The following is a 72089-nucleotide window of genomic DNA, read 5'->3' on the forward strand; positions in this document are numbered from 1 at the left end:
GGATGATGAGCAAAGTAATTTGTGTTTATGACGTAAATTTATGAAGTAATTTATGTCCTCCCTCTGTCTAAAACTGAATCTGTCAAAAACTGAACTACTCGTATTTCCTCCCTCCACTAACCTACCTGTGCCCGATATTGCCATTTCCGTTTGTGGCTCAACCATTACTCCCCAGCAACAAGCCCGCTGTCTTGGGGTCATTTTTGACTCAGATCTTTCCTTCACTCCTCACATCAAATCACTCGCTCGTTCATGTCATCTACACCTCAAAAACATCTCAAGAATCAGGACTTTGCTCACCTTTAACTCGGCAAAAACTCTTACTGTAGCTCTTATTCATTCTCGTCTGCACTACTGCAACTCTCTACTTATCGGGCTCCCTCTTACTAAACTCTCCCCTCTCCAATCCGTCCTTAACGCAGCAGCCAGGATCATATTCCTCGCCAACCGCTACACCGATGCCTCTTCCCTGTGCCAGTCATTGCATTGGTTACCCATCCAATATAGAGTTCAATTTAAACTTACCACGCTTACCCACAAAGCGCTCCATGCTTCAGTACCCCCCTACATCTCCTCCCTTGTCTCAGTCTACCACCCTACACGTGGCCTCCGTTCTGCCAGTGACTTAAAACTAAAATCCTCCATAATCCGAACTTCCCACTCCCGTCTCCAAGATTTCTCGCGTGCTGCGACAATTCTTTGGAATGCACTACCCAGGACAGTTCGATTAATTCCCAATACCCACAGTTTCAAGTGGACCCTAAAAACCCATTTCTTTAGACTGGCGTATCGACTCCACACACTATCTGTCCATCCCAGTTGTCCATCCCAGTTTTCCCCCATATTAAAATCTTCTTCAAGTTAAGGTTCATACCAACCATGCACATAATAGCCTCGGTCAGGACTGCACACATACTGGCAGGCGACCAGTCCATGTATTATTTATCCTATTTAGTATATCAAGGCTGCATTATACAATATATGTACATTCTACCTTTTGTGTCTCCCCCATTTCCTCATAGACTGTAAGCTTGCGAGCAGGGCCCTCACTCCTTTCGATATGAGATATGCTTATTCTGTATTGTCTGAATAAGTCCCCCCTAAAATTTGTAAAGTGCTGCGGAATATGTTGGCGCTATAAAAATAAAAAAAATTATTATTATTATTAATTTGTGAAATCTGTAAATGGGTTAGATAAGGCAAGCCTGTTCGTGGTGGCCATCTTTTGAGCTTCCAGGTGACCATGAACAGTGCCCCCAATACATTGTGTCTGCTAACTATTCCAGCAAGATCTGCATTCAAATAGCTAAATGTCGCTCCTTCCCTTCTTAACCTACCATGTGCCCAGACAGTAGTGTACAACCATATATAGGGTATTGTCAGATTCAAAAGAAGTTGGAATATTATTTGTAACGTACATTTGTTTCCTATTATCCTTTGTGAAGAATTCCAAAGTTATCATCACATAAAGTGATTTGAAAAATGGGGCCTGTTTAGAAACACAAAACTGACTGTGGGAAGGGGTTAAATCAGAGGATTACAAAGTCAAAAACTGTGATTATACACAATAAAACATCTACTGAAATGATCAAACTAAACAGTCTCCATCAGAGAAAAATGAGTAACTGGTGGTGAAACCTCCCTGGGGTAATTGGAGTATGGGGCTCGATGGCTCTTGGGAATCTAAACTATCGTAAGGGCCAATATTTTCTGTCAGATGAGAAGACATATTAGACATTTAAAGTGAACTTTTTTATAATACTGCAGAGCTGAGGGGTCTTAAATTTAGATTTCGGGCATTTGGAAGAGATAATGGAGATCTTTTTGAAAGACTACCAGGGAGTTACAGAGTCACATAAGTGAGGCCGGCCGATCCCACCACAATGAAACCATCATACAGAATGAACTTGTGAAAAAAGAAAGAATATATAAGCATGTAACATCCCCAACAACAATGTATGTATGAGGGGAGAAATCCAACACTAAACCGGAGTCACACTCATATATGGTAGACCATTGGAGCTACTATGAGTTCTGACCAGAACAGTAGAGAAAGTATTAGCGCCCCCATTTCAGGAGAGATTGTGCAGTAATCTGAATTCCTTAGGATTGAAAACATAATGGAATTTATGACGTGGAGTGAATCCATGAAACCAGGGCTGGAGCCAACACATCTCCTGCAGGTGTGAATAAATGTATATTACAGCCATCAGCCACGCACAGCTTAGAGATATATCATGGCACAGTGTAAATTTTGTGTACATTATCGCGATCCTATTTGAAGTTAGTTGGTTTGAAAAGAAATTGAACAGTCAGGATAAAGGGAAACTCGGCTGTTATTGTACAGAAATTCACACTTGGCCCTCACTGCACATTTAATGTTGTAGATCATAAATGTGAAGTTTGGCCAGAAAGACTGGACCTGGTCTTGTAGGTACCATATGAGCACATTCAGCAGCACAGAAGGTAGAGAAGGTAGATTTATCCAATAAGATATCAGGGATCTAGGAACCCAACACCATCATTACCCTCCGCTTTCTCTTACAGGCCCATCATAATATTTTTCTTCAACTGATTTTCTCACTTGTCAGCACATTCTACATACGCTGTCATTTGGCTTTGTAGTTTACAGATCTGGGCAGGTAATGGACAGTGTCTTGTAATCCCAGGGGGAGGTGGATCCTCCAGGTTGTAAGTTCTATAGAAAAGGGCTCTCACAATTTCCCAAAGTAATTTGAACATTTTCAGATGGAGGAGAATGTTGTGGTCTAGAGGCAAAATGGTGATCACACAATTGTGATACAGCTGGACTACATCACCGATAAAGCAGCCACAGACAGGGACTGAGAAGAATCTGTGACGACTTCTCTGTATTTAGTGGTTCCTACTCACCTGGGTAGTCATATGTAGGAATCTCCTCTTTACACCGCTCATCACCCCTCACATATGTCTCTGTAGTATTAATATGGGTCAGATCTTCACCCTGAAACAAATATTGTAAAAGTCACAGACAGATGGAGAAGTCCCATCTATGATCATCTCTAATCCTGCCATCTCCACCGTTCTCATTACACAAGTATAAAATATATAATACTGGTGGATAAAAAAAGACTGAGCACAAGACCTTCACAGCAGTCTACATATCATAGGGGAGATCTCATGACACCTTCTCTCCATCTACCTGATGATCCTGAGGAACATTGGGGTCTTCTTGTTTACAGTTCTGTGGAAGAAGAGGACGGGGACATCTCTCTGGTGTTGTCCTCTTACTGGATAGATCTGGAGGAAACACATACAAGGACTGAATTCATTCTTTACATACAATTATAGGCCGTGTGTGTTCAGTCCTGTCTATTACCTGGTGATGTGAGGGGCTGGGGAACCGCCATCATGACGTCCTTGTACACATCTTTGTGTCCTTCTAAATACTCCCACTCCTCCATGGAAAAATAGAGGGCGACATTCTGACACCTTATAGGAACCTGACACATACAATGATACCGTCATCCCCCCGATCCCTTCATAGCGTTACTGTATAATGTCCCAGCATTCCCAGCAGTGTCACCTCTCCAGTCAGCAGCTCAATCATCTTGTAGGTGAGTTCTAGGATCTTCTGGTCATTGATGTCCTCATGTATCAGGGGGTGAGGTGGAGGCCCCGTGATTAATCTCTGGTTATGGAGAGACACATTAATAAATCTCACTACAGACATTTCCAGAGTCCTCACCTCTCCAGTTCTGTCCATCTGTTATTCCCATAGATAATAATGATGTAATGTGACGTCATCAGAATCTCTCACCTCTCCAGTAAGCCGGAAGAGGATCTCTAGGGTGAGGTGTAATATCCTCTCCACCATCTTGTCTCTGTCCATATCCATCTTTGATAGGGAAATCAGGAAAATTCTCTTATATAGAAGATCTTCTCTGAGAGGATCCGATATTGTAGAGAGAAGATGATGAGCCGATGTAACATGATAAAAATCATGTGTAATAATACAATTACTGGAGATAATAAGGGGAAACATATAAGGAGATTTATTATTTTACAGAATTTCATTTTTTTCCCTTTACATCTAGTAATAAAACCTATATATTTTAGGCCACAGACAACGAGCAGTTTCTTCCTCGGAGTCTGTAGCTGAATACGTTTCTCATAGACTCATCTTCCATAAAGCTAATTCTCATCTAATTCTCTGACACTAGAATTGACATTGAGAATAACCTCGGCACTCAATGGTTCTTATAGAATTTTTTTTTTTTTAATGCAGGCCAAAAACAAAAGTAAATGTTTCGGTCGATCTGACCTTCATCAGTAACTGTTGGAAATAGCACAAAGAACAAAACAATAAATAAAAGAATAAAAATAAATAATAAAATAAAAAAGCATATACAAATGGATCATAGTGCAATAACATGATAATATCTCTTGTTTAACCTGAACAATAAACATGCTGTCAAACAGTGTATAATATTTCGTCAAACCCCATTAATGCGGATACAACATCACAGTATAGAGCAAGTATATATACAAATTGAAGAGAGCTGACACCTACTAGATTGCTGGATGGTATTCAAAGGTAGGAATTCAAAAGTGTGGAGATATGGTGACACTGGTTACTTGGGTCTGCAGAAAAGAGCAGAGAGTGGCAGACTCAGAGTTATCAGCTGAGAGGGACTGTGGAGGCAGAGATAGACCGATTAGAGCTGGACGTAGCATACCTGTGACCCAGAGTTCCTGGTTATAAAGTTGGTACTGCACGTAGTGGCTTAGAGGAACGCAGTGTCCACCGCTAGTTCCTGGTACTGTGCGCGTTGTCAGGGGCAGGATGGTATCTAAAGGCCGGGAGCGGGAATAGAGAGGGCGGCTGACCAATCGCCGCCAATCCCGCAGTGCTGTGTAGTGTGAACTCCGGAAGTGCACGTGTGACGTCACCGGAAGTGACGCGCTGCTCCCAGGAAGCTGTGCGTTCCACAGGCCGGTGTAAATGCGTTCCAGTGAGCCGGAAATTTCAGTGCCAGGGAGAGAGAACGTGCGTTCCACCAGTATAGAGCATAAGACTTAATGGCCATGAGCCAGAGCCTTTGTTGGAGTGGAGAAGGATCCAGGAGAGGGGACAAGAGGAATAATCTGCAATAAAGGAGACAATATTTGAGTAGGATATGGAGATCAAAACATGTATATTATTGACCTATTCAAATTGAAGACCACATTTCCAAACGTAAAATATATTTCAACATAGGGTCACATAAGATCCCTGGGTGACAAGTTTCTCTATACCAATTGTTCAATGAGAACCAAACTCCAAACATAAAAAAACCTTATATAAAAGGCCAGTAGGTCATAGTCCCTATTAGGGCCTTTCGGCTCTAAGGACTGTAATTCATGAATCCAGAAGGCTTCTCTACGTTTGGTGATAAAGTGTTGGGGAATGGGTAACATTAGGTTTTTGCACAGAATTGTGGATTTGTGCTTTGAAATCCTATCCCTTATGGGCTGTGTCGTCTCCCCCACATAGATTCGGCCGCATGGTCATTTAATAAGATATTCCACATATGAGCTGTCACATGTAAAGTACCCTTTGATGTTGTACATCTTGCCAGTTTGTGGGTGATGAACAATGCTACCCCTGATGACATTGTTGCATTGACGACATTGGAATGTACCCATTTGGGATTCTGCAAGAACGGTTGTGCGGGACCTTGGTGCGCTGCACCCAAATCAGCACTTACCAGAGAGTCTCTAATATTGGTTGCCCTCTTAAAACACGGTAGGAAGGGTTGCTGGAATGCAGGGATCGTGGGATAGTCGGTTTGTAAGATGCTCCTGTGTTTCCTAATGGTTTTATGCAAGATGAGGCGAAGAGGTCGAACGTGTGAACGAAGGGGATTCTGTCCTTAGTGTTTGGAAGATCAGTTCTGGAATTACACGCCAAGGGATGCAAGAAGCTAGGTGGATAGCCTCGTTCAGTGAATTTGGTCGACATTTCTTGTAACCTCTGATTGCAGATAGTTTCACTGGACACTATCCGTTTGACCCTCTGAAATTGTGATGTAGGTATAGATTTCTTCATCAACCTTGGATGATTGCTAGAAAAGTATAATAGGCCATTGCAATCGGTGGGCTTGGAATAGAGGTCAGTTGTTAGGTGGCCCTGTGTATCCTTGATCACCATGGTATTAAGGAAACTAACCCGGCTTGAATCATATGTCATGGTGAAGCTCAAATCTGGCCATGCGGAGTTCAGTGTGGAGAAAAAACTAAGGATTCCAAGGGACCTCCCCCATATGCAAAAGATGTCGCCTATGAAACGTTTCCAGAGAATACAATGTTCTTGAAAAAGTGGATTAGAGTGGACCACCTGACTCTTGAAGGTTGCCATGTAGCTCCTTGGGCAGTTCCTTTGAGCTCATGATTCTCATTTGGTCTGACATGCACTGTGAGCTTTGAGGTCTTATATAGACAGGTGTGTGCCTTTCCAAATCAAGTCCTATCAGTTTAATTAAACACAGTTGGACTCCAATGAAGGAGTAGAACCATTTCAAGGAGGATCACAAGGAAATGGACAGCATGTGATTTAAATATGAGTGTCTGATCAAAGGATCTGAATACTTATGACTATGTGATATTTCAGTTTTTCTTTTTTAATACATTTGCAAAAAAAATTCTACATTACTGTTTTTTTCAGTCAAGATGGGGTGCAGAGTGTACTTTAATGAGAAAAAAAATGAACTTTTTAGAATTTACCAAATGGCTGCAATGAACAAAGAGTGAACAAATTTAAAGGGGTCTGAATACTTTCCGTACTCACTGTATAAATAGGAACTAGGGGTCACAGTTATGCTACATCCAGCTCTATTCTGTCTATCTCTGCCTCTACAGTCCCTCTCAGCTGACTGGGTGTCACCTCTCTTCAATTTGTATATATACTTGCTCTATACTATGATGTTGTATCCGCATTAATGGGGTTTGATTAAATATTATACACTGTTTGACAGCATGTTTATTGTTCAGGTTAAACAAGAGATATTATCATGTTATTGAACAATGATCCATTTGTATATGCTTTTTTATTTTATTATTTATTATTATTTTTTCATTTATTGTTTTGTTCTTTGTGCTATTTCCAACTGTTACTGATGAAGGTCAGATCGACTGAAACGTTTACTTTTGTTTTTGGACTGCATTAAAAAAAAAAAAAAATTCTATAAGAACCATTGAGTGTTTAGGTTATTCTCAGTTACAGTATGGGTTTGGACCCTACTCGAGCACCTCTGTCCGGTAGTGCAGCGGTTATTTTCTTATCCTGCTGCGCCTGTATGCTTGCACATCGCAGTGATATGTCATCACTGACCTTTTCATATAATGCGGATGAGACATCTACCATTCTGACTGCCTAACGGTCCCACCTAAGGAAACCAGAGGCCGGGACGTGGAAAGGCAACACCGACATCTGATCAACATAGAGCTGCACTGTGCAACTGTAACAGAATACCTAAGGGTCCAACGGATCCCTAGGGGGCTGAGAGTGCCAATACGTCCCACCTTGTTTTCCGATCAATCGGATTACTGTACCAAATTTGAACAGATTTTGAATAAGTGTTCATTTGATTTGATGACGCTAAGAGTCGATTTTTTACATAAGGCTATCAACTCAAAGAAGGACCAAATCAAGAACATCAAGTCACAACTCTCCTCTACAGTCAGCGCTGAAGAATTGACAACCCTCTAGGGTAAGATCAAGGACAACACTGACCGCCATCGGAGAGACACTGAGGCAAGGAAACGAAGAAAGTTCTTAAGAGATACAGAGGATTACGATCTGAACAGAGTTTACCAATGTCAGGACAGATCTTTCTCTGGGAGAAATCCCAATCGATTCAACAGATCATCCACCGAGCTTTCCTCTTCCAGATCGGAACTGGACAGGTGAGACCCATATGTCTCTTCTTCTCATTTTTTAGGACAACCAAGGCGACGTCAAACAACAAGAAGAAGACGAGAAGAGGCGGAAAACATGAGAGGCAACACCGACTTCATCAGGGTGACTCGGTCTCAGGCGCAGGCCCCTGGTGGTAAATATTTCCTCTTATACACTTAGCACTGCCCAGCTAACAGTACTACAAAAAGGTCTCTCCTTTTATTCAGTTAATAGATACAATACCTTTAACTTGGATATGGAACTGCTGCGGTTTTACCGCTCTTTGCCCCTGAAAGCACATTTAGCTCAAACTGAAATGTCCGGCGTTAATAACTCTAGTAGCATCCATCCCAATCCAGCTATAGCCATCACATCCAGTAGTTTGGCCCTCCGCACAAAAGGCTCCTACAGATCACCCATGCCCTTGAAACGTTTATCAGCTTTGTGGACACTGTTTTTCAGGAATTACGCTCCAAAGTTGACATAGGTAAACTACACTATGAACCCAATTTGTCCTCCCTTGATCAACAGGCTTTGAGAAGTCTCAAAGAGGACAAAAATTTGGTCATAAAACCAGCCGACAAGGGAGGAGCAATTGTGGTCATGAATAAGTGTGACTATGTCAGGGAAATAGAGCGTCAACTTAGTGCCCAGACTACATATCGCCGATTGCCCCATGATACCCTGCCCCAATACAGCACTTTAATATCTTCAGTCATTAACCGCTTCATTACGGCGGGCGTCATTGATATTAAAACAGGTGAATTCCTTTCAAAGAAACATTCTATCACACCGGTCTTTTACGTCTTGCCTAAGATTCACAAAAGTGTAACGGATCCACCGGGGAGGCCGATTGTGGCCTCCACAGAGTCACTTCTATCCCCATTGTCTATTTTCCTTGAAAAAGTCCTCACGCCCCTCATTCAACAGAGTCCATCTTTCCTACTGGACACAGGAGCTTTCCTCGCCTAACTCACTGAACTCAAACAGGTCCCAACTAGGGCTATCCTAGTCTCTTTTGATGTAAAAAATCCATATACATCTATTCTCCATGACCAAGGAATCAGGACAGTACAGAATCTTCTCATTGAGTCACACACGGATCGACAGGTAGTTGATCTGTGCAATGAATTACTCACGTTGGTTCTTACCAATAATTATTTCTTGTTCCAGGACACCTACTGTATTACCTCAAAATTAAGGGCACCGCGATGGGCTCTATTGTGGCTCCCCCATATGCAAATTGATACATGTCAGCCTTCGAGAGTCAGGTGGTCTACTTTAATCCACTTTTTCAAGAACATTCCATTCTCTGGAAACGTTTCATAGACAACATCTTTTGCATATGGGGGGGGGTCCCTTGGAATTCTTAGAGGTTTTTCTCCACTCTGAACTCCGCATGGCCAGATTTGAGCTTCACCATGACATATGATTCAAGCCGTGTTAGTTTCCTTGATACCATGGTGATCAAGGATACACATGGCCACCTAACAACTGACCTCTATTCCAAGCCGACCGATTGCAATGGCCTATTACACTTTTCTTGCAATCATCCAAGGTTGATGAAGAAATCTATACCTACATCACAATTTCAGAGGGTCAAACGGATAGTGTCCAGTGAAACTATCTGCAATCAGAGGTTACAAGAAATGTCGACCAAATTCACTGAACGAGGCTATCCACCTAGCTTCTTGCATCCCCAGGCGTCGAATTCCAGAACTGATCGTCCAAACAGGACAGAAGGACAGAATCCCCTTTGTTCACACGTTACACCCCTTCGCCTACATCTTACATAAAACCATTAGGAAACACAGGAGCATCTTACAAACCGGCTATCCCACGATCCCTGCATTCCAACAACCCTTCCTAACGTGTTTTAAGAGCGCAGCCAATATTAGAGACTCTCTGGTACGTGCCGATTTGGGCGCAGCGCACCAAGGTCCCGCACAACGGTTATTGCAGAATCCCAAAATGGGCACATTCCCATGTCTCCAATGTCGTCAATATAACAATGTCCTCAGGGGTAGCATTGTTCATCACTCACAAACTGGCAAGATATACAACATCAAAGGGTACTTTAGATGTGACAGTTCATATGTGGTATATCTTATTAAATGACCATGCGGCCGAATCTATGTGGGGGAGACGACACAGCCCATAAGGGATAGGATTTCAAAGCACAAGTCCACAATCCTGTGCAAAAACCTAATGTTACCCGTTCCCCAACACTTTATCATGGCAGGTCATAGTATTTCTCAAGTCAAATACCAGGTATTGGAACAAGTTTTTAAACCACGTCAGGGGGGGCGACCGAGTGAGCCTTCTCAAACGTAAAGAAACCTACTGGATTCATGAATTACAGTCCCTAGAGCCGAAAGGCCTTAATAGGGACGTACTGGCCTTTATATAAGGGTTTTTTTTATGTTTGGAGTTTGGTTCTCATTGAATAATTGGTATAGAGAAACTTGTCACCAAGGGATCTTATGTGACCCTATGTTGAAATGTATTTTACGCTTGGAAATGTGGTCTTCAATTTGAATAGGTCAATAGTATACATGTTTTGATCTCCATATCCTACTCATATATTGTCTCCTTTATTGCAGATTATTCCTCTCTGGCACACTCTTGTCCCCTCTCCTGGATCCTTCTCCACTCCAACAAAGGCTCTGGCTCATGCCCATGGGGTTTTATGCTCTATACTGGTGGAACGCACGTTCTCTCTCCCTCAAACTTCTGGCTCACTGAAACGCATTTACACTGGCCTGTGGAACGCACAGCTTCCTGGGAGCAGCGAGCCACTTCCGGTGACGTCACACGTGCACTTCCGGAGTTCACACTACACAGCCCTGTGGGATTGGCGGCGATTGGCCAGCCGCCCTCACTATTCCCGCCCCCGCCTTTAGATACCATCCTGCCCCTGACAACGCGCACAGTACCAGGAACTAGCGGTGGACACTGCGTTCTTCTAAGCCACTACGTGCAGTACCAACTTATAACCAGGAACTCTGGGTCACAGCTATGCTACGTCCAGCTCTATTCTGGGTATCTCTGCCTCCACAGTCCCTCTCAGCTGTTAACTCTGAGTCTGCCACTCTCTGCTCTTTTCTGCAGACCCAAGTAACCAGTGTCACCATATCTCCACACTTTTGAATTCCTACCTTTGAATACCATCCAGCAGTCTAGTAGGTGTCACCTCTCTTCAATTTGTATATATACTTGCTCTATACTATGATTTTGTATCCGCATTAATGGGGTTTGACGAAATATTATACACTGTGTGACAGCATGTTTATTGTTCAGGTTAAACAAGAGATATTATCATGTTATTGCACTATGATCTATTGGTATATGCTTTTATATTTTTATTATTTATTATTCATTTATTTATTGTTTAGTTCTTTGTGCTATTTCCAACAGTTACTGATGAAGGTCAGATCGACCGAAACGTTTACTTTTGTGTTTGGACTGCATTAAAAAAACATTTTTCTATAAGAACCATTGAGAGCCGAGGTTATTCTCAGTTACAATATGAGCTTGGACCCAACTCTAGCACCTCTGTCCGGTAGTGCAACGGTTATCATCTTATACTGGCATTGACATTAGCAATTCTGCAGGAGATATTTATTTCATGTGACATGAGAAATAACTACTTCATGATGAAGACAAAATCTTCATCTTCTACTACGGCTCTAAAACCATATTTGGCCACAGTCCGTCACTGACTACATCACCACCGGCCGTCTATATGTTTCCCGTCTTCCCTGAACTGTAATCTTCTATCACGTTAGATCTCAGGTCTGATTCACACACAGAAGTTTAAGGATTTTATAAAAGCTGTTTTGTTTGCACAAACACCGCAGACAGAAAAGATTTGATACTAAAGTCTACATGTATAGTGTATTATGGGGTTTATTTCTGGCCTTAGACTTTCCTATATTACAAGAAAACCCCAGAAAAAAAATTGCTTTTGGTTTTATATGAACTCTTTTGGGCACCAGAACATAGATGTACACCGCAGGGATGTCACAGGTGCGGCAGCAATAAAATCCCTGGCAGTTTAACCACTTGCTCCTGCAAAAACCAAACATGGCATCTAAGAAGGCGTGACAGAGTTCGGCTGATTGCCCCTCCTCATCCCCCAAGTACTCAATAGTATGGGGCTGCCTAGTTCCTACAATACTGAAATGCCTAATAATGGTGTCTGGGCCTGCAATGTACGAAAGTCTATTAGGCCGGGCCAGAGGCAGCGTTCCAAACGTTACCTTTTAACGACCCCATAAACATTTGACTACAGTTGCATGGAAGCACTGATTTTGGGGGTTTTGGTTGACTATATAATGTATTAGGAGGCCTCCCTACAGTCAGTCATACAAACCACAGGAAAACTGGAATATTTGTGTGTATGGGGGAGTCTGGATAGATAGCCGTCTGCCAAATGACCGATCAGTCAACACTTATCTCATGTGTACGGGGACGTTACTATTGCACAGGCAGTGATAATACACGGCACTACAGTAGTACAGTGCATCACCGGAGCGATCAGAGGCTTCTGTGTTGTATGATAGCACTAATGAGAGTTGTTAAAAAAAGTTTAAAAAAAGTTTTAAAGTGAAAATATCACAGTTTTGGCAAAAATAAATATTTGTCACTATAGGGAAAACATCATATAATGGTAAAATGGAGAGGGAGGTCAGCTCACTGTTTATTCAATGCACCTTGTCTGAAGATCACCGCATGGAGCCGCCCTGGTCAGGGACATTTCAAGGTTCAAGTAGAGAAAGGAGGAGAGATGGATTCTCCAGCATGGTCTATATTGTTAAAACCTCACATTTATTGTGAATTTATAAAAACTGTTATGATGGCATACCACCAAGTGCCCACATACCAAACCAATGCTTATTCCTGATTTACAACATGTGAGTCTCTGTGATACTTTTATATCCTTCCCTTTCCTGGGTGTCCATTGATTACTGAGCACTTCTCAGACAATTTAACCCTGTATTGTATGGAAGTAAAAGATAATACACAAATACAACTCATGCATGAGACATTCAATAAAATCACTGGAAATCAAAGACAAATACAATTAATTGCACTGTAATATTAATCCGGTCTGATGTTTATTCCCTGTGGGGCTCTAGTTTGTAAATTAAATATCCAATATGACTTTCTATTTAAGATTTTTCTTTTCATATCTCCACCTCTTAATGGTTTATAAGACTTTTCTATTCCTAATATCTGAAGGATCTGATATCCCCTTTATGTTTTTGTGAAAAGTGTCTTGAAACCACAGACACGTTTAATGATTGTCTAATACATTTTTTTAGCAGATCTGACGTGCATCCCGCATATTGTAATTAACTCTCTATACACTCTATTAAATAGATGACCCCTATAGTGTTACAACTGATGAAATTGTGTATTGCAAATTGCTGTCCCGTTAGATTTTCTTCAAATGTGTCAGCTTTATTAACATAGTTGCATGCTTTACAGGGTGTATGTCCACATTTAAAAAAAAACCTTATAAGATAACCAAGTCGCCAAATACTGGCCCATAAAGACACACTTTGTCACTCTCGTACTCCCTACTGATTGAACCACTGGACCAGTCTAAAACATGCTTCCAATCTCAATGGGAGAGAGATCTGGGTTGCACCTTAACGAGGGATCAGTGGAAGCAGATCTTAACCTTGACACACAAATCATCAATCAGCTCACGATTTCAGGTGGCCAGCTATAAACTGCTGTCTCAGTGGTATAGGGTCCCAACTCGCCTACACTCTATACTCCCAGATGCTAGTCCCATGTGTTGGACATGTGGGGAGGAGGAGGGTGACCTACTACATATTTTCTGGACCTGTAAACTCCTTTCTCCTTTCTGGGGAAAAGTACTACTAGTGATTAGTAAATTTACTGATCTTATTTCAGACCTTGACCCAGCTTTCGTCCTTCTCCATCACAGCAACATCCCTTTAAAAACATATAAAAACTCGATACTGAGACACTTCATCACATCTGCTAGAGCATGTATTCCCTCGCTATAAAAAAGTAACAATATCCCGACAATCTCACTATGGTTCTGCAAAATAAATGCGATTATGTTAACGGAGGAGCTCACCTATACGATCAATAACTCCCATGATAAATTTTATAAAACATGGTTCTACTGGTTGGAGTTTAAATCTACCGCTGATTACCTTGACCTCATAGGGGAAAACTAAAGGTACCGTTACACTTCGCGACGCTACAGCAATCCCGACAACGATACGACCTGGCAGGGATCGTTACTGCGTCGCTATGTGGTCGCTGGTGAGATGTCAAACAGTCAGATCTTCCCAACGACGCAGCAACGATACGGTGACCCGTAGGGACCTGCATAACGATGTTGACGGTCGTTGGGACCCTGTCACATAGCAGCTACTCTGACGATTCAGACCTCGATGAGAAACGACTTCCCAGTTCTGAGTCGCCAACGAGGTCGTTGGTAAGGTGTCAAACATAAAGATGCATGCTACCCAGTGGGACCTCAACGATCAAAAATTGGTCCAGGCCATTTCGACACGACCAGCGATCTCACAGCATGGCCCTGGTCGCTGCTATGTGTCAAGCGTAGCGAGATCGATGCTGAGGTTGCTGTTGCGTCACAAAACTTTTGACTCAGCAGCGATCTCGCTAGCAATCTCGCTTAGTGTGATGGGGCTTAAGTCTATACTTCAGGAGCCCCTCTGATATTACCCTAACCCTCTTACCCATACATCCCTTCCCCCACTTTCCTTTATCTTTGTTTGAATTTGTGTTTTTGGTTTTAACTACTCGTTTTTTCTTTATAACCCTTATACACCCCCAAAATTAAAGTGGAAAAACACACTACAGGCTGATCCAACTTTGATGTAATGTCCTTAAAACAAGTCAAAATGAGGCTCAGTATTGTGTGTGGCCTCCACGTGCCTGTATGACCTCCCTACAATGCCTGGGCATGATCCTGATGAGGTTGCGGATGGTCTCCTGTGGGATCTCCTCCCAGACCTGGACTACCGCCAACTGCTGGACAGTCTGTGGTGCAATGTGACGTTGGTGGATGGAGTGAGACATGATGTCCCAGATGAGCTCAATCGGATTCAGGTCTGGGGAACAGACGGGCCAATCCATAGCTTCAATGCCGTCATCTTGCAGGAACTGCTGACACACTCCAGCCACATGAGGTCTGGCATTGTCCTGCATTAGGAGGAATCCAGGGCCAACCGCACCAGCATATGGTCTCACAAGGGGTCTGAGGATCTCATCTCGGTACCTAATGGCAGTCAGGCTACCTCTGGCGAGCACATGGAGGGCTGTGCGGCCCTCCAAAGAAATGCTACCCCACACCATTACTGACCCACTGCTAAACCAGTCATGCTGAAGCATGTAGCAGGCAGCAGATAGCTCTCCACAGCGTCTCCAGACTCGGTCACGTCTGTCACATGTGCTCAGTGTGAACCTGCTTTCATCTGTGAAGAGCACAGGGCGCCAGTGGCGACTTTGCCAATCCTGGTGTTCTGTGGCAAATGCCAAGCGTCCTACACGGTGTTGGGCTATGAGCACAACCCCCATCTGTGGACGTCGGGCCCTCATACCACCCTCATGGAGTCGGTTTCTAACTGTTTGCGCAGACACATGCACATTTGTGGCCTGCTGGGCTCTGGCAGAGCTCTTCCTATTCCTCCTTGAACAAAAGCAGAAGTAGCGGTCCTGCTGCTGGGTTTTTGCCCTCCTACGGCCCCCTCCATGTCTCCTGGTGTACTGGCCTGTCTCCTGGTAGCGCCTCCAGCCTCTGGACACTACGCTGACAGACACAGCAAACCTTCTTGCCACAGCTCGAATTGATGTGCCATCCTGGATGAGCTGCACTACCTGAGCAACTTCTGTGGGTTGTAGAGTCCGTCTCATGCTACCACGAGTGTGAAGGCACAATCAACATTCAAAAGTGACCAAAACATCAGCCTGAAAGCATTGGTACTGAGATGTGGTCTGTGGTCCCCACCTGCAGAACCGCTCCTTTATTGAGTGTGTCTTGATAATTGCCAATAATTTCCATCTATTGTCTATTCCATTTGCACAACAGCATGGGAAATTGATTGTCAATCAGTGTTGCTTTCTAAGTGGACAGTTTGATTTCACAGAAGTTTGATGTACAGTACAGACCAAAAGTTTGGACACACCTTCTCATTTAAAGATTTTTCTGTATTTTCATGACTTTGAAAATTGTACATTCACACTGAAGGCATCAAAACTATGAATTAACACATGTAGTATTATATACTAAACAAAAAAGTGTGAAACAACTGAAAATATGTCTTATATTCTTGGTTCTTCAAAGTAGCCACCTTTTGCTTTGATGACTGCTTTGCACACTCTTGGCATTCTCTTGATGAGCTTCAAGAGGTAGTCACCGGAAATGGTTTTCTCTTCACAGGTGTGCCCTGTCAGGTTTAATAAGTGGGATTTCTTGTCTTATAAATGGGGTTGGGACCATCAGTTGTGTTGTGGAGAAGTCAGGTGGATACACAGCTGATAGTCCTACTGAATAGACTGTTAGAATTTGTATTATGGCAAGAAAAAAACAGCTAAGTAAAGAAAAACGAGTGGCCATCATTACTTTAAGAAATGAAGGTCAGTCAGTCCGAAAAATTGGGCAAACTTTGAAAGTGTCCCCAAGTGCAGTTGCAACAACCATCAAGCGCTACAAAGAAACTGCCTCACATGAGGACCGCCCCAGGAAAGGAAGACCAAGAGTCACCTCTGCTTCTGAGGATAGGTATATCCAAGTCACCAGCCTCAGAAATTGCAGGTTAACAGCAGCTCAGATTAGAGACCAGGTCAATGCCACACAGAGTTTTAGCCGCAGACACATCTCTTCAACAACTGTTAAGAGGAGACTTTGTGCAGCAGGCCTTCATGGTAAAATAGCTGCTAGGAAACCACTGCTAATGACAGGCAACAAGCAGAAGAGACTTGTTTGGACTAAAGAACACAAGGAATGGACATTAGACCAGTGGAAATCTGAGCTTTGGTCTGAGGAGTCCAAATTTGAGATCTTTGGTTCCAACCACCGTGTCTTTGTGCGACGCAGAAAAGGTGAACGGATGGACTCTACATGCCTGGTTCCCACCGTGAAGCATGGAGGAGGAGGTGTGATGGTGTGGGGGTGCTTTGCTGGTGACACTGTTGGAGATTTGTTCAAAATTGAAGGCATACTGAACCAGCATGGCTACCACAGCATCTTGCAGCGGCATGCTATTCCATTCGGTTTGCGTTTAGTTGGACCATTTTTCAACAGGACAATGACCCCAAACACGCCTCCAGGCTGTGTAAGGGCTATTTGACCAAGGAGAGTGATGGGGTGCTACGCCAGATGACCTGGCCTCTACAGTCACCAGACCTGAACCCAATCGAGATGGTTTGGGGTGAGCTGGACCGCAGAGTGAAGGCAAAAGGGCCAACAAGTGCTAAGCATCTCCGGGAACTCCTTCAAGATTGTTCGAAGACCATTTCCGGTGACTACTTCTTGAAGCTCATCAAGAGAATGCCAAGAGTGTGCAAAGCAGTCATCAAAGCAAAAGGTGGCTACTTTGAAGAACCTAGAATATAAGACATATTTTCAGTTGTTTCACACTATTTTGTTAAGTATATAATTCCACGTGTGTTAATTCATAGTTTTGATGCCTTCAGTGTGAATGTACAATTTTCAAAGTCATGAAAATACAGAAAAATCTTTAAATGATAAGGTGTGTCCAAACTTTTGGTCTGTACGGTACTTGGAGTTATATTCTGTTGTTTAAGTGTTCCATTTATTTTTTTGAGCAGTGTATGTTAATCCACATGAATATGTAATGACTTAATGTTTAAGTCTGAGTCACCACGCTGGTATATCCTAAAACACATTGAACCAATGTTCTACCAGTGACTCTACTTTGTATTGTGTTTAATTATTTCATTTTGTTTTCACGTGTTTTGGAAATACTGGTTATTGTTATGGTTATGTGGTCATGTTTGACCTACTACTTGTTGCACAACTAGTGTATCCGGTGTTTGTATCTGTATTTCCTTTTCAAAACTTAATAAAGATAAGTTTATAAAGGATAACCAAGTCACATTGCGTTTGATATTTGTTGCTTGAAAAAAACTAGGTGAAAGTTTTCCGCCCAGTGTAGAAGCCTTTTTGGATACAAAACTCAAACAAAATATGCAAAAGAATTTACAAAGTCTGGAGGATGGATCTCAGACATCAAAAAAACTAAGTTTGAAAGAGATATCAAAGACTACGAGTCAAATTTAATTTACACATGGAAATGAAACAAACCAAGAGCTACTGTTCTGAAATACAGGTCACACAATAAATTCAAAGGAAATAGAGGAGAGCGGAGGTCAGCTTCACAAATCCTAATGTGTCCATGGGTTCCTCTAATTATAATTCTCTGAGGACTTATCTGATGCATCAGTGGGATCAACTAAAGACAGATGGAACAAAAATAAATTCTCAAGTATTCCCCACAATTCAGCACAAAACAACGGGCGGGCAGAAAGCACAAACGTGCCCGGACATGTGCGTTCCATGCCGGAGTGCATCACAGTCTCCTATCTGCGAATGCGCATGTCCGGAAGCATGCATTCCACACATATGGTATTGGATTGCATTCCACCAATATAGAAAAATCCTATCTCTGAGATCAGCGTCATGGGAGACTAAAGCAAGTATTGCACATCCTCCCATCATGCAATAGGCATGTAGATCTACTTTATCACGACATAAAATATGGGATGGTGGCCCACAGTATATTCCTAAATGGTCAAATTTGACCCTTATTGCATAGAGATACACAAGGAACACCACACTTGTTAATTATGAAATAGTAGATGTGGGATATAACTGATAAGAAATAATTCTGATATAGAAGCTCAGATATCTCGATGAAGTACAACAATAAGTGAACCCATTCACAGGGAACTGAGTAGCAATGGGGAGAGTATAAAATCCAAAAATGTAATCCAGAATGGGGCTGTATTCACACAAAACAGGCATAGGAAATTTACTCATTGAGTCCCTTAGGGGCTCGTGAATCCAGTCTAAAAATCCACTCACTTTCTTTTTTGAGGATACATGTATTGTGATCACCTCCCCTCACATTGGGTTTAACCACCTCAATGATGCAAAAGGAGATGTCTCCGGTTTCACCTCAATGTGCACTGTTCATGTGTCTCGCTAATGAGGTGTCCCGACCATGGTGTATATCGCCCAAATGATCCCCCACTCTCTTCCTAGACTGCCTCTTGGTCTTGCATACATAATCTAGGGGGCAGGTGCATGTGGCCATATATACAAATCCTGAGGTTTTACAGTTGGAATAATCCCAATGGTAAAAAGATTTTACTCGTGGAGGAACTCGAGAAAGATTTACATGGTCTCATCCAATTACATGTACAACATTCTCCACATCTAAAGAAACCGCAGATTCTTTTATCTAGCCAAGTCCCCTTGGGTGCAGGTATTTTGTAGAAACTATGCACTAAATGGTCCCTAATGGACTGACCCTTTCTGAAAGTTATTGTGGGAGTAGATCCCACAGCACCCTCAGGGCCGGGTCAGCCATAAGTTTATCCCAGTGTTTTCTGAGGATATTAAAGATACGGTCACTCTGATTGTCATAAGTTTTTCTTACTCGTGTTATCCCATCTTTTTCTTGGTCTCTTGGTTAGGTATGGAGGAGTGTCTGTCTCTCCCATTTTTTTGCAAACGATGATGCGGAGTCCAAAATGTACCAGGAGTACCCTTTTTCCCTGAATCTTGTGTTCAGGTCTATTGCCTGTATATTAAAATCTGTGACATTATGGCTGTACCTTCTCAACCATAAAAATTGGCCCCTGGGTATTCCTCTTTTTATGGGGATGGGGGTGGTGGTTATCCCACTTCAATAGTTTATTAGTGCTTGTAGGTTTATGGTAGATGAGTGTCCCTAGGGTCCCATCCCGTTCTATCTAGATTAGTACATCCAGGAAAGGCAACTGGTAATAATTAAATTCAGATATAAATCTCAGGCTCACTCTATTGATGTTGAGTTCCCTGACACATTCAAAAGATTGTTCACTCGTCCCTGACCAGATGATTAAAATGTAGTCAATATATTTGTACCATACCCCAATATATGGCTGCCACCACTTATCATCATCCCTGAATATTGTGGATTCCTCCCACCAGCACAGGAAAAGGTTAGCATTAGTGTTGAGCGAGTATGTTCTATTAACCCTTTCGCCGAGTATGCTCGGGCCGAGCTCCAAGTATTTACAGCTGCTCGGTGATCAGGTTAAATCACTCCCGTGTGCATGATTTGCAACTGTTTGACAGTTTTATTACATGTGAGGAATGTGTAAGAAATAGACATTCCTTACATGTAATAAAGCTGTCAAACAGTTGCAAATCATGCACACGGGAGCGATTTAACCTCATCACCGAGCAGCTGTAAATACTCGGAGCTCGGCCCGAGCATACTCGGGCAGAACATACTCACTCAACCCTAGTTAGCATATGAGGGGGCACAGGGGCTCCCAATCGCAGTACCCGTGAGCTGGTGGAAGTACTGCCTGTCAAAAATAAAGAAGTTATGAGTAAGAGTGAATTTTAGAAGATCCTCCATGAAGTCATTATGTCTGCTACACTCTATTGATCTTGATTTCAAGAAATGTCTTACTCCTCTGATACCATCCTCATGCGGTATATTACTATACAAAGCCTCGATATCTAGTAAGGCCTGCTCCCCTACATGCATGTATACATGCTCGAGGGTCCACATGGAGGGGAGCAGGGAAAGGGAAAACCAACTCCAGAGGGATTATTCCAACTTCAGGTAGTCAGGCAGTACTGGAGGAACATTATACTGGGTGGAGGCATCATACATCTTGCATAAGGGGCAAAATTGGGGCATCATACATACTGTATAAGGGGCATAATGGGGGCATTACACTGGGTGGGGGGCATCATACATCCTGCATAAGGAGCATAATGGGGGCATTACACTGTGTGGAGGCATCATATATCCTGCATAAGGGGTATAATTGGGGCATTACACTGTGTGGGGGCATCATACATACTGCATAATAATAATAATAATAATAATTTTTATTTATATAGCGCCAACATATTCCGCAGCACTTTGCAATTAAGCGGGGACATGTACAAACAATAAATTCAATACAAGGTGAGACAGTTTAACAGTTACAGTACATCAGGAGTGTGGTCCCTGCTCGCAAGGCTACATTGTACAAGGAAATGGGGGGACACAATAGGTGGAAAGTGCTTGTTATTTCAGGTCAGGCAATTATAATAAGTCGGGATTATCATATAAAGCTGTATGATCCGGTCATCAGCCTGTATGTTCAAGTGCAATACTCAATTACCGAGTGCAGTTATCGTGTGCATGGAGGGTGTGGAGACAGATGAAGTGAGGGAACAGATTCTGAATAGTATTTAGGAGGGAACAGGGGAAAGTTAGTTTACTGAGTATTTGAGGTGGTAGGCTTGTTTAAAGAGATGGGTTTTTAAAGCGCGCTTGAAGACATCGGGACTAGGCATCAATCGGATCGTCTGGGGTAGAGCATTCCAGAGAACTGGCGCAGAACGAGAGAAGTATTGGAGATGGAGGTGCGAGGTTCGGATTATGGAGGATGTTAGTCTTAGGTCATTTGTGGAACGGAGGGCACATGTAGGATGATAGACTGAGATGAGAGAGGAGATATAAGGTGGTGCATAACTGTGGAGAGCTTTGTGGGTGAGAGCGATGAGTTTATAGTGGACCCTGTAGCGAATGGGTAACCAGCGTAATGACTGGCACAAGGTGGAGGCATCAGTGAAGCGGCTGAACAGAAATATGACCCTGGCTGCCGCATTCAGGACAGATTGGAGAGGGGAAATTTTGGTAAGAGGGAAACCGATCAGAAGAGAGTTGCAGTAGTCCAGACGAGAGTGAATAAGAGCGACAGTAAGAGTTTTAGCATTTTCAAAAGTGAGAAAAGATCGGATTCTGGAGATGTTTTTAAGATGCAGGTGACAAGAGCGAGTGAGTGATCGGAGATAGGGAGTAAAGGAAAGGTTAGTGTCGAATATGACCCCAAGGCAGCGGGCGTGCTGCTTGGGAGTTATGGTTGAACCCTCCAAGGTAATTTCGATGTTAGGTAGAGTTAGGTTAGTAGAGGGGGGAAGCACAAGAAGTTCAGTTTTGGAGAGATTCAGTTTAAGATAGAGGGAGGACATGATGCTAGACACAGCAGACAAACAATCCTTGGTATTTTGTATTAGGGTAGGGGTGATGTCAGGGGAAGAAGTGTATAATTGGGTGTCCTCAGCATAGAGATGATACTGGAACCCAAATCTGCTGATTGTTTGTCCAATAGGGGCAGTGTATAGAGAGAAGAGGAGGGGGCCTAGGACTGAGCCCTGCGGAACCCCGATAGTAAGGGGATGAGGAGGGGAAGAGGAGCCGGCAAAATATACAGTGAAGGAGCAGTCAGAGAGGTAGGAGGAGAACCAGGAGAGAACGGTTTCCTTGAGGCCTATAGAGCGGAGCATAGTGAGGAGGAGCTGGTTATCCACAGTGTCAAATGCTGCAGAGAGATCCAGGAGAATCAGCAGGGAGCAGTGATCTTTGGATTTGGCTGTTAGTAGATCATTAGAGACTTTACTGAGGGCAGTTTCAGTGGAGTGTAAGGAGCGGAAACCAGATTGTAGAGGGTCAAGGAGAGAGTTAATCAGAGAGATAGCGGATTAGATGGGAGTGGACCAAGCGTTCCAGGAGTTTAGAGATGAAAGGAAGATTAGAGACAGGTCTGTAGTTAGCAGCGCAGTTCTAGTCCAGGGATGGCTTTTTAAGTAAAGGCGTTATGATGTCATGTTTAAATAAGGAGGGAAAGATACCTGAAGAAAGAGAGAGGTTAAATATTTTAGTCAGGTGAGTGGTGACCATCGGTCAGAGGAACTGCAGGAGATGTGAAGGAATGGGGTCACTGTTGCAAGTTGTAGGCCGAGAAGAAGCGAGGAGCTGGGTAACTTCTTCTTCTGTGACAGGCTCAAAGATGGCAAGTGAGCTTGAAGTGCGGCAGGGAAGGGGATCCAGGCACTGAGGAGATTGGGCTGAGATGTCCTCATGGATGTGGTTGATTTTTCAAAGAAATAAGTGGCCAGATCCTCCCCGCTGAGGTTGGTGGTGGGGGCCTGTGCTTTAGGTTTCAGGAGGGAGTTTAAGGTTTCGAAAAGTCGTTTTGGATTGTTGGACATTGAAGTGATGAGGGTGGTGAAGTAGGATTGTTTGGCCAGATGAAGGGCAGAGTTATAGGTTTTGAGCATGAATTTATAGTGGATGAAGTCCTCTGCTAAAAGAGATTTTCTCCACTGACGCTCAGCACACCTTGAGCAACGTTGAAGAAAACGTGTTTGCATCGTGTGCCAGGGCTGCCGTTGCCAGCGTCGGATCTTTCTGCGAGTAGAAGGAGCTGCTTCATCTAGGGCACTCTTCAGTGTATTATTGTAGTGTGACAATGCTAAGTCTGGACAGGAGAAGGAGGAGATGGGGGCTGAAGATGTGTGGAGATTGTTCATAAGCTGCTGGGTATTAATGGTACGTGTATTCCTATAAGTGTGGTAAGTGGGGGTGTCCCGGGTGAGGAGACAATTCTTAACAGAGAAGGAAAGAAGGTTGTGGTCCGAGAGCGGGAGAGGGGAGTTGGTAAAGTCATCCAGCAAGCAGAGACTGGAAAAAAACAGGTCCAGAGTATTCCCGTCTTCATGGGTAGGAGAATTAGTAAACTGTGAGAGACGGAATGAAGAGGTTAGAGAAAGTAGATGAGAGGCAGATTGGGAGAGGGGATCATCGATGGGGATGTTAAAGTCGCCCATGATGAGGGTGGGGATGTCACAGGATAGAAAGTGAGGAAGCCAGGTGGCAAAGTGATCCAAGAACTGGCGGGAGGAGCCTGGAGGGCGATACACAATTGCCACTCGGAGGGAGAAGGGTTTAAAGAGTCTGATGGTGTGGACTTCAAAGGAAGGAAACATAAGTGAGGGAACTGGGGGGATGACCTGGAAAACACATTGTGAGGAAAGGAGCAGACCAACACCTCCATCCTGTCTGTTGCCAGGTCTGGCGGTATGTGAAAATTTCAGCCCACCAAACGAGAGAGCAGCAGCAGCGGTGGTGTCTGGCTGCTGAATCCAGGTTTCTGTGATAGCCAGAAGGCTAATGGAATTAGAGAGGAAAAAATCATGGATGTAAGTTAGTTTGTTACACACAGACCGTGCGTTCCAGAGAGCACAATGGAAATCGATAGGAGAGGGCATGCACTGAACGGTAATAAAATTAGCAGGGTTTCTATATGCAGCTGGAGGAGAGTAATGTATGCTAGTGGAGGGGGGCGATGTTTCCTGCGACTAGTAAAAGGATAAAGAAGAGAAAGAGCAGGTGGTCTAATGATTTGTATGAACGTTTTGAGTGCTGTATGGAGGTAGAGGATGGCTTGCAGTGGGTGAGGAATGTCAGTAGAGCCTCAGAGTTATACATGGGAGAGGGGAGAAGGGAGGGGTTGATATAGGGAGAGTGCACAAAATGTGTTAAAGGGCAGGCGAGTTGTGAGAAAGCAGAAGTGAAAACAAATAAAAAGCAGATTGATAAGACTAATGCATAATGCAGTATGACTGACCGAGAAGCATGTTTGTATGAATATCTTATGCACCTTACCTGTCTCCTGCCCTGTCCAACTGTCATGTATAACTACACTTTTAACTATTGCACTTCAAATCTATTGCACGCGTGACCCAGCACGCGTGCTATCCCGAGCCAGAGCATAACGGGCATAATGGGGGCATTACACTGTGGGGGCATCATACATACTGCATAAGGGGCATAATGGGGGCATTACACTGTGGGGCCAGTAAAGGGGCCCTGTACTATGAGAACGATACATTTCCTCCCTTCCTGTCTCCATAGTTGGGTCGTATGTATCTATTACAGGAAACAGAACAAAAACCTTATGATTCTTATAAAGGGGCAACACAAGACCCCAAAAGAGTCTCCGTGCTGAAGGGGTTAATGCCCCCTGCACCCAATAATGGGGAATCTCCACATACCTCCACCTGCAGAGCCGCCACCACATATATGGCTGTTCTGTGCGCACAGGACCTGTGATGAGGTCACAGGAGGGGAGGAGTCAGGGGTCACATGATCAGGGGCCTCAGTGGATGCAGGACTCTGCTGTGCTGGTTGTCATGGTGCTGGATGAGCTGAAGTTTATGTGTGGGGTCAGGAGGGGTTTACAGTGTGGATGTAACAGAGCCGAGTGTGTACGGGGTGTACGGAGCAGAGCCGAGTGTGTACGATGCATACGGAGCGGAGCAGCGCGTGGACGAGGCATACGGAGCGGAGCCGCGCGTGTACGAGGCGTACTGAGCGGAGCCGCGCGTGTACGAGGCGTACTGAGCGGAGCCGCGCGTGTACGAGGCGTACTGAGCGGAGCCGCGCGTGTACGAGGCGTACTGAGCGGAGCCGCGCGTGTACGAGGCGTACTGAGCGGAGCCGCGCGTGTACGAGGCGTACTGAGCGGAGCCGCGCGTGTACGAGGCGTACTGAGCGGAGCCGCGCGTGTACGAGGCGTACTGAGCGGAGCCGCGCGTGTACGAGGCGTACTGAGCGGAGCCACGCGTGTACGAGGCGTACTGAGCGGAGCCGCGTGTGAACGAAGCGGAGCCGTGTGTGTTTGTCAGTCCTCACTTGTGGGGGCCAATAGCTATGCCCCCAAGGTGTGAAGAACATACAACCCCCTAAAGTGACCCCATTTCAGACACTGTACCCACCAGGGAAGTCATCTGAGGGTGTAATGGGCAGGGCCGGTGTCAGCACCCGGCGGACCCGGGCAAGTGCCGGGGCCCTGAGCAGGTGGGGGGCCCACTTGCCGTCGGGCACCCCGTTGCGCTGTGGGACCCGTGAGCGGAGGAGAGTGGTGCCAGCGCCCGCCCCACCCCCGCTTGCTCAGGGCCCCGGCAGCCAGAACAATACTTACCTCTCCCTGTGCCTCCGCAGCAGATCCGGTCTCTTCCGCGGCTGCTGCACTGTGACGTCTTTACACCACGCTCTCTCCTGAGCCGTCACAGCGCAGAGTGGTAAGTCGCTGAGGAGTCTGGAGCAGCGGCAGCAGGTAAGGAGAAGTGAGGTATTTGATTTTTTTTATTGTATGGAGGCATGGGGCATTATATGATGGGGTGGGGAGGGGGGGGTGTGACATCCTGCATGGGGCATTATAAGGGGGGGGTGACCTCCTTTATGGGGCATTATAAGGGGTGGGGTGTGACATCCTGCATGGGGCATTATAAGGGGGGGTGACATCCTGTATGGGGCATTATAAGGGAGGGGGAGTGTGACATCCTGCATGGGGCATTATAAGGGAGGGGGGGTGACATCCTGTATGGGGCATTATAAGGGGGGTGACATCCTGTATGGGGCATTATAAGGGAGGGGGGTGACATCCTGTATGGGGCATTATAAGGGAGCGGGGTATGACATCCTGCATGGGGCATTATAAGGGAGGAGGGTGTGACATCCTGCATGGGACATTATAAGAGAGGGGGGGGTGACCTGCATGGGGCATTATAAGGGAGGGGGGGTGACCTCCAGCATGGGGCTTTATAAGGGGGGGGTGACTTCCTGCATGGGGCATTATAAGGGAGGGGGGTGTGACATCCTGCATGGGGCATTATGGGGCATTATAAGGGAGGGGGAAAGTGACATCCTGCATGGGGCATTATAAGGAGGGGGGTGACATCCTGCATGGGGCATTATAAGGGAGGGGGGGTGACATCCTGCATGGGGCATTATAAGGGGGGGTGACATCCTGTGTGGGGCATTATAAGAGGGGGTGACATCCTGTATGGGGCATTATAAGGGAGGGGTGTGTGACATCCTGCATGGAGCATTATAAGGGGGGGTGTGACATCCTGTGTGGGGCATTATAAGGGGGGTGACATCCTGCATGGGGCATTATAAGGGAGGGGGTGTGAGACATCCTGCATGGGGCATTATAAGGGAGGGGGTGTGACATCCTGCATGGGGCATTATAAGGGAGGGGGGTGACATCCTGCATGGGGCATTATAAGTGAGGGGGTGTGTGACATCCTGCATGGGCCATTATAAGGGAGGGGCGGTGACATCCTGTATGGGGCATTATAAGGGAGGGGGTGTGACATCCTGCATGGGGCATTATAAGGTAGGGGGGGTGACATCCTGCATGGGGCATTATAAGGGGGGGTGACATCCTACATGGGGCATTATGTGGGGGGAACAGCCTGTGTGGGGCATTATGTGGGGGAAACAGCCTGTGCGGGGCATTAAGTGGGGGTAACAACCTGCATGAGGCATTATGTGGGGGGAACAGCCTGCATGGAGCATTATGTGGGGTCACAGCCTGCATGGAACATTATATGGGGACCAGTATTCTGTATGGAGCGTTATATGTGGGGCCACTATCCTGTATGGAGCGTTATATGGGGGCCAGTATACTGTGTGGAGCGATTCGCCGGTTTCTGAGCTATTGTAGAATTTACAATAGATATCGCTCATGTAATGTAAGAAGTGAAATCTTCGGGCTTGTACTATATATATATATATATATATATATATATATATTTATCTGCGGTATCTGTGCATCATGAATCGTGGTATGTGTTAAAGGGGCCACTGAGACTCTTTCACCTGAGGCCCACAAAAACCTGGAGCCGGCCCTGGTAATGGGCGTTGTTATCCCACAGGGGTCTCACTGATTTCTTTACCACTCGTTTGTGTGTAAATAATATTACATTTGCTTAGAGCCGCAGCGAGGGGTTCAGCCAGGGACGGACACACCGCCGATGCAGCCGCACCCAGGCCCAGAGGTGGAGGGGGTCCCATGCAGGAAGGGGCGTAGTGCTCAGGCAGTAGACCACGATCAGTCAAGGGGCCCGATGCTGCTTAACCTTGTCCACTCCCACCCATCATGATTTTTGATACCCAGGGCAGAGTGTGACCATTGAAAAAGGGGGCGTGTCATGCAGGAGAGAGGCCGCTGGCCAATGAACGATTCCTCATCAGACTGATAAGAGCGCTGATTGACTGCTGTGTCTGTCCTCCTGCAGGGTCTTACAGGGGGTCTTCTGCCTCCTGCTGTTCCTTTCCCAGCAGCATTTCCTCAAAGAGTAGAGGGTGGGGGAGGAGAGTCGGACATCAAACAGCACGCAGGGGCAGGAAGCTGAAATCAGTCCTGTCTGCTGTGTCCCCTCCTCCACAGTGCATTCTGCAGCCCTCTCCAGAAGACCCCTATATCATAAAAGATTAGTATATGAGTGTATGTATATGTGTGCAGGGCTGCCACCAGGAATTTCAGGTCCCTTACTGGCAAAATTTTTGGGCCCCGTGAGACTCCACCCAGGCTCCACCCCAGCTCCACCTTCACTCCTCGAGCCTTCCATAGTCACACCGCCCACTCTTGGAAAAACTCCACTTCTGAACCACATCCTCAGTAATCACACATTAAGGGTATGTGCCCATGGTCAGGAGCCACCTGCAGCCCCAAAGCTGCCGGATAGCCGTGCGGCTTCTGCCCTTATTTTATGCAAATGAGTGGCGCTGTAATGACCGGAATGCCGGTCGAATGTGTATGAGGAATACGGCGCTGCTATGAATGACTCCGACCTTTGTATAGTGGCAAATAACTTTCTTTTTACTGGTCACAAAAATGACAGGGTTAAACAATTCTACAAAATATGGGCCACAACAGCCACTAACACAAAATACAAGTTATGCAGCCCGAGAGAGCCCAAGTGCCAATCTCGCGGGGATGAGCCAATCTACCCCTGGGCTATGCCGCTCCCACCCTTATTCAGTACAGGGCCTACCCAGGACGTTACCACGGACGTGGCACGTGGTCCTCCCAGGAATATAACCTTACACCCCCCTCCCACACTAATACAATGGGATCTGGGTACCCTTGTTTTCCCCTTAGTTCATAACAGGGCTCCTTTGTAGTATCCACATACACAGTCTTAGTATGTCCATCAGCAGTGATATACACCAGGCAGTTCTCAGCACTACTGGAATCACTAACTAGCTTTCCCTAACTGACTACACAGTTGGTGACCGGTCACATATCTCAGTTACTCACAGGGCACAGCCTCTCCTTGGACACACAGTATGGCCCCAGTCTGTATAAGCTCTCCAACATCAAAACAGCATTCAGACGCCTGTCGCCTTCTTTCTGGACTACCTAGATCAGTGTTTTCCCGAGCTTTTTCTTTACTTGTTTCTTGCTGACCCCTAATGGCCGGACTAAGTCATTGCAGGAGAAATTTACACTGTCATAAAAAATGAGTTCATTACCAGAAAGACATGTCAACATGTTACACTCCACCCCACTTACAATTTGGCGTCCCGACAAATGGTTTCATACCACTCATATGTAACACATACTCCTCAGGATTATATCGTATTGGGGGAACACCAGCTGTGCTCCTCTCCGATCTCCGCAAACCAGTACCAGCCGAGCTTGATGGAGGGTCCACCGCATCTAGTGGAACAGTAACATCAGGGGCGGTGTCTGGAACACCTGGAACTTGCGCTATCGGACTCTGCACGTCCGATGGTCTCACCCCGAAGTCATCCCAACAGTCGCATTCAACATTGCTCGGTGCAACTGCCGTAGGTGGCGCAGGTGACTCAGGGTGACAGGCAGGTGTGTCGGACATACACCTCTTTAGCCAGTTCCGGTGCATTGTGCGACGGGGTCCAATGCACCCTTCGGGAACCACTGTGTACACACTTCCCCCTGGGAATACCCTTTCCACTACTGTGTAGGGCGTTTCCTCCCACCTGTCGCTCAACTTCCCTCCCGGACGCGTGACTCGTACTAGCACCTTATCACCTACCCGGAACTCATCTAGGTGCAACGGCCCCCAATCTCGGTGGGGATGATCCTGCACACGGTTTTTACTATCCGGTGGATTTCACGCAACCTTCGGCGATGATCCTGGACCCACTCACTGGCTGTATGATATTCTGGTTCATCGGGTACAGTGAGACTAAGTTCTTTAATCTTTCGCCCAGGCCGACTGAACATCATCGCGTACGGAGTGAATCCTGTGGTGCTATGGACCCGATTGTTATAGGCCCACATAAGTTCTGGGAGGAACTCAGTCCATCGCTCCTTCTGCCTCTGTTCAAGCGTTCTCAGCATCTGAAGCAGGGTTCGGTTGAACCGTTCACAGGCCCCATTTCCCTGCGGATGGTAGGGCGTTGTCCGGGATTGCTGAATCCTATAGACTTGCAGCAACTCCGTTATGAGCTGACCTTGGAAGCAAGCACCTTGATCTGAATGTATCCTTTGAGAACATCCATAAACCTGGATGAAATACTTACAAATTGCCTCCGCTGCAGACTTAGCAGTCTGATCCTTGGTGGGGACAGCGACGGCAAACTTAGTAAAGTGATCAGTCATGACCAGACATGACTGATGACCACTTCTGGCGTACCCAATTGACAAATAATCCACCATTAGCATTTCCAGTGGGGCAGACGTCACGATTGTCTGGACAGGAGCCCTCTGCTCTGGGGACTTATTCAGCTCACATGCCCGGCACCTACCACACACCTCTCTCACAACTTCTTCTAAGCCAGGCGTATACACGTACCGGTGCAGCCAACGATAAGTCTTCTCAGGCCCGAAATGTGCACCCCGTGTATGAGCTTCCTGGGCAATGTCCTGAGCCACTGAAGCTGGAATTACTACCTGCAAAGGGTACCCCGGCTCCGCTGCTATGTAGATCCAGCGATACAGTATCCCCTCCGCTATGACCAATCGATCCCACTGCCTTAGCAGCTTTTGTCCTTCGGCTCCCAGCTGGGCTCTTGCTCTCCCATCGGGCCAGGACTTTTGACTCAGCCATTTCTTTACTCGTGACAGTTCGGAGTCTGCATCCTGTAACTCAGCCCACTCTTGACGAGTCTGGCCCAGCAACGTGGCGACCCGTGTCGCCACCCCACTTGAACGTGCCACGTCCACAAACACAGGCAATCGCCTCAAATAGGGGATCTCAGTATCCTCGAGGTCTTCATCCACCCCATGCTCGGGTGCGCCCCGGGTCACTCGTGATAATGCATCAGCATTGGAACTCTCTTTACCCGAACGCAACCGAATCCGGTAATTAAACTTGGACATCCGAGCTACCCATCTCTGCTCCAGGGCTCCAAGCTTAGCGTTTTCCAAGTGTGCAAGCGGATTATTGTCCGTCATCACGAGAATCTCAGAACCAGCTCATGGCCCACACCAGGGCCAACATCTCCAGCTTAAACGAGCTGTAATTGTCCGGATTTCGCTCGGTGTCCCGTAGAGACCGGCTAGCATACGCGATGACCCTCTTACGCCCATCTTGTTCTTGGGCTAACACAGCTCCCAGAGCATGGAGACTTCCATCCGTGTACAGGGTGAACGGTTGGTCAAAGCGAGCATACGCCAATAAAGGTGCCTGTACGAGGGCGGCCCTGACCCGATCAAATGCCTGTTGCTGTCGGTCAGTCCACCGAATTGGCTGATTCTTGGGCCCCTGTGCCGTCCCTCTCAACAACTCATTCAATGGTTCAGCCACCTTAGCAAAGTCCTTCACAAACCGACGGTAGTATCCAGCTAAACCTAGGAACGCTAGTATTTCTCTCACGGTCTTGGGACGGGGCTACCCCTGAATGGTCTCAATTTTACTAGGTGCTGGTCGCACACCCTCAGCAGACACTTCATGCCCCAGATACTCGATCTGTGTCTGGAACAAGTAACATTTCTTCGGCTTGATCTTAAGTCCATTGTCTCTCAGTCGGTGCAACACTTGCCGGAGCTTCTTCAGGTGGTCGTCGAACGAATCTCCAAATATAATCACATCATCCAAATAGATCAGCACGGAATCGAAATTGTAATCGCCCAAGCAGTATTCCATTAACCGCTGAAATGTTCCTGGAGCATTAGTCAGTCCGAAGGGCATTCGATTAAATTCGTACAGTCCCATCGGCAAGATGAATGCTGTCTTCTGCCGATCTAGAGCTACCATGGGCACCTGCCAGTAGCCGCTGGCCAGGTCAAGAGTGGAGAAGTACTTCACCTTTCCCAGGGCAGACAGGGATTCCTCGATCCGGGGCAATGGGTAAGAATCACGTACTGTATGCGCATTCAGCTTACGGTAATCAACACAAAACCGTACGGTCCCATCCTTTTCCCAGACCAGCACGACCGGTGCGGCCCAAGGACTTTGACTTGGCCGGATCACCCCATTATCCAGCATCTGCGCCAGCATTCCTTTGACCTCCTGATAAAGACTCGGTGGGATCTGGCGATATCTCTCCCGAATTGGGGGGGGGTGTTTCCCGTGGGTGCTCCACAGCCTTGGTGCAACCAAAGTCTTCATCTCCCCTGGAGAAGGCAGCCTGATATTCCCACAGCGCAGCCTCCAGTCTGCGAGCCTGTTCGGGAGTCAACTGGGACTCATCCACTCCCATTATTTCCATAATCCTTCTGCCATTCCACTCAGGCGTGGGGGATTCTTCAGCTGTCGTCTGCATCGACAGGGTCCAGGCGGTCCGGCGGTCTGCCCTCAGTGTGAACTGGCTTTTGGGGATGACTCCTTCACCACACACATACATGTCAGCCAGATTTGTGCCCACTGCCAGAGTCACCTCATGATTCTGCAGATTCAGACATCTCACTGGTACACTTCCATCTTGCACAATGGCCAGTGTTTGGGCTATCATCGGGCTATCAGTATCTTCTGACTGTCCCACCGGTTCCAGAATCACCTCCACACCATTCAGTTTCCTGTGCGTCCCTACCGGCATCAACACAAGCTTCTCTTGACCCGGAGCGATTACAACGGCAGACCCACGTGGGACATACACCGCTCCCACTGCTCTTCCTTCAGCCAAACTCTTTTGAATGCCGCACGAACGGACCACCTGTTGCAGGGCCCTCTGAGTGGCTTTGTGGGGTGTCGCTCGTTTCCAGTATCTTGGACCATCACACTCAAACAAAAGGGAGTCCAGTTCTCTCAGGATATTCATTCCCAGAACCACCAGGAGATTCGGCCTCGCCTGAGTCTTCACGAGCACCACTCCTTTGGTTCCCAACTCCTGGCCGCACAGCTGTACTCTCATCCAAGCGATGCCTGCCACTGGAATTTCTTCATTAATAGTGGCCTTCAGCCTTAGCAGGTGTCCTGACTCCGTTCTGACAGTCTCTTCGAAGTGCGTCTTGAAAAATTCCATCGGCATGGTCGTCACCTCAGATCCGGTATCCACCAAGCACGCCACCTTTTTTCCTGCAAACTGCACATCCAACGTGGGACTCTCTGCAATCAGATCCTCGGAACAGACATTGGGCACTGATTTTCATTCCTGCCTTGCCGTATGCCCAACTACAGCAAGGGCCTCTCTTTTACCGATGCCGGGACTTCAGCTGGCAGACTCCTCGGGCAGTACCGCTGCATATGCCCCAGTTCTTGGCATCGCCAACATTGAAGTGGTCTTCTTGCCCTACCTCCGGATACCTCAGGTCTAGGAGCAGTCGGCGTCCTTCCTGAGGTATAGGGGGGTTGATCATAAAGGGGAATAGAGGGATTCGTCAAGGCCGAGCATATCGGAGGCGTTCCCCGAACTTGCATCTATTGTACCTGTTCCGTCAGGTTTTCCACGGTTTTCTGCAAAGCAGCCAGCTGTGCCTGAACAGGATCTGGTCTCGGCTCTCTTGTGTTAGCCACTTGCAGGCTATTCCACTGCAGAGCAGGCTTCACTTCCAAAGTCCGTGCTACCGCCTCTTCCTGTATTTCGGCATAGGTGACACCAGGGGTATTCCGCGCCTTCAGCAACAATTCGTTCCTTAGCGCCTCACTCCGTATCCCCTCGATGAACTGATCCCGAAGAATGCTGTCGACATCGGCTTCAGTACCCACGGTTACAGGCGACTTCTTTTTGATCTCTTGATGCAATTCCTCCAGCGCTATAGCATACTGGATCAGGCTTTTCCCGTCTCTCTGGGTCCGGGCGAAAAACTGTACTCGTAGTTGCCCTGCTGCCGCCACGTGATCAAATGCTTTCCCTAGTATCCGGATGATGTCGTCGACTGTTTTTCGCCTATCCTCGGATTTTAACATGACAACTTTACGGGCATCCCCCTCCAGAGCATTTAGCGTGACTTCCGGTTGCAGCTGAAAGCTGACACCGTGCAAGGCAATAGCATTCTTCACCCTGCCTACCCAATCACTGAACAGCAAGTTATACCCATCAAACTTGGCCAGGTGGTTAAGTAGCACGCCCATTGCAGAGCAACCAACTAACCGGTCTCTACCGGTCACAACGGGAGAAGGGGGGTGGCGTACTACAGTGGACGCGGCAGCACCTTCCGCGCTACTGTCACCATTCATGGCGAGCACCGTATCCTGCCGACTACGCCAAGATGTAACGACCGGAACTCCGGTCGCATGTGTATGAGGAATACGGCGCTGCTATGAATGACTCCGACCTTTGTATAGTGGCAAATAACTTTCTTTTTACTGGTCACAAAAATGACAAGGTTAAACAATTCTACAAAATATGGGCCACAACAGCCACTAACACAAAATACAAGTTATGCAGCCCGAGAGAGCCCAAGTGCCAATCTCGCGGGGATGAGCCAATCTACCCCTGGGCTATGCCGCTCCCACCCTTATTCAGTACAGGACCTACCAAGGACGTTACCGCGAACGTGGCACATGGTCCTCCCAGGAATATAACCTTATACCCCCCTCCCACACTAATACAATGAGATCTGGGTACCCTTGTTTTCCCCTTAGAGAACACTCATATATATTTTACCAACGCGTTACCTATACAGTGTACAGTTTCTCTTCTTACAAGAGCAAAGAGAAATCTCTCAGACTTAATGCATATGCAAACAGTTAACAAATTAAACCTTTAGCTAGACTCTGATCTCCGGCCACAGGGTTTGATCTGCTTCTCCTTCTCACCAAGCTCTCCAGCACATCCAGGTGTCAGCAGGAATTAGAATCAATCTCAGTCTCAAAGTGTAGTTCACAACAGGGCTCCTTTGTAGTATCCACGTGCACAGTCTTAGTATACCAGATCCTTCACAATCTCTGGATCATGCCTGCTCAGTCCATCAGCAGTGATATACACCAGGCAGTTCTCAGCACTACTGGAATCACTAACTAGCTTTCCCTAACTGACTACACAGTTGGTGACCGGTCACATATCTCAGTTACTCACAGGGCACAGCCTCTCCTTGGACACACAGTATGGCCCCAGTCTGTATAAGCTTTCCAACATCAAAACAGCATTCAGACACCTGTTGCCTTCTTTCTGGACTTCCTGGATCAGTGTTTTCCCGGGCTTTTTTTTACTTGTTTCTTGCTGACCCCTAATGGCCGGACTAAGTCATTGCAGGAGAAATTTACATAAAAAATGAGCTCATTACCAGAAAGACATGTCAACATGTTACGGTAGTCATATGTAGGAAACTCCTCTTTACACCGCTCATCACCCCTCACATATGTCTCTGTAGTATTAATATGGGTCAGATCTTCACCCTGAAACAAATATTGTAAAAGTCACAGACAGATGGAGAAGTCACATCTATGATCAGTTCTAATCCTGCCATCTCCACCGTTTTCATTACACAAGTATAAAACATATAATACTGGTGGATAAAACAAGACTGAGCACAAGACCTTCACAGCCGTCTACACATCATAGGGAAGATCTCATGACACCTTCTCTCCATCTACCTGATGATCCTGAGGAACATTGGGATCTTCTTGTTTAGAGTCCTGTAGAAGAAGAGGACGGGGACATCTCTCTGGTGTTGTCCTCTTACTGGATAAAACTGGAGGAAACACATACAGGGACTGAATTCGTTCTTTACATACAGATAATTATAGGCCGTGTGTGTTTAGTCCAGTCTATTACCTGGTGATGTGAGGGGCTGGGGAACCTCCATCATGACGTCCTTGTACAGATCTTTGTGTCCTTCTAAATACTCCCACTCCTCCATGGAGAAATAGACAGTGACATCCTGACACCTTATAGGAACCTGACACATGCAATAATACCGTCATCCCCCTGATCCCTTCATAGCGTTACTGTATAATGTCCCAGCATTCCCAGCAGTGTCACCTCTCCAGTCAGCAGCTCAATCATCTTATAGGCGAGTGCTAGGATCTTCTGGTCATTGATGTCCTCATGTATCAGGGGGTGAGGTGGAGGCCTCGTGATTGGGCTCAGGGGTCTTCCCCATCTCTCAGACACAGGGTCCTGACAGCGCTCACTAGAGGTCTTCTTCACTACTGTGTAATCCTGGTTATGGAGAGACACATTCATAAATCTCACTCCAGACATTTCCAGAGTCCTCACCTCTCCAGTTCTGTCCATCTGTTATTCCCATAGATAAGAATGATGTAATGTGACGTCATCAGAATCTCTCACCTCTCCAGTAAGCCGGAAGAGGATCTCCAGGGTGAGATATAATATTTTCTCTGCCATCTTGTCTCTGTCCATATCCATCTTTGGTAAATCAGGAAAATTCTCTTATATAGAAGATCTTCACTGAGAGGATCCGATATTGTAGAGACCTGAATGAGAAGAAGATGAGCCGACGTAACATCATAAAAATCCTGTGTAATAATACAATTACTGGAGACAATAAGGGAAATATATGAGGAGATTTATTATTTTACAGTATTTAGTTTTCTTCTTTACACCTAGTAATAAAACGTATATATTTTTGGCCACAGAAGACCAGCAGTTTCTTCCTCGGAGTCTGTAGCTGAATACTTTCTCACAAGATGGTGGTTTGATGGTTATTATGAGATGGTTGTCTGTTCTCGGCCCCGACCCTTTCACAACTCCTGTCTCCTGGTTTAATCGTAAGAGAAACACATAATGAGAACCTGGCTTACACCTCTGGGTTTTCACAGATGCGGCATTGATAAATGTCCACCATGTAAATATGCCGAACACAAGAAATAGATTTAATCACATTAAATAAAACATTTCATTACACAATATATCACCTGCAGCAGAGAATTTGTGGTATATTGTATTCAGTGTCTGGGGTGTAATGTCAGATATGTCGGCTGCTCCTCCCGTAAATAAGGCAGAGAATTAATGAGCACATAGGAGACCCCACTAATCCCGCAGCTATTAACCCTTCCAACGTTTCCACACATTTCCTCTGAGAACACAATGGTGACTTCAAGAACTTTCAGTTTTGTGGCAGTGAAAGGGTAAATCGTTCAGGTGTCGGGGAGATGGCAGAGGGGCATTGCTGAACCGTGAAGCTTCCTGGACACTGAGGGTAAATCCATCGTACCGGAGGGTATAAAGAGAAGGAGGATCTGATCTTACATTACCAGACCGGTGAAGGGGCCATATTGTGATGACTGTAAGATGATTGTGTTTCATCATTGTCTTTCTTTGTCTCACATCTATTACATCTATTAATGCCGCCATTCATCCTGTGCACAGGAGCGGCTGCTCCAGAGACATTTATATCCTGCTCGGGTTTCATTCTTACCTTCGGTTCTGGGTAAGAAGTATCACTCCGAAACGCGTCACCTCCACCTTAATCCTCTCTGGATTCTTTCCTCCAATATTCTGATGACGTCCCATCATTATTGTGACATAAGGTTATAAAATGAAGGAATATAAGTTTTATGTTATTTGAGGTCCTGGATCGTCCTCTATGTGTGGACGGTTATCACTACTATCTACATTATTGTGCTGGAGCTAGGAGATGAATAATGGCGTTGTGTGAGGACTTCTCTGGGCTTCTGTCCTTCATCCTGCAGTCGTCTGAATGGATCTAATGTGGACGGGAACCAGATAAGCCGCATTCTGTCCACAGCTATTACCTCACTGTTCACACAACACAGAGACCCCAAAAGAGCCTCCGTGCTGAAGGGGTTAATGCCCCCTGCGCCCAGTAATGGGGGATCTCCACATACCTCCACCTGCAGAGCCGTCACCACACATATGGCTGCTCTGTGCGCACAGGACCTGTGATGAGGTCACAGGAGGGGAGGAGTCAGAGGTCACATGATCAGGGGCCTCAGTGAATGCGCAGTGTGAACTGTGCGGCTCCTGTACAGTGATATCCGGAGTGAAGACGCTACATGGAGACGTCTCCGCAGTCAGTGACATTTCCGGCATTATTTGCCCCTCACTATTGGCACAATTACCCCGCGCCGCCTTTTCTACAGTTTTATGTGTGAATGTAAAGTGGGATTTTCCTGCTTGGAGACAAATAGACGACACATGAGGTGATTATTACCAGTTACCGGACGTCTACTATATGGCGGCATATGATTGTGCTATCCACTTCATACCAGGAGCTATAAGGCCGAAATCTCGTATGTTTAACCCCTTCCAGGGAGGGCGGCTTTGAAAGACTATGTTCAGAAGAGTCCGGCTGAGGGTTCGTTCACATCAGCGGATTATAAATCGCTCCGATGTTCATCCCGAATAATTGGACGAGTGTCATGCGAGTGTGCAATGTTTTTCTCGCCTACATCCATGTACAATGCGTTATTAACATCGTCTTTTACTGACTATAATCCTCTATGTAACGAAAAGCTGATTACAAAACTAAGAAAACAATCTTATATACAGTTATCGATAGAAAGATGTTAGAGATATGATAGATAATAGATAGATAGATGTCCTGCAGAAATATCATTTCACAATCCCCTATATGTTATAAATTTGCGCCCTTTAGAGCCTTTCATGTGGAACTAAAGGGAGTTGAGCCTTGTTTAACCTAATAAATAATTAAAAAACAACAACATGGGGTCCCTCTATTTTTTTTGTAACCAGCAAAGGTAAAGCAGACAGCTGAGAGCTGATATTATCAAGTTGGGAAGGTCCCTGGTTATTGGGCCCTCCCCAGCCTAAAAATACCAGCTCATAGCTGCCCCAGAAGTGGTGCATCACATGAAATGCTCCAATTATGGCTTTTTGCCTTTGCTCTTCCCAATTGCCCAGATGCATTGACAATTGGTGTAAAGTATCTTGGGGTTAATGGCAGCTGTGGTTTGTCAAAAATCACAGCTGGCATCAAACTCTGGTGATAGTAATGGAGAGGTGTCTATCAGACAAACCCATTACTGACCCAGTAATCAAAAATAAAAACACCCACGAAAAAATACTTAATTTGAATAAATACTCCTCAACACTTTTCCTGGTTCACTATTTTATTAACCCCCCCCCCCCCCAAAAAAAAAAGAAGCATGCAGGTCCAACGTAGTCCACCAAATCCGACGATGATGGGCATTCCCACCATATATGTAACACAGACCCGTCTGCACCACCACACCGCCAGCACAAGTTCGAAGATGCTACATAGCATAGTGCGACAATGGTGCCATCTAGATAAAATCTTATCGTTTTTCTCCTGGGCACGGCAAGTAATAGATAATTTGTGGGAGAGTGTGAATGTTTTTTGCCTATCCTTCTCTGAAATTTGACGACCCAATTCCTTCTCCCAACCCCAGTAAAGGGTAGAGGGTCATTGCTGGTGTCCATTTGTGTTGCTCTGTGTATGCAAGATAGAAGTTTAGAACAATGACCTACTTGAGTGATTATGGGTTCAAACGGAGTGAGTTCATCATTTATACTAGTAACATGTGAGAATTTATAAATGACCTGAGCTGAAAAAAAGTCAGGCAGGATAGACTCCTAATTGGAAAGGAGCCACGAAGTTCTATAAAGGAAGGAAAAGAGCCTGATCCCATGAGAACATGTCTCAATCTAACCCCATCAGATCAGTCCCAGATTAGAAATGAGCCCGTACCTGAAGCAGAGGGAAAATCTGGGTTGCCAAACAAGGGCATTAATGGACCCAACCTACGTGGTATAGATGAAGAGATTAAGACTTGATCCCATGTTTTCAAAATGTGTTGAATGGGTATTGGTAATTGTTTAGTTTGTACATGTATTTAGTCAATCCAAGGTAGAGATGTGAGTATCAACGGATAGACGTCCCCTTCCAGTTTCACCCATTGCTTATGTTCCACAGACGTGAACCAGTCCACTGCTCTAATAAGAATCAAAGATTGATGGTAATTTTTTTAGATCAGGCATACTAGTACCCCCTTTATTTTTGGAACATCACAATATTTTAAAATGTATCCTAGACCTCGACGTTCCCCATACTACCTAATAGCGTTGTCGAAATGGGAGAAAAAGGTCTGAGGAACGCAGACAGGAACGATCTGGAATATATAAAGAAGTTTTGGCAAAATGTCCATTTTATCACATAAATACAACCAAACCAGGACAAGGGTTTGAATTTATAATTCATTAAATTTTGAAGAGTTTGTTCAAGGACAGGGATATAATCTAAACTATACAGATCATCCATGTTGCCTGGAATTTGTGTACTGAGGTACTTAGATGTGTCTTTCTGCCACTTAAAGGGAAAGTTAAAAATTAGCTGTTGTCTTATGTTATTGCTTCTGATTTAGAGTAGTTGACTTTAAAATCGCTTACTTGGCCAAATTCTTCAAATTCCTTTAGTATAGAAGGGAATTAGATAATTGGGTTTGAAAATAGAGCAATAGGTCATCTGCGTATAGAGCTAGTTTACAGTGATGTGAGCCTATAGTAACTCCACTAATATCTGGATTTTTTTGTAATGCTACCGAGAAATGTTCCATCACCAATGTGTATAGGAGAGGCGATAAGGGACACTCTTGCTTTGTCTCATTTTTAACAGAAAATGTGTCATATAGAAGGCCGTTTACCCTATCGCTTTAGGGTCAGTGTAAAAGGATAGAATTTTAGATAATAAAAAAGAGCCTAACCCAATTTTTCGTAAGGTGCTCTTCAAGAAAGTCCAGTGCATTCTGTCAAACCCTTTTTCAGCGTCCACAGAAACAAGGCACATTGGGATCCCGTTTTTTTTGCACGTGAAACTAACAATGTTTTATTTGTACTATCACGCACTTCTCTACCCTTAACGAAGCCAACCTGAACGTTGCTAACAATTGAGGGTAAGTAGTGGGAGAGCCATGATACAATTATATTAGAGAATATGGTGACACCTACACTAATTAATGAAATTGGATGAACATTAGGGCAGGCATTTAGTTCTTTTCCAGGCTTTGGTAAAACTGTTATGTGAGCATCAAGTGATTGGGGGGCAAAGTGGAGTCTTCTGAGATATTATTGAACACTAATGGCAACAACAGAGGTGCAAACATGTTATAAAATCTATTATTGAATCCATCTGGCCCAGGGCTCTTCCCGATAGGACAGGCCATTAAATCATTCCCTACCTGTTGTTTAGTGAAAGCTTTGTCTAGTACCTCCTGCTCAGGGGTCTGTAAGGAAGGAACGGCAGTGTCCATAATATATTTGTCAATTTTTGTTTCAAGAAAATTAGGTGGCATGTCGTGGTATTTTCCATGAATATTATGAAGTGAGCTATAACAGCAATGAAATGCGTCAGCTATGTCAGTGGGGTTATGAATTTATAGCAGTCGTGCTCCTTTTGTTTTGGATACATACATCTCTGGCAAAAATTAAGAGACCACTGCAAAATTTTCAGTTTCTCTGATTTTTCTCTTTATAGGTATATTATAGAGTAAAATATACATCGTTGTTTTAGTCTATAAACTACTGACATGTCTCCGAAATTGAAAGCGAAAAATGTTGAATTTATTTGCAGCAAATGATAGAGCGTCAAAATACTAAAAAAGAAAGTGCTTTCAGACCTCAAATTACTCATGTTTTAAATGTGAAATCAATATTTGGTGGACTAACCATGATTTTTAATCACAGCTTTCATTCCTCTTGCCATGCTTTCCACCAGTCTTTCCATGCTTTCCAATAGAAAACTGTTCAGTGGTCTCTTAATTTTTGCCGGAGCCGTATGTCCTTTGCATCCGTGGATGTAACTTCCTTGTCAATGAGAGACCACATTTATCTGTGAATTCATACGAGTACCTTCACATGCGATCTTGATATTTTGTATACGTTTGATCTAGTAAAGACCTTCGCTCCTTTCTTTTTTTTCAATCAGATCATTTTTATTTAACAAAAGAAAGACCAGCATTTTGTGTTTGTCATACAAACTTTGTGACAAAAATAAAAAGAAAGAAAAACCAGTAAAGAATACAACAACTGGTTTACAATGATATAAAACCCAATATTACTCTATAGTACAAGGTTTTGGAATAGTAATTTTACATTTGCACATAAATATCTGAATACTTCCTGACGGCTTTTTTTTCCCTATTGGGACATCAAAAGAAAAAGAATATATCTAAGAAGGGACAATTGTGTGGACTGAGACAATTATTATTTGCTGACACCTTAGGTATCAGGATATAAATTCCTGGTTTACTGCAGGGATATGTACAAATGGTCCAGTATAGCATTTCTGAAGCAATACCTGGGGTAATTAACCATTGTTCCTATATGTGTATGGATTTCTTGTGAGCGTTCCTTTAATATAAAATCCACTTTCCAAGCATAGAGTGTTATTTATCCTGGGTTTTAGTTCTGTTATCGTTGGGGGAGAATTGTCTATCCAATGTAGTGCCAACAACTTTCTGGCTTGGAATAATATTCCTGAGCTATCTATTGCCATATGGGAGTCTGGATCTACGTCCTCTCCCAGGAGTCCTAGGATACAGATTTTAGGTTCCAACTGAAGTTGTATCCCAAATACAGATAGTACAAGAGGGATCACCACGTTCCATTAGTCGCCAATATTTACACATTCCCACGTCATATGCATCAGGTGGGCGTCCTTTTGACCACATCTAGGACATGTGTCATCCATTTGTATTTCAATTTTAAATAAAATACTTGGGGATCTATATACCCTATGAATGAGAAGAATTCGGGACAATCTTTGTGACTCTGACAATGAAAGTTTCAGTGTCAAATCCAGTATCTCCCCCATTGCTCCTCAGATAAGGGACCCTCATCCCCCTCCCATTTTGTCTTAACTATCAAATCAATATTTATCCAAATGTAGGGCCAGAAACTGCCTATAAATAAGGGATATTAGACCTTTTGTATCCAACGATGTAGTAATGGTATCTATTGGGTGATGTCAATCAGTATGGCGTTTATTTTAGTTGTGTACTATATGCAAGATGTATTTGCAGATATTGATAAAACACCCTATGCGGAAGGTTAAAATCTGCCTTTATTTGTTCAAACATCTTGAATAATCCATCCCTCAAGAGTTGTGACACCAAACATATACCCACTATCCTTCCACTCACTAACATTTTTTAGTTTATGTAGCTCTGGTAAGTTATAGTTGTGCCATAAAGGAGTATAATTTGTGTACTTTCCAATTCCCAGAATATTTTTACCCCTATCCCACGCCTTATATATTAACTTTAGTGTACGACATTTTAAGTAATTTTCTCGAGGAGGCCCCATATCTAGTACCGAGAATGGAAGCTTCCACTTGGTTCCTTCCATAAGTAGGTGCCCTGAAATTACACAATATTTGCAAGTACCCCATCCATGAAACTACTTAGCTCCCTTCTAGCGTTAAGCAGGTCTATATATACCTGGAAGGAAGCAGATCATTTATGTTGTTTGTCAAGTAGATCAATCTGCTCAAGCAAATGGGAGACTTTAGCTGTTCTCTCCTTTTTTTAGCATTTATCCATGTTTTATTATTATCCCTCTGAGGACGCATGTGAGTGCTTCCCATTTAAATGGTAAGGCAGTTTCATCATGCTCATATATTTGAAAGAGTCTATAGTCTCAAGAAGGTCTGAGACACAGAGTGAGTCTTTCAGCAGATTATCATTTAGGTTCCAACATCTGAAGCCTTGGTGGAGTCTGGTATAGTCAGATTACAATATACAGGAGCATGATCTGACCATACAGCAGTTCCTACCTGACAGGTAGGTTGCCATGTAGGCAAGTGACGGCTAATTAAGAAAAGGACTATATGGCTATGCATATTGTGTAAAGGAGAATAATAGGTATCCTTTACGTCTGGATGTAGTATTCTCCATATATCGACTGGTTGAGACCGGAGCACGTTTAGCAAAGCTTTTGTTTGTTTTTTAGATTGGTGACACCAGCCCAGGGACGCATCTAAAGAAGGATCCAAGACAAAATTAAAGTCACCTCCAATGATGATAAGGTCCTCCGCAAAATATTTTAGTTTGTTTAAGTAATGACGGCATGTCTTAATTTGGTCACAATTAGGGAGATAGAAGTTTTCCAAAGTCAAAATTTTGGAGTAGACGGAGATCTTAACAAACACATACCTCCTCTTCGCGTCAGACAGTGTTTCTACAATAGTATGCAGCAGTGATCTGTGGCGGCCTATACTCAGCACCCTAGACTTCAAAACATTAATCATCTTGGCATCCCAGAAAAATGCTATCTATTAGTAAACTGAGGTACAGTATATGATCGCCTCTAAAGTGTGACTCCTGAAGAAAGAGAAAATGTACGTGCTGTTTATACCTACGATAAAACACTTGAGCTCCTTTCTCAGGAACATTAAGTCCTCTGACATTCAATGAACAAGTTTTGAGTTGTGCCAAATTATATGAAAAAAAGGAGGAATGGAAGAGAGAAAGATTAAAAGAAAAGAGGAAGTATAGACGGTAGATAGTAACGTCTACCTCTCAGTGTCTAAGAAGTATAGATTATGAATATATCAAAACAGTAGGAAATTGCGAAACAAGCAGATCCCAATGCAAGTCCCTAACTGGGGGTTGTCTTTACAGGCGCAAGTCAAACTTTCAGTTCTAGGATTCCTATTAGGGGGAACCATGGAATATAAAACAAGTAATGTAATACAGCCTGATATTACAGTAGTATCATGTGAACTCAACTTATATGGTGGTCTAAGATCTTATATGAACTTAGACATTCTATATAGTGGAAGAGTGGCACCTAACGCTCTATTTAGATATATCTAATTATATGCTTAAAGAAATAAGTAAGCATCTGCAAACTGTCTCTCATCAGGGAAGGCAAGATTCATTTCAGGAGCTCATATGATTGGCAGGTTCCTTTCCCATCTGGCTGCATCACCATCAAGTTCCTGATCCATTGAACGCCTTCTGTGACGTGCTGGAACTCTCTGTGGCAATGGTGGAGCAGGTGGCCAGTCAGATATATGGAATGTCCAGGGCATCACAAACAGGTCTCATGTTGCTTGGATCTTTGAAAATATACAGCTGGAATGGGTACCCCCAGGAGTACATCAGGCCATTTTCCCGGATGGCATTAAGTAGTGGTTGCAATACCCTTCTTTTAGCAAGTGTCATTCAGGATAGATATGTGAGCAACTATATGCGTTTTCCATTGAAATCACCAGGACCCAACTCCTCTGCTTTCCTCACAATGGCCTCTTTTACATTGAAAAAAATATGCGACAGATAATGTCCCTTGGACACTCAGGATCTGGGCCATGATTGCCTATTGTACGGTGCGCCTTTTAAATCTCCACCTCCTTATCAATAGGATCACCAAGGATATTAGTGAATAATGATCGCAGTGTTGGCATAATCACTTGTGCATTGATGCTTTCAGGTATACCCCTTATCCAGATATTATTGCCATTTTCTTGATCATCAACCATATTAAACAGATGGTTCATTTACTGGCTGTGAAGATCCAGTGTTAGTTTCTGAGCATTATGATGGCCTCTAACTTGAACGTCGTCATCCTCTAATCTCTGTACCTTGTCAGTAAGCTGTGACAGGATAGAAGTGAGGGGACGTATTTCAGTATTGTATGTGGTCTCCAGCCTCTGAATATATTGCTCCATATCTTCTTTAGTAGGGATAGACACAATCTGATATACAAATAAGTTATGTTGTTCCCCATATCAGAATAACCTGTGGCTGGGAGGTAAATGTCCCTGTGAAGCAAGCACTGCTCAGTATGTGGACTTTGGTGAGAGTACAGGGAGATTTGTGGAGCTGTTTTCTTGTGAGGCCTACATTAAGAAAGAAGTTAGTGCAGGACTTACAGCCTGGAGCTGTCTGGCATCATGAGGGTTAAGACTGCTTCTTTTACCACGTTGAAGTGAGGCAGTAATAGCTCCGGAGCAGGAAGATAAGACCTTCCATAAGAAACGCTGCATACCAGACATGCTGACGGAGGTGGAGGACCTCAGATTAACCTCTGATTTCTTATTTCTTTCCCATATCGAAAGTCATGTTTGAGGCTGTAAATTGCTTATAATTCACCCAGTAGCACGGTATGAAGAGAGTGCTTTCAGTGTGTGTGTTCTCTTGGTGCTATGTCCAGGCCATGTCCTTCCTGTTGATGTACAATACGTCTGAAGGTGGCGTTGATTGGCAGCAGGATTGTGTGATGTAACAATCTTGTGTGATGTAACATCCTTACGGAAACGCGAGTTGTGACACCAATGGAACGGCACCAGAACAGGAAGTGCGTATGAGTGTTTTTATTTTAACAAGGCCAAACATGAGGAATGAGAAGGAGTTGTCCTAGTAGTGGACAACCCCTTTATGAAGATACAATTTTCGGTTAAAAATGAAAAAGGCTTCTCCCCTGTGTGACTTCTCTGAAGTTTGTTAAGAGTTGATTTCCGTGCAAAACATTTCCCACATTAAGAACATGAAAATGGATTCTCGTCTGTGTGAGTACTTTGGTGACTAAGAAGTGATGATTTCTTCACAAAACATTTCCCACATTCTGAACAGGAAAAAGGCTTCTCCCCTGTGTGATTTCTCTGGTGTATAACCAAATCTGATTTCCGGCTAAAACATTTCCCACATTCTGAACAGCAAAAAGGCTTTTACCCTGTGTGAGTTCTCTGGTGCTCAACCAAATCTGATTTCCGGCTAAAACATTTTCCACATTCTGAACAGGAAAAAGGCTTCTCCCCTGTGTGAGTTCTCTGATGTCTGATACAACATGATTTCGCTGTAAAACATTTCCCACATTCTGAACATGAAAAAGGCTTCTCCCCTGTGTGATATCTCTGATGTTTGATAAAACTTGATTTCAATCTAAAACATTTCCCACATTCTGAACAGGAAAAAGGCTTCTCCCCTGTGTGAGTTCTCTGGTGATTAACCAAATCTGATTTCCGGCTAAAACATTTTCCACCTTCTGAACAGGAAAAAGGCTTCTCCCCTGTGTGAGTACTGTTATGCTCAACCAAATTTGATTTCCGGCTAAAACATTTTCCACATTCTGAACAGGAAAAAGGCTTCTCCCCTGTGTGAGTACTGTTATGCTCAACCAAATATGATTTCCGGCTAAAACATTTTCCACATTCTGAACAGGAAAAAGGCTTCTCCCCTGTGTGAGTTCTTTGGTGCTTAACAAAATTTGATTTATCGTTAAAACACTGCCCACATTCTGAACATGAATAAGGCTTCTCCCCTGTGTGAGTTCTCTGATATTTGATTAAACTTGATTTCTCTGTAAAACAATTTCCACTTTCTGAACAAGAAAATGGCTTCTCTCCTGTGTGACTTCGCTGGTGATTAAAAAGATCTGATTTCTGGTTAAACAATTTCCCACACTTGAAACAAAAAAATCTATTCTCTGCTGTGTGAGTGCTTTGATGTTTAAGAAAAGACTTTTCGAGGGAAAAACTATTTCCATATTCTGAAAGTGAAAATGGCTTCTTTGCTTTAGGAGCAATTTGTTTTTTAATGCTTATTTTGTGACTTTGATTTTCCTTGGTAATCAGCAATGAATCAGAAGACAGGACCTGTTTCAAAGGATCAGATGACAGATCTTTGCTGTGAAGGGATGATGGTATATCTGGAGTAATGGCATTCACTTCAATTGTATCCTGTGTGATCTCAAGATCATCTGATTTAAAAATTGAAGATGTCAGCTGTCCCTCTGATCTCCTGGTACAGTCATCTGCCAAGAATAAAACCAATTATTATTTATGAATAACATATCCTTAAAATTTATATTGTTGAATATTTCTACTTAAACTCTCTGCAAAAATGTACTTTATATAAAAGTATCATTATTTACCAAGAAAACATATCACAGAAAAAAAATCTGCCTTACCAACACCAAATCAGATAACAAATGCATTAGCATTTTAGTGTTGGTTGGGTATACTGGGGTGTCTGTCCATGTGGGGTGCACTTATATAGTGCTGGGCAGCCTTCCTGATCTAATAGTATTGGCATCATCAATAGGCTGTAAGCCAGACACTGTGCATCAAACCTACCTGTGTGACTGGCGTCCTATTCAAGCTTCATCTGTGTGCATCTTTAATACTAGGCAGCCACCCCCTCCATGAATTGGTAGGTTTGTGAGTGGTTGCTCCATCAGTATTTTGCACCTGCGCTGCCCCCACCTTTATCATGGGGGTCTGTGGCATCCTGCTACTGCATTTGTTATATGATTTGGTGTTGGTAAGGCTGTATCTTTTTCTGTGATTTTTTTTACATTTTGCCCTATGTTAGCCGTCATTATTCACCAAGACAATAACAGTTCACATTCTAATAGAAAACCTCATAGGATGGAGCAGTAGAGCGTGGTGTTCAATTGTTTGTTAATTCTGTCTCCCAAATATGGAATAAAAAGCCACCAAATAATGTTATGTAGGCAAAAATAATATCAATAAAAACTTCTACTCATCTCACAAAAAAACAAGTCCCCACTCAGGTCCATCATCTGTCAGTGGAAAAACAGAGGTTTCCACATTATTAGATTCTCAAAGGCTTTTGAAAAGCAACATGGTTTCCATAAACCAATCCAGCAATATCCGCTCTCCCAAAGTCAGATCCCCCCCTCACTTCTGAGCCTTGCAGTGCGCCCAAACCACATAGCATCCATGTATTTGGCATTACTATAGTGAGAAGAACCCACTTAATTGATGGTGTGTGTCTCCTGGAGCACAATCTGGGCACTATGTGTTGGGTAATGAAATTATATATTTGTAATTTTCCATCATCCACCGCGTGCTAATTTCCGGAAAGTGCCTGTGGAGTCAAAATAGTCACTACTCCTATAGATTAATTCACTGAGGGTTATAATTTCCAAAATGGAGTCACTTTATGGGGATTTCTACAGCTCTGGTTTTCTGCAATTTGGTCACATTAGGGCTTCTGCAAATGGTGGGTCCCATCTCCTCTGGGATCTGCTCCTGCGACGTCTGCTTCTCTCACCAGAAGCCGCCTTATTCATCCTGCAGGTGGCGCTGGTGATGGAGGAGACGTCAGAACCAGAAGCTCTGGACGGCGCAGGCTCTGTCCAGCCACTAAGATTAGGGTGCTTGGGACCTGTAGTACCATCGAGTCTGGCAGTATGGGTGTGTGTGCTGTCCAGCTGGAGTAATCTGCTCCCTGCTTCAGCCATTTGGAAAGCACCGCACCCTACTAAAGCTGGAAGCATATTGCTGGAAGCTGCCAGATACAGCCTTGTCCTCCTCTGGTTCAGTCCTCTGTGCTCAGCTCCCTGCTTGTGTATTTGTTTCCTGTTGTGACCTCGGCCCGTTTTCTGACTACTTTTGTGTGATTTTGTATTTTCTCTGACCTCCATGTTCTGACCCGGCTATCTGACTATTCTTCTTGCCATCTCACACCACAGAACATTAGGTAACACTGTGGCCCAAGCCTAGGGGTCTCTGTCTAAGTCCAAATACATGTAGAGGAGTTAAAGGGTGATGAGCAAGGCAAACCCTGGGATCTGGAAAATGGAGTAGATAGCGCCAAGCCTGTTTGTGGTAGCCATATGTTGAGCTGCCAGGTGACAGTGAACAGTGTCCCCAATACATTGTGTCTGCAAACTATCCCAGCAAAATCTGCATTCAAATAGCTAAATGTCGCTCCTTCCCTTCTTAACCTGCCATGTGCCCACACAGTAGTGTACAACCGTATATCGGGTATTGTCGGATTCAAGAGAAGTTGGAATATAATTTGTAAGGTCCATTTGTTTCCTATTATCCTTTGTGAAGAATCTCAAAGTTATCACCATATAAAGTGACACGCGTCAGATTTGAAAAATGGGCCCAGATAGGAACACAAAACTGGCTGCAGGAGGAGGTTAAATCAGAGTATTTTGGGCACTAACTACTATAGTCAAAACTATGAGTATAGACAATAACATCTACTGAAATGATCAATCTCAACAGTCTCCATCAGTAAGTAGTGAGTAACTAGTGGTGAAACCTCTCTGGTAATGGGAGTATGGTGCTCGGTGGCTCTTGGCTAGGCATGAGCGAACATTTCAATGTTCGGTTCTGAAAAGTTAGCAGAACAAATTGATATTCGCAGAATTTATTAGTCGAATATTCGTCAAACATTTCCGAATCCCATAGGAGTCAATGGGGGGACCAAAAAAATGCATAGGGAACGCCTAGAAACGGGACCAAAAGCTGCCAAAACACATCAAATTAGGGAAGTGCCATCAATTGACCCAGAGTACAAGTACTGTAATTATTATTACTGTGGCAGCGAAATTTATTCAGTTGCGCTTTACATGTCAAAAGGGGTCACCGACTGGTACAACAGGAGAGAGGACCATGCCTGCGAGGGCGCACAGTCACGGACATGGTTTGTGGATCCACTGTGCCAGGGACCCCGGAGAGCCTGGAGGGGCGTGACTAAGCGAGCACCGGACTGTTCACTAGAGCCTCTGATGGTGAGGTTAGACTTGGCTCCCGGTGAACACCAGGTGCCACTCCAGGACAGACCAACGGACGCTCAGCAGCTGGACCCAGTAGAACAGACTAGATGGCGGTGCAGGCAGAGTCCGTATCAAAGTGCAGCAGGCAGAGTCAGTATCGGGAGTGCAGCAGGCAGAGTCAGTATCGGGAGTGCAGCAGGCAGAGTCTGTAGCGGGAGTGCAGCAGGCAGAGTCTGTAGCGGGAGTGCAGCAGGCAGAGTCTGTAGCGGGAGAGCAGCAGGCAGAGTCTGTAGCGGGAGTGCAGCAGGCAGAGTCTGTAGCGGGAGTGCAGCAGGCAGAGTCTGTAGCGGGAGTGCAGCAGGCAGAGTCTGTAGCGGGAGTGCAGCAGGCAGAGTCTGTAGCGGGAGTGCAGCAGGCAGAGTCTGTAGCGGGAGTGCAGCAGGCAGAGTCTGTAGCGGGAGTGCAGCAGGCAGAGTCTGTAGCGGGAGTGCAGCAGGCAGAGTCTGTAGCGGGAGTGCAGCAGGCAGAGTCTGTATCGGGAGTGCAGCAGGCAGAGTCTGCATCTGGAGTGCAGCAGGCAGAGTCTGTATCGGGAGTGCAGCAGGCAGAGTCTGCATCTGGAGTGCAGCAGGCAGAGTCTGTATCGGGAGTGCAGCAGGCAGAGTCTGTATCGGGAGTGCTGCAGGCAGAGTCTGTATCGGGAGTGCAGCAGGCAGAGTCTGTATCGGGAGTGCAGCAGGCAGAGTCTGTATTGGGAGTGCAGCAGGCAGAGTCTGTATCGGGTGTGCAGCAGGCAGAGTCTGTATCGGGAGTGCAGCAGGCAGAGTCTGTATCGGGAGTGCAGCAGGCAGAGTCTGTATCGGGAGTGCAGCAGGCAGAGTCTGTATCGGGAGTGCTGCAGGCAGAGTCTGTATCGGGAGTGCTGCAGGCAGAGTCTGTATCGGGAGTGCTGCAGGCAGAGTCTGTATCGGGAGTGCTGCAGGCAGAGTCTGTATCGGGAGTGCTGCAGGCAGAGTCTGTATCGGGAGTGCTGCAGGCAGAGTCTGTATCGGGAGTGCAGCAGGCAGAGTCTGTATCGGGAGTGCAGCAGGCAGAGTCTGTATCGGGAGTGCAGCAGGCAGAGTCTGTAGCGGGAGTGCAGCAGGCAGAGTCTGTATCAGGAGAGCAGCAGGCAGAGTCTGTATCAGGAGTGCAGCAGGCAGAGTCTGTATCAGGAGTGCAGCAGGCAGAGTCTGTATCAGGAGTGCAGCAAGGACTGGTACACAACCTTACACAACTTAGACTGCAGAACAGGAAGGTTCCACTACAGCCATCCCAATAGATGGAGACCCAATTAGGATTCCCCACATTTAAAAAAATTAGTGGCAGACGTCAGCAAAGTGGCATCAATTTCACTACAGTAGAAATAGTGTAAATAAGACCCACACCTCTTCCAGTACAGCCAACCCAGAAGATGGGGACCTAAGCAGGAGTGTTCACATTGCCTTAAATGAGGGCCTAACACCACCGAAGTGGCACCAATGTCATCAGACTACAAGTAGTTTAACGCAGACCCATACCTGTCCCACTACAGCCAACGCAAGAGATGCAGATTCAATCGGAAGTGTTTACATTTAAAAACATAGGGCCTAAGATCACCCTTTCCGTGGCCAACAGATTGGAGAATGTGGAGTTCAACCTCTTAGCTTTGTCGTGTGTGGGATGAAACAGTCTTTTACGTGACTACAACAGCGGGATTGAGGGCTGGCTGCAGTACTGAGAAAGGGCAGAGTATGGTGAAACGGACAAACCGATAGACCGTGAGTGAGGTGCATGTGGATATGTTACGGTGGATTAAGAAACGTGTGGTGTGCTCAGAGAAACAAACACAGCAGGCATGTCCGCTTCACTTACAGCTGACAGGCTGTCACTCAGCCTAACTGCAGTGGGTATACAGCTGGTTCTGTCGGACACCTGCGTGACAACTTGGCACGGTAACAGAGGAGGAGGAAGAAGCAGCAGAGGTGTTTGATGGGGCGGCTGATGGTTGCTTTTTGAAAATCTATTTTGAGTTTATTATGTTTGCGTACCCGTTTGGGGAGAACAATATCTGCACCAAATGCTCAATTTCACTACATTCACTCCATAACTATAGAAATGCATGGAGACCAAAACCTCTTCCACTACAGTCAACCCAATGGATGGAGAACCATTCAGGATTCCCCATATTTCCAAAAATTAGCGGCCCACATCTCATCCAGTACAAACAACCCAAGAGATGGAGACTTAACCAGGAGTGTTCACATTGCCCTAAATGAGGGCCTAACACCACCGAAGTGGCATCAATTTCACTAGAGTATAAGTATTGCAAAGGAGGCCAAAACTAGTTCCTCTACAGCCAACCCAATAGATGGAGACCCAATCATGATTCTCCATATTTCAAAAAAATTTGTGGCAGACACTAGCAACGTCTAATCAATTTCACTACAGTAGAAATAGTGTAAATAAAACCCACACCTCTTCCAGTACAGCCAACCCAGGAGATGGAGACCTAACCAGGAGTGTTCACATTGCCCTAAATGAGGGCCTAACATCACCGAAGTGGCATCAATGTCATCACGAGCTTGTGCAAAAAATGTGTGAAAGGACTCCCAGAAATTGCTTCTGCCACTTACTCTGCTGCTGTTGCTAATGTTTTGGCGTTGACAAGCTGACGTGCCGGAGGTTGAAAGACTACAGCTGCGACGCACACTGTGTGCCTCACTGTTATCTTGGGGAAAACCTCTATTAAAGGTTGCTTAAAAGCTTGTTTCGATACTCCAACATAAGCGGGTCCCTTTTCAGGGCGGGAAGCATCTGGCAAAATTGACTCAGATCCACGTTATAACAGAGTGGCAACCCAGTAGTCAGCATTATTTCGAATCCTAGCTATACAGGGATCATGTTGCAGATAGTGCATCAAGAAGGCACTTATATGTCGGGCTCTTCCAGGAGGTCCAAAGCCAGGCTGTATTGTGGGCTGCGTAACACTGATGCTTGTTTCCTAAGTCCCCTCCAGCCAACCACGTTCAAACAAGAGGGGATGATTATCCTCTTCATCCTCTGACAGTTGCTCGCCCATCACCTCTTCCTCCTCCATTAGTTCTTCGGCTCTTGCACCTTCACTAACAGTTTGCCTGGTATCACCAAACCCCCTCGATCGCTGTAATCCAGCGTCACTTGGCATAAGCCTGTGTGACGACAGTCTGGAAATTTGAGACATTGGTATCCCTTCCGCATCCTCCTCTTGTTCTGGGGCCAGCACCTCCTGCTGCAGGTTATTCAAAGTTTGCTCCATCATGTATATGTCCGGAATAGTGATGTTGATGATGGCATCGTCAGTGCTAACCAGTTTAGTAGCCATTTCAAAACCGTGCAGAATGTGCAGAGGTCCCTAATCTGTTCCCACTCCACAAACGTGATATGCTCCAAGTCCGTACTGTGTTGCCCCAAGCTATACGTCATGACATACTGCGCCAGAGCTCGTTGCTGCTGGCACAGTTGCTGCAACATGTGCAGAGTGGAATTCCACCGCGTCGGCCATCGAAGATCAACCTGTTAACTGGCACGGACAAAGACCTCTGTATCGATGCAAGTCGATGACATGAGGGGTGCGAACGTCGGAAGTGAGCACACAGCTTCCATACTTTGTGAAGCAGCTCATCCAGGCCAGGATAGTGGCGGAGAAATCGCTGTACCACCAGGTTGAGGACGTGAGCCATGCAAGACACGTGTGCGATCTTGCCTAGGCCTAGGGCCAATAACAGGTTCGCACCGTTATCGCACACGGCCTTCCCTGGTTCTAGGTTCAGCGGAGACAGCCATTGCTCAAACTGAGCCTGGAGAGCTGCCCACAACTCTTCACCTGTATGATTGAGATCTCCAAAGCATATTAATTTGAAGGCTGCCTGATTATGGAGAGCCCTGACTGCGCAGTACGGAGGTGGTGTGTATTCGCTCCGCACCTTGGAACGCGGTGTCTTGTTAAGGCAGAGGTTGAGTGCGCAGGTGGAGGCCCTAGAGGAGGTGGAGGATGCAAAAGCAGTGGAGGAAGTGGGAAATACAGAGGTTTCTCCTGCAAGCCTTGGGGATTCCAAGATTTGTGGAGCAGCTCCTTCCCCGCCTGCCCCCACAGCCACCAGAGTCACCCAGTGCCTAGTCAGCGAGATGTAAAGCCCTTGGCCTTGCTTACTCATCCAGGTGTCTGAGGTGAAATGCACCCTGGCACACATAGATTTAGACAAGGAACGGGTGATGTTGTCTGCGACATGCTGGTATAGCGCAGGCACAGCTTTCTTAGAGAAGTAATGGCAAATGGGCAACTGGTACTGGGGGACTGCGACGGCCATCATTTTTCGGAAACCGTCTGTATCTACCAGGCGGAAAGGCAGCATTTACGTGGTCAACAGATTGGAGATGGTGGTGTTCAACCTCTTAGCTTTGTCATGCGTAGAATGAAACAATCTTTTACGTGACCACAACTGCGGGACCGAGGGCTGGTTAAGGTGCTGAGAGAGCGGAGTATGGTGAACCAGAAAAACTGGTGGAGTGTGAGTGAGGTGCAGATGTTACGGTGGATTTAGAAACATGCGGTGTGTTCGTTGAAACGAACACAGCAGGTGTGTCCGCTTCCATTACAGCTGAAGGGCTGTCACTCAGCCTGACTGAAGCGGGTAAAGAACCAGAGTTTCTGCGATGGGAGACCTGCGTGACAATACTTGGCAAGGTAACAGAGAAGGAGGAAGAAGCAGCGGATGCGTTTGCTGGGGCAGATGATGGTTGTTGAGGTGCGCTGTTCCGCATTTCAGCGCAGTAAGATTCGCAGGGTAAAGAATGTTGTTTGAGCATGTGAACGTTCATGCATGTAGCAGTCAAATTTACTGAGTTTTTTATCGCAAAGTTTGCAAAAAACGTGAGTTGGCTCATCCTTTTGCAGTGACCAAAAAGGCCCATACTAGGCAACCCTTGCTGCCACTGCGAGCTGCAGACCCATGACAGCTGCTGGCTACAGCCACGGTTGTGGCTAAGGATGCAGTGCTCCTCGTGCTTGCATCACTCCATGTCTGCGCCGTAGGGCGAAATATAACCTCCTCGTCATCCTACTCCACCTCCTCAGATGAGCTACTCGGCTGCGTGACTATGGGTTCACACCAAGTAGGATCTTCAACCTCGTCATCATCCAATGTGTTATCCCATTCCTCGCCCTCAGAGTGACCCCTCTCCTCTTGTTGCCCTGACAGCACAGTACAGTCCGCATGAGCCTCAGGTATCCGAGTCTCATCGGGATCACCTCCCTCCCCTGCGGTTAACGTCTGGTGACGAGGGTCAGGAATCTGCTCGGACCCTACTTCATCCTGCCCCGAATTCAAGCTAAAAAAATTTTGGGCATCGCTGCAGATGCTTTCCTCCTCTTTACTCTGTGACTGTTTGGAGTACACTTCTTATGTCCATGGTGTAGAATGGGTGAAGAGTTCTACAGACTCGTCCATCTGTCGTTTGCTACAGTCAGTTGGGCAGTTGTGACGTGGTGCTTTCACTAACATTACCACATACCCCACGTACACCTTTAATACCAAGCCTATTCTCCCTTCCACCACGCCCTCTCTTTTTCCCACTCATGTTGATCAGATTCAATGGTAGAAGCACGCAATTAACTAAAGAAAAATAAGTTTTTTCCTGTGCAATAACACAGCACCCACCTGAATTTCAGCGACACTAAATGACAAGGTAAGATATGGCCTGCCGCATAAGGTTACTAACAGACAAAAGAAATTTGTTAGTGTGCATAAGGCCGATAAAACCTACAAGATATTCTCCAAACAATTTCAAACTGAGATGTCCCCTGCTGTATTACTTTAGGAACAGAAGAATTATTTTTTTGAATGAGGATGAGGCCAGTATGACATAGAATATATGCTCCTAAATATTTAAAACTCAGATCTAGCCAGCTGTATCACTTTACTCAGAGCAAAAAATATTTTTGGGTTACTCTGCATAAGCTCTGCATCCAGCTGACTTTGACCGCCACTGACGTAGTAGCTGGCTTATAGCACTGTATGACTTTTGGCACAGGAAAAAATATTTTTTGGACTGGGCGTAGCAAGAGGAAAAATTTATTTTTTTACTCTGAAACCAACTGAAGTTCAACTCCACTAAAATAGTATCTGACACTAAAAAAAACTTTAGTGCACACAGCTTTCAATATCACAATAGCAACAGAAAAAAACAGATTTTGTACTCTGCAATAAGAAGCTCTGCAGACTGTGCAGAGCACAATTTCAACCCCACTAAATGAAAAGGTGCGCTGCGCTTGCTTGATCACATTAGCAAGTGCAAAAAAGGATTCAAGGTATACTGAGACATGGAGCTCTATACCAGCGGTGCACAGCACTATTGTATGGCATGGGCCCTCTGTTTCTGTCAGAATCTCAGTACATGCACAAGAACACCAAAAATGTGCTGCACCAGCGGTTGCAGAGGTACACAGGCCAGGAATTATCTACACTATCTGACTACCACACAAGCGCCCATCTATCTAGCTAATATCTCTCATTACACAGGAGAACACTGAGCTGCGTCTGTCTCCAGCAGTGACATGGACATAATGGCGCTAAGGGAACATGGCCGCTTTTTATATTGAGAGGACATGTGATTTCTGCAGCCAATTGTAGAAGCCCTTATGTCTGGACAGTGAAGATGATTCCTGCGATATGATTGGCTGGCCGCGCTTTCCTCAGTTAAAGTTACCGCCCACAGGAAAAAAAAAAAAAAAACAGTGCGCCACTGATCTGACCTGTTCTAAGTTCTCCAAAGCCCCCACACTCACCTGGCACATGTCACCACCCATCATACACTTGCACTATGCTAACAAAACGCCGTGGTTGCCCCTCATTCATCTAACTTTTTCGATTTTAAGAAAATTTGCTCGCCTTTGCGATCTTGAATCCGAATGTGCCATATTCGTGCCGTATTTGAAACTTTCAAACATTTGCCGAACAAATTCGCTCAACACTACTCTTGGCAATCTAAACTATCATAAGGGCCAATATTTTCTGTCAGATGAGTTTCAAGAAGAAATATTACACATTCAAAGAGAACTTTTTATAATACTGCAGAGCTGAGGTGTCTTAAATTTTGCCAGAAACACGTTTAGATGTATCCCCAACCTGTATGATCTTTTAATCTTTTTTCAATAAATTGAGGATTTTAATTATTCTTGGGACTCACCATAACTAATTTTCTTATGTGAAGCCTTAAGTCACGGCTATTGGTTGGAGACCCACAGCATTGCAAAACGGACTGAGTTACACTAATAGGACACGGTGAGGCTGCCTTTTTTGTTTATTTGTCTTAAATTTAGCTTAGAGATATATCATGGCACAGGTGTAATGTTTTTTTTGTTTAGTTTATCACAATCCTGTTTGAAGTTAGTTGGTTTTAAAAGAAATTTACACTTGGCCCTCAACATTTAATGTTGTAGATCATAAATGTGAAGTTTGGCCAGAAAGACTGGACCTGGTCTTGTAGGGACCATATGAGCACATTCAGCAGCACAGAAGGGAGAGAAGGTAGATTCATCCAATAAGATATCAGGGATCTAGGAAGCCAACAGCATCATTACCCTGCACTTTCTCTTACGGCCCATCATAATAATTTTCTTCAAGTGATTTTCTGGCTTTGTGGTTTACAGATCTGGGCAGGTAACGGTCAAAGTCTCCTAATCACAGGGAGGAGGTGGAAAATCCAGGTTGTAACTTCTATGGAAAAGGGTTCAATGGCCAAAATCATTTGAACAGTTTTGGGTGGAAGAGAATGTTGTGGTCTAGAGGCAAAATGATAATCACACGATTGTGATACGGCCAAACTACACCACTGATAAAGCAGCCACAGCCGGTGATTGAGAATAATCTGTGACTTCTGTGCATTTAGTGGTTACTACTCACCTGGGTAGTCACATGTAGGAATCTCCTCCTTACACCGCTCATCACCCCTTACATATGCCTCTATAGTATTAATATGGGTCAGATCTTCACCCTGAAACAAGTATTGTAAAAGTCACAAACAGATGAGAAGTCCCATCTATGATCAGCTCTAATCCTGCCATCTCCACCGTTCTCATTACACAAGTATAAAACATACAATACTGGTGGATAAAACAAGACTGAGCACAAGACCTTCACAGCCATCTACACATCATAGGGGAGATCTCATGACACCTTCTCTCCATCTACCTGATGGTCCTGAGGAACATTGGGGTCTTCTTGTTTACAGTCCTGTGGAAGAAGAGGATAGGGACATCTGTCTGGTGTCGTCCTCTTACTGGATATATCTGGAAGAAACACATACAGGGACTGAATTCATTCTTTACATACAGATAATTATAGGCCGTGTGTATTTAGTCCTGTCTATTACCTGGTGATGTGAGTGGCTGGGGAACCTCCATCATGACGTCTTTGTACAAATCTTTGTGTCCTTCTAAATACTCCCACTCCTCCATGGAGAAGTAGACAGCGACATCCTGACACCTTATAGGAACCTGACACATACAATGATACAGTCATCCCCCCGAATCCCTTCATAGCGTTACTGTATAATGTCCCAGCATTCCCAGCAGTGTCACCTCTCCAGTCAGCAGCTCAATCATTTCGTAGGTGAGTTCTACGATCTTCTGGTCATTGATGTCCTCATGTATGAAGGGCTGAGATGTAGGCCCTGTGGTTGGGCGCAGGGGTCTTTCCCATCCCTCAGACACAGGGTCCTGACAGCGCTCACTAGAGGTCTTCTTCACTACTGTGTAATCCTGGTTATGGAAAGACACATTAATAAATCTCCCTCCAGACATTTCCAGAGTCCTCACCTCTCTAGTTCTGTCCATCTGTTATTCCCATAGATAAGAATGATGTATTGTGACGTCATCAGAATCTCTCACCTCTCCAGTAAGACGGAAGAGGATCTCTAGGGTGAGGTGTAATATCCTCTCTGCTATCTTATCTCTGTCCATATCCATCTTTGATGGGTCCATAAGGAAAATTATCTTAAATAGAAAATCTTCACTGAGAGGATTTGATATTGTAGGGACCTGAATGAGAAGATGATGAGCCTATGTAACATCATAAAAATCCTGTGTAATAATACAATTACTGGAGATAATAAGGGGAAATCTATGAGGAGATATATTATTTTACAGTATTTAGTTTTCTTCTCTACATCTAGTAATAAAACCTTTATATTTTAGGCCACAGCCAACAAGCAGTTTCTTCCTTGGAGTCTGCAGCTGAACACGTTTCTCATAGACTCATCTTCCATAAAGCTAATTCTCGTCTCATTTACTGACACTAGAATCAGCATTAGCAATACTGCAGGAGATATTCATTACACGTGACATGAGAAATAACTACTTCATGATGAGGACGACATCTTCATCTTCTACTACGGCTCTAGAAACATATTTAGCCAGATATCTTCACTGACTACATCTCCACCGGCCGTCTATATGAATGTTTCCCGTCTTTCCGGACTGTAATCTTCTATCACGTTAGATCTCATGTCTGATTCACAAACAGAAGTTTGAGGCTTTTTCTTCTTATAGTTTTTTTCTGATTTATGGCCATAGTAAACATGCATTTATGTGTTGCATAGATACCAACTTAAACCAAGCTCAAATTCTGTGTTTTTTTCACGGGCACCATAGTGGTCCTGTGGGCTGCTGCTATGGATGATACACCCCTAACTATCCAACTATCATATGGTAAAAATCTCATAGGTCCTGTATTTATTAGTATCTGCATGAAGAATGGGGCTAAGTGAGTATTTATTAAAGGGAATCCATTCCAACGACTACCCCACGGCCAGCAAGCATCAGAATCTTCACTGAATAAAAAGCCATTTCACAGCAAACAGACCTGTAATATGAGGCATTCAGGTATGTATAGAGTCACATTTCTATCACCTGTATGCCAATATTAGAGGTCAGATAAGTCCCAGGGGGTGATAGATTTCCTTTAATCAGCCGTGGGGTAATGATAAAATCAGATATGTATCAAAGCATTGTAAGGTGGCTAATGGTTGCGTAGTCGATGGGAGGTATGTGTCACAGAGATGGCAGGTCTCTGTGATGTAACCCGGAGTGTTTCTCTAGGGCACATAAGCACTAAGAGGATCGTTTGGTGCACCTGGGAGCCGGGTTACGGGTAGCTAGGAGAGAATGGGCGGGTCCAGCTACCCACATACCTCTCCTCTGGGTGTGGTTAACGGCCTATAAAATGGAGGCTGTTGTTTGGCACATGGTCTGTGTGTTTGGAGGGAGAAGGCCTCCTGTGTGTTTGTCTTCAGACCAAGCCAGGACACTAGACGCTACCCCAGATTGCATGCCACACAAGCCTGGCTGAGCAGAGACCTGCTAAGGACATTTACTTTGTTTGCCTGATCTAAAACATGCCTCCTGTTTTCCTCCAGTCACACCCAAGTGAGTAAAACCTCTACAATTGGTGTTAGACTTGTGGGCAGCGTTACAAGCAGAGACGTGTGACTGCTACAGCATGGACTGCATGCCCTGGGTGAAGTCTGTTGCAAGCCAGCAAGCATCACTAGACAAAATGGAGGACCTGCTGAAACACCTGGTTCAGTCGCAGCAGCATCAACAGGAGACCAACAGACTGTTGTTACAGCAGATCCAGCAGCACTAGCAGAAACAACGTCAGCAGATGCAGCTTCTGGCAACCGCCATCCAGGACAGGATGAGCGCTCCAACCCCAGGTGCGACTGATGACTCCCATGTCCGGAAGGCGGTATGATGGGCTTTGCAGAAAATGACCCCGGGAGATGGCGTTGAGGCCTTCGTGATGGTGTTTAAAAAGGTCGCCGAGAGGGAGAAATTTCAACAAGAGCAGTGGGCAGAGGTACTGGTGCCATACTTGACGGGAGAGCCCCAGAAGTACACCTAGTAGGCATACTATGATTTAGCTTTGCAGGACGCCCTATTTAGCTTCGCATAGTACGCCCTATCTAGCTTTGCATAGTACGCCCTATCTAGCTTTGCAGGATGCCAAAGAGTATGGCAAGCTAAAAACTGAGATTGTCGCGCGCTTGGGGGTAACAATGACTATCAGGGCACAGCAGGTTCGTACCACCGGAACAGACCACCTCGCTCCCAAATGTTTGACCTGTTGCACCTGGTCCAGAAGTGGCAGCAGCCGGAGTCGTCAATGCCTGCGCAGATGGTAGAGTGGATGGTGATGGACCGGTTTGTGCACTCCATGCCGAGGCCCATACAGCCTTGGGTTGCCCAGGGTGATCCCCAGAATGCGGATGAACTGGTCGGACTGGTCGAGAGATACCAGGGGGTTGAAGGCTCTTTGGGAAGGCTTCCCTCTCCATACTGGGGGTCCCAACAGGGGGTGGAGGCCCAAAAGGCGGTGAGACTTCCAAGGCCCAAAGGGACGAGGGAGGTGGTGCCCAAGGTCCATATGGGTGATGTTGTTTGCTGGAGGTGCCACCGCCAAGGGCATATAGCCGCCTGTTGTCCCCTGAACCTTGAGCCGATGGACTGCAGTATAGGACATCGTTGTTCATATTATGCTTATCCAGCCTGCAGTGTGAACTGTCTACCCAGTGAGGGGCCACAAGCATGTCCCGTGAAGGTGAACGAACAGGAGGTAACGGCACTACTAGACTCGGGGAGTCTGGTGACCCTTATGAGGGCCACCGTTCCTCTACAAATGATCCGTGGGAAAAAAGTCGGAGTTCAGTGCAGTCATGGTGATGCTAAGGACAACCCATGGCCAGAGTGGACATTGAAACGGCCTACGGTACTGAGTCCCACAAAGTCGGCACCATTCTGGACTTGTTGCACCCTATTATTATAGGCTGGGACTTTTGTTTGTTTTGGGATCTGTGGGGGGTAGGGTTCTGGGTTCGCAGGCTAAGATAAGAAAACCGTTAACCCTAATGAGGTATCACCACACCCAGAGTCAGACAGGTTTCCCTTTTGTGTCCTTGTGGGGGATGAGGAGGTAGTGCCCCCTGTGTCTGCCATTCCGGAGTTAGGGGTGACCGACCAGCAAGAATTTTGGGTCTGCCCAACATAGGGACCTAACTCTGAAGGAAGCCTTTACTAATGTCACTGTTATAAATGGGGTTGCACAGGAGCCGAGGCTAACAGAAGGTTTCCCCATTTTATTATGAGTGGGGAGTTGTTGTAGTGGGTTAAGAAAGTGAGGGAGGAGTGTGTGGAGCAGTTAATAGTGCCAGGCCCTTTTACAAGGAAGGTGTTGGACATGGCCCATTCACATGTTTTGGGGGGACATCAGGGAGTGGAAAAAACACAGGAACGGATCATGCAAAGGTTCTATTGGCCTGGATGTCACCGGGAAATATTTAAGTATTGCAGGTCTTGCCCTACGTGCTAGTTAACCACCCACACCTCTCGCTTTCGAAGTCCCCTTGTGCCATTGCCCATTATTGAAGTGCCGTTCGAAAGAATTGCTATGGACTTTGTCGGTCTCCTGGTTGAATCTGCTCATGGGCATCAATATATATTGGTTATCCTGGACTATGCCACACGCTACCCTGAATCGATTCCACTGAGAAACTCCTCCGCAAAAAGTAAAACCTGTGAGTTGGTCCACGTTTTTTCCCCGAACAGGCTTACCAAAGGGAGATACTCACCGACCAGGGAACTCCCTCTATGAGTAAGGTGATGAGGGAGTTATGCAAAGCCCTTCAAATCTCCCAACTGAGGACTTCAGTATACCATCCTCAGACAGATGGCTTAGTCGAAAGGTTTAACAAGAATCTGAAGAGTATGCTGAGGAAGGCAATAGAAAGGGATGGTAGAGACTGGGACTGTAGGATATCTGTTGTTCTCTAACCGAGAGGTTTCACAGGCCTCTACGGGGTTTTCGCCATTTGAACTCCTGTATGGCGGACATTCGTGGGGTCTAATGGATGTCACAAAGGAAACCTTGGAAGCCGAGGTCACGCCCCACAAGAGCGTCATCGAGAATGTTGCTCTGATGCAGGAGAGGATTGCGAAGGTGATGCCCATTGTAAAAGAACATCTCCTCCAGGCACAAGAAGCTCATGCCAGAGTCTACAACCAGTTAGCCAGAGTGAGGCAATTCAATCCGGGAGACAGAGTCCTCGTGCTAATTCCTACGATGGAAAGTAAGTTCTTGGCCAAGTGGCAAGGGCTGTATGAGGTGGTGGAAAAAGTGGGTGAAGTGAACTACAAGGTTCATCAACCGGGACGATGTAAGGTGCACCAGATATACCACGTCAACCTCATCAAGCCGTGGCAAGACAGAGAGGCTGTGGAAGCTCCATGCTTGCTGGGCAAGCCAGAAGGTGATGTTGGAAGAGTCGCAATAGCGGAAACGCTAACGAAGGCCCAGAAACAGCAGTGTCGGGAGTTGATGCAGAAGAACCAGGATCTGTTCTCGGAATTACCGGGATGCACAAGTATCATAGAACACGAGGTTCTGACGGAGCCTCATGTGCTGGTAAACTTGAAGCTCTATCAAATACCTGAGGCCCAACGAAAGTTGATCTCCAAAGAGGTAGCTTGTATGCTGAAGCTCGGTGTCATTGAAGAATCCAAGAGCGGTTGGTCGAGCCCGATCGTCTTGGTCCCAAATCCCGATGGTGAGTGGAAATTCTGAAACGACTATCGGAAGTTGAATGAGGTCTTCAAATTTGACACATATCCCATGCCACGCGTCGATCAGCTGATCAAGAGGCTTAGGCCAGCAAGGCACATAACCACCTTGGATCTGATGAAGGGATATTGGCAGATCCCCCAATGGCACAGGTAGACAAAGAAGATTGCGTTTTCTACACTTGACGGATGCTTCCAGTATGTCCGGATGCTATTTGGACTGCAGGGGGCCCTTGCAACCTTCCAGAGTCATGGATCGCATCCTTGCATCCCATAAGAAATATGGCGCAACATACCTGGATGATATTATTATCTTCAGTCCAGACTGGTAGAGTCATCTGGAAAAAATCCAGGCTCTGTTTGATGCTCTGAGGAAGGTGGGGTTTTCAATAAACCAGAAGAAATGTAACATGGGGAAAGAAGAAGCCAAGTACCTCAGATATGTAGTAGGTAGAGGCGAGATAAAACCCCAAATTACTAAAGTAGAAGCAATCCAAAATTAGCATAGACCGCTGTCGAAAAAGCAAGTCAGAGCCTTCCTGGGAATCGTGGGATACTACAGGAAATTCGTCCCAAACTTCACCATGATGGCCGCACCCCTGACTGACCTCTATAAAGGGACAAAATCAGCCATGGCCAAGTGGACTGCAAAGGCGGATACGGCCTTTCAAGAGACTCTGGCTCTGTGTAATCAACCGGTCCTGGTTGCCCCGGACTTCAATAGTTTATATTCCAGAAAGATGCCTCAGATGTCGGTTTAGGAGCAGTCCTTTCCTAGGAGATACACGGGGAGGAGCACCCTGTCATCTACCTGAGTAGAAAGCTGTACTCCTGCGAGAAAAATTATTCGGTCATAGAGAAGGAATGCTGGGCTATAAAGTGGGCAGTGGACACTTTACGGTACTATCTGTTAGGTTGAAAATTTAGATTACTATCCGACTATGCCCCACTCGGATGGATGAGGGGTCACCCTCTTGTTTTTAGCCCTACAGGACTTCTACTTCCATGTAGAACATAGAGCATGGAAGCTACATAGTAATGTCCATGCTCTCTCGAGAATCCCCTGTCTGGTAGTAGAAGGTGCCAAGTCCCACGGCTTTAGGCAGAGGAGAGAGATATGTACGGTGGCTATTGGTCGCGTAGTCGATGGGAGGTATGTGTCACAGAGATGGCTAGTCTATGTGATGTAACCTGGAGTGTTTCTCTAGGGCACATAAGCACTAAGAGGATTGTTTGGTGCACCTGGGAGCCGGGTTATGGGTATCTAGGAGAGAATGGGCGGGTCCAGCTACCCACTTACCTCACCTCTGGGTGTGGTTAAAATGAAGGCTGTTGTTTGGCACATGGTCTATGTGTTTGGAGGGAGAAGGCCTCCTGAGTATGTTTGTCTTCAGACCAAGCCAGGACACTGGCTGAGCAGACACATGCTAAGGACATTTACTTTGTTTGCCTGATCTAAAGGCTATTTGCTTTTCTGTTTGGCTTCTGGGTTTATGAAGCAATAAACCCACATGAACTTTTAAAGGAACATGCCTCCTGTTTTCCTCCCGTTGTGCCCAAGTGAGTAAAACCCCTACAATATGTATAAAGAAAGGGTATGGTACTCAAAGAATGTTTCAATAATCCGCCACAAAGCGTTTTCCCAACAGGTTCATTAGGAGGCTTGATACAGGGATGATAATTCATGATGTTTAGCATAGTGTGCCTAATAGCCAGGTGTCCATGTTTAAATATCTCACTTCATCCAAAACGCCAGAATAGTAGGCCCATTCCAATTCCTAGAGGTGAATTGTCACAGGATATACTGTACCACGCCTACGCTACTTCTCATGAGCAAGAGGTTCGATAATGTCCATCCCCTAGTGTGCATGTTGGGAAGTGACGTGCTTTACGCTGAAACGCCAGATAAACTGATTGCCTCCGCGCCACTCGTACCTGTGACTGCGCGTGCCCGTAGTTATCATTCCACGACGGAGCACATCCAGGATCATTGTCCACAAATGCGCATGCCCAGATGTCTGCGTTCCACACCGGAGCGCATATGATATTGGAGTGCATTCCACCAACAGAAAAATCCTCTTTCTGAGATCAGTATCATGGAAGACTAAAAACAAGTGTTATAGCAGAAGATGGAGTCCCTCAAGTTTAAAGGCCCCATCTATGCTATATAAGTCTGACAGTTATTTTAGGTCAAAACAACAGCTAGCTGAAATGTTCCTTCTTGTATCAATAGCGTGTCCTTGCTAAGAAGATAAAGTGTCCTCCTTGGCCAGATGTTTCTTCTTGTAGCAATAATGTGTTCTTGCAAGAAGATAAAATGGCCTTGCTAACCAGATACGTCTAATTAAATATTTTAAAGCATACAGAAACTAGCTTTTTTAGCTTGTTCAGCTAAACTGTATAATTGAACCATATATGGCAAATCCGTTTCCTGCCTTCAGGGTGTATATTAGCCCTGTGTTTTGTAATAAAGTTTAGAGTATGTTTAGACACAAACATCCTGTCCTGTGTCTTCATTCTCTCCGATATCGTAATCCAAAGGATAGAAGACCAAGAATGCAGTGACGACAGCTGGCGCCTCGAACAGGGACCTTGAGTTAATCTACCCAGGGGTGCTCGACCGGTCCGAGACGTGGGACGAGTGAAGCTCTCTGTTGGTGATATATACAGCGCTGAGGTATGAATAACTGTTATATTCTACCTAATTATATCACTGCATAGAAGAGACTCCCTCACCCCCGAGCGGTCGGCTCCCCAGGTAATTCACAGATTGTTGTCTGGCTCAGGTCCCTTTGAACCAGTAGAATCCCCTCAGATAAATTGACAGTCCTGTCTTCTATCCTTTGGAGAATTTAAGAATGAAAGTATGGATCCGATGATTGTGTTGTGGATGTGTCCCGGGATTGATGTTTTTGATCTGTTTTTCTGGTTGGCGTATAAGTCCTAGAGAGGCTAGTAGTGGAATGGTTCAGAAACCTTTGTGGCCCATTGTCTAAGTGACCATTGTCTAAGTGACTGAGGAGTCTCTTCTAGGTGAGGAGAACCGAAAAAATGGGGAACCAAAATGCCAAGGAAGGCATTATAGCCAAAGACTTAGTGGTACGCAGAGAAGGGAAACAGGCACTGACTGGAATTGACAAAATATTGTGTAAAGCGGGAAGGAATGAGAATGGAGAGATGAATGGAGAGAAACGGAAATCCTTCTTTAACTCCTATCATGGATGGCTGAAAGATAAGGGTCTGTTAGGGACAGTAGATGAATGGATGATGCATGCGCTTATTTTGAAGGAAAGATTGAAAAATTAGGAGACGGACGTTACAGACTGACAAAAACCGGAATGACAGATTTTCCTCCCTGTCCGCTCCCGACGTCACCCCCACCCCAGTATCAGAATTTTCAGGAACCTAAATGTTGGGTTTGCCCCAGATGTGGACAGCAGAACCCCTTGACAGTAGACATCTGTGTGGCATGTGGAGGACCGAGACCCCACCCAGCTAGACAATTCCCAATGAGGACGGTAGTTGTGCCGGGAGCACCGGGAGCAGTAGCAGCAGCAGCAGCAGGGGGGGATGCAGTGGTTCCAGGTCAGGAAGCTCGTACAATGTTAATGTATAGACCATGGAGTCCTTCAGAGCAGTTGGCACTGATCTCCCAGCTGCCAGACCCATCCCAGTCCCCTATGGGTTTCGCTAGAATGATCACCACCATACAGGATACGTACAATGCAACTAGAATAGATCTGCAGGGGGTAATTAAGGGAAAATTGGCAGATGAAGCCCGCTATGATAGGTTGATAGATGAGACAAAAAAACAGTATGCCAATAGGACCGGACCCGTAGATGCAGAATCTAATGATGCAGCAGCTGGAGTCCTATTCGCAGCAGCGTTGGTAAAAGCATGTCAAGACAGGCAAGCAGAAAAGCAAGTTACACTAGAAGATAGCGTGCAGGGAAGGAGGAAGATCCTAAGGATTATTTCTATGCACTAAAGAAAACCTGGTCAGAAATGTTGTTCAACCCCGGGAATAAGACTAGTGAGAGGGTATTAGCAAGTGCTTTCATGAATGGACTAAAGAAAGAGATTGCAGAGAAGGTAAAAGCAAGTAGACCAGACTGGAGATCAGTGAAGGCAGAAGAATTAGCTAGAATAGCTCAGGGGGCACAGCATGACATAGCGCAGGCAAAAAGAGCTGCCAGAATACATATAGTAGAGACGACCCCCAGAAACAACAGAGGCAGAGGACGGACTTAAGGAGGAGGACAGAAACTGTGTTACGGATGTAAAAAGCCAGGACATTTTAGAAAGAACAGTAGGACCAACCCGTATCCAAATGCTCAGAGTACGGGTCCTCCAGCCGACCAAACAACGCCCCCATAGGATGAGGGTAGCTTGCACATGAACCCCCTCATCTCCTTACCCCCAACTCCCAGTTGTATAGTGCAGGTGAAGCTACCAGGGGGACATGAAATCGATTTCCAAGTAGACACGGGGGCTGACAATTCAGTAATTACGCAAGGTGATTGGCCATATACTGACACTGATTTTTCACATCATGTCATTGCCACCCACTTCAATTCCCCGTCTGTCCTGCTCCCTGTCACTAAAAAAATTCCCCTGCAAATTCAAGGAGCTACTGTACATAGCCAGCTCATGGTATCGCCCCGATGCCAATGTAATCTATTGGGAAATGATGTGTTGTCCCAATTACAAGCACATATTGAGTATCATCCCGATGGCACTGTCACCATGACCCCAGGTTTAAAACCAAGTACCCTTTGCAAAATTATGTCACTAGATATTGCCAGCATAGAAGAGACAAATGAGTTTCCCCCGATATTGGAGCATGCGGTGTCACATGATTTTTGGGCCTCAGACAAAACAGATGTTGGTAGGTTAAGAGTTCAACCAGTAATGGTGAAATTAAAACCAGGAGCAATCTTACCTCAACAGAGGCAGTATCCCCTTAGCTCGGGTCAGGAGAATGCCATAGCCCAGCAAGTCCAAAAATTACTACACAGAGGAGTCCTAGTCAAAACCCAGTCCCCTTGCAATACTCCCCTGTTCCCAGTAAAGAAAAAAGAGCGTGCCAGGACAACCAGCCGCATATAGAATGGTCCATGACCTCCGGTTGGTTAACAAAGCCACAGAACTTCTAACACCAGTTGTGCCCAACCCGCATACTCTCCTGTCACAGATACCTTCTAACTCTCTTTGCTTTTCAGTGGTCGATTTGGCAAATGCATTTTTCAGTGTACCATTACATCCTGACTGCCAGTACTTGTTTGCTTTCACATTCCAGGGTAGTCAATATACATGGACAGTGTTGCCACAGGGTGCCCAGAATTCACCCACAATGTACACTGCAAGTCTGCAGGAAATACTGGAGGCATGGTCTGAACCACATATCGTTGTTTTGCAATATGTCGATGACCTGCTCATTTGTGCCCCGTCCAGGAAACAATGTCATAGTGCAACTATATCGCTTATGTTGTTTCTCTATCGCGCTGGCTGCAAGGCATCGAAAGATAAGCTTCAGTTTTGTAAATCTTCAGTCACCTTTTTGGGACATTGCATTACACCAGGAGCTCGTCATTTAACAAATGCACGTAAACAAGCAGTACAGGCATTCACCGTCCCCATTAATGTTGCAGCCCTCAGAACTTTTCTTGGACTTGTTTCCTATTGCAGACAGTGGATTCATGCCGTCTCTGTTTTAATGCAGCCCCTCTATGACTGTCTTACTCCAACACCTTTTGTACTAACATCAGAGGCAATAGACTGTTTTTATTCTCTCAAAAACCGTATTTTGGCCGCTCCAGCTTTGGGTACCCCTAATTATGAGCTCCCATTTACTCTGTACCTTCATGAGCAAGCTGGACATGCAGCAGGAGTTTTAACTCAAACACACGGTGATAATCAGAGACCTGTTGCTTACTTTAGTGGCAGATTGGATGCGGTAGCCAGAGGTGCACCATCCTGCGTACGTGCTCTGCATGCTGTTGGACTGCTACTCCACAAATCTGCAGACATTGTTCTTGACCACCCGCTCACCGTTCTAACACCTCATGATGTCTACACTATATTGAACCAAGTGCAACCCGCTCACCTCTCAGCAGCACGTCATCTCAGGTTACAATGTGCACTGTTAATGCCTCCCAATGTTTCTTTACAGAGGTGTACTACTTTGAACCCAGCAACTTTGTTACCTCTCTCGGATCTAAAGGAGGGGTCAGGTACTGTGCTTTTTAAGGAAGATCCAAGAGAGGAAGTTCCTCATGACTGTGTACAAATGATGGCACAAGAAACGGCAGGTTTACCTACTGTATTTGAACATGAATTACAAAATGCAGATTTTGAATTTTTTGTAGATGGATCCCGTCATCAGGACGATTCAGGTACCTTCCATACTGGATATGCAGTTGTCTCCCTCAATGCAGTAATCAAGGCAGAACCAATGCTCCCACACCAGTCGGCTCAAGAAGCCGAACTTAGGGCCCTAACCAAGGCCTATAAACTAGCGGAAGGTAGTATTGTTAACATTTACACAGATTCTAGGTACGCATTCGGTATATCGCATGATTTTGGTCCCATATGGAAGTCAAGAGGTTTCCTGACGGCAGCAGGACACCCCATTAAGAATGCTGATGCGGTCCAGCAGTTAATTGATGCGCTACAACTACCCAAACAAGTAGCTGTCATAAAAGGTAAGAGCACATACCAGACGCACCAACCAGGTAAGCAGAGGAAATGCGATGGCAGATGCAGCGGCAAAAACAGCAGCCTGTAAGCCGCAACAAGGGTCAACAGTACGTCAGTTAAGTGCCCCTAAAAACCCCTTTGTGTCGGAGGACATCTTATCCCAAATGCAGGCTCAGGCTCAAAAGGAGGAGGTTGATAAGTGGTTAAAGGAAGGTGCATGCCTGAATGAAGCAAATGGGGTATGGGGGAAAGGGACACGACGATGCCTTCCAAGGGCACTGTACCCAGCAGCTGCCCAGATACTACATGGGTCGACACACCAATCTAAAACGGGTGTGATGAGTGTGATGCAGAAACATTGGGTGGCACCAGGATTCTCCACCTGTATTGAAAACCTGGTACAAGGGTGCATGATATGTGCTACACATAATCAGGGTAGAGTAGTTAAAACACCACCCAAACACACACCCCGTCCCCTCTATCCATTCCAGAGACTGCAAATTGATTATATTCAGCTGCTAAAGTCAGGATCATGGGAATATGTGTTGGTCTGTATTGATTTGCTCTCAGGATGGCCAGAGGCTTTCCCGATTGCCAAAGCCACGGCTACGGCAACCGCAAAGAAACTGCTTGCAGAGGTGGTCTGCAGGTATGGGGTACCAGAGGTAATTGAGAGTGACAGAGGTACACACTTCACAGGTGAAATAATGAATGAAGTCATGTCAGCTCTAGGAATTCAACAAGCATTCCACACCCCATATCACCCACAAAGTAGTGGTAAAGTGGAAAGACTGAATGGGACATTGAAATTAAAAATTCAGAAAGCCATGGCTGAGACAGGAAAACCATGGCCGGACTGTTTACTGCTTGCTCTGTTTTCAGTAAGATACACGCCCAATAGAAAGACTGGACTCTCTCCATATGAGATATTGTTTGGCAACGTACCCAGCCTAGGGTGTTTCTATCCGCAAGCATTAGAAATGAACAACCATGTGCTAAGTTCCTACGTGAGGGCTTTACACAAAAAGATTAAGCAAGTACATGATAATGTCTTCAGTTCTCTTCCAGATCCAGATCAAGACTCTAGCAGCCATACGCTGCAAC

The 72089-nt window shown here is 45.4% G+C and overlaps 2 protein-coding genes and 1 long non-coding RNA gene across 5 annotated transcripts; all 3 read right to left on the reverse strand.

Annotated features, from left to right (window-relative positions):
* Positions 1–2892: 2892 nt before the first annotated feature.
* On the reverse strand, positions 2893–3448 carry LOC141197807 (uncharacterized). The gene is made up of 3 exons (XR_012269859.1): positions 3359–3448; positions 3182–3279; positions 2893–2983 (listed from the first exon to the last, which is right to left on the reverse strand). It is a non-coding gene; the product is annotated as an uncharacterized lncRNA (long non-coding RNA).
* A 31898-nt stretch (positions 3449–35346) lies between these two features.
* LOC141197819 (uncharacterized) lies at positions 35347–38048 on the reverse strand. Of its 3 annotated transcripts, none has more exons than XM_073662897.1 (7): positions 37556–38048; positions 36822–36894; positions 36466–36611; positions 36157–36336; positions 35950–36073; positions 35769–35866; positions 35347–35570 (listed from the first exon to the last, which is right to left on the reverse strand). In XM_073662897.1, the coding sequence occupies exons 3-7, from the start codon at positions 36541–36543 to the stop codon at positions 35358–35360; spliced, it is 693 nt and encodes a 230-aa protein (XP_073518998.1). In that variant the 5' UTR covers positions 36544–36611; positions 36822–36894; positions 37556–38048; the 3' UTR covers positions 35347–35357. The 3 variants fall into 3 exon arrangements, with proteins under 3 accessions (XP_073518998.1, XP_073518996.1, XP_073518997.1); XM_073662895.1 differs by having other exon boundaries at positions 36717–36894; XM_073662896.1 differs by lacking the exon at positions 36822–36894.
* A 3615-nt stretch (positions 38049–41663) lies between these two features.
* On the reverse strand, positions 41664–59882 carry LOC141197821 (uncharacterized). Its single transcript, XM_073662898.1, has 6 exons — positions 59561–59882; positions 59252–59431; positions 59044–59167; positions 58863–58960; positions 58575–58665; positions 41664–47889 (listed from the first exon to the last, which is right to left on the reverse strand). Exons 1-6 carry the CDS (start codon positions 59651–59653, stop codon positions 46805–46807), a joined length of 1671 nt encoding a protein of 556 aa, XP_073518999.1. The 5' UTR covers positions 59654–59882; the 3' UTR covers positions 41664–46804.
* Positions 59883–72089: the final 12207 nt, after the last annotated feature.

This window comes from Phyllobates terribilis, unplaced genomic scaffold (assembly GCF_046119375.1).
Source record: "Phyllobates terribilis strain yellow unplaced genomic scaffold, ASM4611937v1 Scaffold_88__1_contigs__length_6355796, whole genome shotgun sequence".
NCBI lineage: Eukaryota > Metazoa > Chordata > Amphibia > Anura > Dendrobatidae > Phyllobates > Phyllobates terribilis.

Excerpts from the sequence above, each read along its gene's own strand:
- LOC141197819 (XM_073662896.1), bottom strand. The coding sequence starts at position 36,543 with ATGGATATGGACAGAGACAAGATGGCAGAGAAAATATTATATCTCACC. Across the intron at positions 36,074-36,156 it reads TTGAGCTGCTGACTGGAGAG|GTTCCTATAAGGTGTCAGGA; the intron begins GTGACACTGCTG and ends TGCATGTGTCAG. Across the intron at positions 35,571-35,768 it reads ATGTTCCTCAGGATCATCAG|GGTGAAGATCTGACCCATAT; the intron begins GTAGATGGAGAG and ends TATTTGTTTCAG.
- LOC141197821 (XM_073662898.1), bottom strand. The coding sequence starts at position 59,653 with ATGGACCCATCAAAGATGGATATGGACAGAGATAAGATAGCAGAGAGG. Across the intron at positions 59,168-59,251 it reads TTGAGCTGCTGACTGGAGAG|GTTCCTATAAGGTGTCAGGA; the intron begins GTGACACTGCTG and ends TGTATGTGTCAG. Across the intron at positions 58,961-59,043 it reads CCAGCCACTCACATCACCAG|ATATATCCAGTAAGAGGACG; the intron begins GTAATAGACAGG and ends TGTTTCTTCCAG.